Genomic DNA, 69,696 nt, shown 5'->3' with positions numbered 1-69,696 from the left:
TCAGGGGCAGCCCCACCCCGCTTTGTCCCCTTCTCCAGGTGTCGCTCACCTGAGCAACACAGGCTTTGACTGAGACTTGGGGTCCTGGAGAGAGTTACATCACAGAATGGCAACAAGTTGGAAGGTGACTTTAGACGCTCATCTTCTTAGCCGTCTCCTGGTGCCCCTGCCTCCCCAGGCTCCTGCCTGACCAAGGCTTCCTCTGAGCGAGCTGCTTCTCCTCCCTCTTCCTGGGGTGTCTCATTCACTCATTTACTCATCCCTCACCGAGTAGCCACTGTGTGTCAGGCCCTGTGTTTGGTGCTGGAGACACAGGGCAGAAAAGGTGGACACACCTCTGCCCTCATGGGCTCCGTCTGGTGGGAAGATGGGCCTGAACACCTGGAACAACCACACAGATTAGCTTCTCGATCTCGGCTGTGCCGGGTGCTATGAAGGCAAAGATGGAAAATTAGAACAAGATGGAGAAGGGAGGACCCATTTCAGATTGCGTAGCATTTAGGCCTGGACCTGAGAGAGGAGCAGGGGCCAGCCTGGGAAGAAGGAGGTGAGAACAGGGGGCACGACCTGGGCAAGGACCCTGAGGCACCGAGGAGCTGGGGGACCCACGTCGGGTTGAAGGGAGCCAGGGCTCGGGGGCTGTAGTGAGCAAGGGGGAGAGGACGAGATGACCTCAGAGAGCAGGCGCAGTCAAAAAGGGGCTGGGGTGTAATTTCCAGCCCAGCAGGAGGCTATGGGAGGCCTTTGAGCCTGGGAGCGATGTGATCTGAATTGCATGTCAAGAAAGATTTCTTTGGCTATTGGGTAGAGAACAAACTGGAAGGTTGAAAGGACAAGAGGAGAAGTGGGGACAATAGCAGATGACCTCAGGGTTCACGTGATGGATGAGGACAGCTGGGTCTGGAATGGTGGTGACGAAGACAGACGAAGAGACTGATTTGATGTTTATTGATACTTATTTTGCAGGTAGGGCGTGCACAGTGATGGGTGACGGAAATGATTCCTGCATTTCTGGGACCGCCCCTCCCTTCTACAGCCCCACCGACCTTCCTCACACAGCTGGTAGATGTGGCAGTAGCGTGTGACACCAGCCATCCAGGGCACCGAGTACAAAACTGTGCTCCTGGGGACTCCAGGTGGCGAGGAGGGCTAGGGGACCTGTTGGAGGACGTTAAAGATCCAGTCAAGCATCAGGGGGTGAAAGAGTTAAATGGGACGACCTATGATAACCCTATTTTTCCTAATGATTGAAGTAATACACAGACAATGAAAAAGATTGATGATGTCCTGTGCTGGCAAAGACTTGGAGAAACGGGAATCTGAAATAGCACTCATGGGAAAATTGACAGGCACACCTCACTTTAGGAGAGTACGTTGGGGTCATCTCTTGAAATTTAAGGCGTGTATGCCTATAGGCCCGACTTCTTAGACTGTCCCCTGGAGAAGTGACTGTGCCCGCAGGCATACACCCACAGATAGGACTCTCACGGCATCCGTGTTTGGATCGGTCAGAAACTGTAAGCAACCAAAGCGTGCATCCGGTGCGGATAGGTAGACACACTGTGGTCCAGCCGTACTGCAGACACCACGCAGCAGCTGAAGGGCTTGAGGTAGACCTTTTTATACCAACGTGAAAGGATCAGCCAGGCCTAGGGGTACGTGACAAAGCAAGTTACGTAGTCACACATCTGTACAGTACCTACATTGTGCCCTTGTACCTACATTATACATTGTCCCCACATTAAATTGCATTTAAAAAACTAAAGAATGCTACATATTTCTAAATACACACATGTATCCACATGAAATGCATAGGTAAAGGACTCAAAGGAATGACATTAAACTCGACAGTGGTCACAAACGGGAGGGGACGGGCACCGAGGGAGGCCTGGTGAGAGATGCTACTGGCCTTCTGTGTTTTACTTGACTGTTTGCCTGAAAATGCAACTATGCGCGAGGAAGGGGTAAATACCCATAATGTTACACCCCAAAGATACTGTTATTAAGGTCTTACTATGTATGTTTCCAAATCTTTTCTGTGCTTTCCTATGCTTAAAACTAGGACTGTGTTAACATACTATTTTATGACCTGCATTTTCACACTTCATACCGTATTGTATCTTAACGCGCCATTAATCTCTCAAGCCAAGTTGTCTTTTTTAATGGATCCATTGTATTTCGCTGCGTGGATTTACCAATGTGCATTTAAATTCCCGTGGTTGACACAGAGCTGCTTTATCACTTTTCTTCATTATATACAATCTTATCAGTGCTTCTTTATTCAGTTGTCCCATTGTTAGTTTACAATAATTTATTAGGAAACTACTTGGGCTGAGCTATGTTAAAGCTTTTCATAGGCCTTCCAGGAGTGTCCAATATTTTGGCGTCCCTGGGCCACACTGGAACAAGAGTTGTCTTGGGCCACACATTAAATACACAAACACTAACAAAAACTGATGACCAAAAAAAAAGGTTTTAAGTAAATTTATGATTTTGTGTTGGGCTGCCTTCATAGGCATCCTGGGTCGGGGGTTGGACAGCCCCCCAACGCAGCTGCCTCCCATAAAGAGGGCACCCCAGCTGACTGAAGGGGCCAGCGGGTTCCTGGCAGGCCCCCTTTGCCTCAAGGCTTTTCAAGAGGAGCTTCTTGCCCAAAGGGAGAAAAGTTTCCAGGAGAACCAGAGGCCTCTCCCTTGTAGGAGGCCTTCAGAGAGGGAAGGGACATGTCTGTCTGGTTGGTTCAGGGGTAGAGCTTCCCAGGGGACCTACAGAAGTCCTCCCCCAGACTTAAGGCTCCAGGGACAAGAAGACAGACCACAGAACCGGCTTCAAGGTTCACTCTAACATCTGGTTGGGAGGGCCAAGGCCACGGTAGGTCTGTGAAGACTCTGCCTCAGAGAGGCCAGGTCAGGCGTCAAGTTTCCCATGAGACTCACAAAGGGAGAGTCCCAGGATGCATTTGCTGTCCCCTCCAAGTGTGGTCTCCTCGCAAAGTTTGGCACACCTGCCCCAACAAGCTGCCAGGTGTTTTTAAGAGGCAAGGAGAAAGGCACGTGACAGACGGGTTCCGTGGTGAGTCGAAGGGTGACCAGTAAACTCTGTGGAGTTGCCTTGGGGCTGGAAAAGCCTCGAAAGTGAGCTACAGAGTCCGCACAGGGCTGCCAGGGCGGGCTTGGGAGAGTACCTCCTGCAAGTCCTTGATTCTCCTTCCCTTATACAAACTCTCCATCTGCCTTCCTGCCGTCCAGGGCGCATAATGTATTGATAAAAACTGCCATCCACGTGACCCAAACATGCACGAGAAACAACCATCACCCCTGCAAGTGCCAGCTGCCTCTCCTCCCCTGGTCCCTGCTTGCTTCTCTGCAAACGCTCAGGGTATTATTAATAGAACGGAATCCCGCTAGCACGACGACTCTCTCGAGGCCACATTCAATCACTCTGAGCTGCAAAGATCTCTCGCGTGCATTACTTTTCCCACCACCCACCATCCCCTCCTGCCAAACCCTCATCATTGCAAGAAGGACAAACACTGGTATTGAGCTTACCATGGCCTAGGCATTGTTTTAAGCTCTCAAACATTCGTAATTTCATTTCATTTAACACTCATGAGACCCCAGAGACGGAGCAGCCCCGTGGCTGCTCTTCTCTCCCCAGTGTCTCCCTTTGGAGTCCCGTGTCCACTCCGTTTTCATGGTTACCAGAGTATGGGTGGTAGTTGCATCTTCTTTTTGAAATTGAGAACGTTTCATCCACGAAAAACATGTCTTATATGCGAGATATTAATAATGACAATAACAAATGCGTATACCCACATTCAACTTACAAGAGCTGACGTGACAAATTCCTGAAGCTTCCCCTGGGCCCCTCCTCCAGCTCTCCCTCTCCTGCCCATCTGGACGCAATAACTACTCTGAATGTGGTATTTATCATTCCTTCGCCCTTTCCTTTAGAGTTTTCTCACGGATGGACGCAGCCTGCACACTACGGTTCCAGAGGAATAGAATTGGACTGTCTGCGTTTTCCTACCGCGCATGTGGTTTTGGTTGTGAGATTCAGCCATGTGGTTGAGTACGGCTGTAACGCGCTCATTTGCACGGCCGTGACGCACTCTGTTGTATGAAGAAACCACAGCACCTAATCCCTCCTCCTATTGATGGACATAGAATGGCCACCATCAATATTTGTCGCCTCACCCAGGTAAGGGCTGCTGGCGAGGCAGAGCAGGCCTCCAAGAATCAGAGCAGGAATAGGAATGCTGGGCAATGAGGTTTGCACATCTGAACCTGACCAGACAAGGCCAAGTGGCTTTCCAAATTGGTCGTGTGAATTCACACTGCCGCAAGCAGTGTACAAGAGCTTGCATTGTTCCCCAGCCCCGACAACACTTGGTGCTGTCAGAAACTAACACTGGTGCCAAGCCGGCGGGTGTGAATGGGCATGTCCTGGGGGTTTCAGGCTTGCGTTTCCCTGATTGCTAACGAGGTCGGGCGTCTTTTCAGTTCTTCCGCAGTACCTGACTCCTTGTCCCTGCAGTGGGTGGCTGTGGTGCTTAGTCCTTTTTCTACTGTGTTGTCTTTTTCTTGTTGACTCTTTAGGAACTCTATATATTTTCCTCCTGATTTTTGGGAAATTATGTGCATTTCAAGTGTCAGTGCTTCATCTGTGGCTTGTCTTTTCACGTTCTAAACGTTGTGGGGGATTTTTGTGAAAGGAAGTTCCTGTTCTTCACACAGTATAATTTTTGATGTTTTCCTTTCTGGGGAAGACTTTTGTGTCCTTTTAAAGAAATCCCTCTCTCCCCTGAGGTCATAGAGATAGTCTCCTATATTTCTTCTTAAAGTTTGGCCTTGCACATTTAGGTCTTTAGTTCACGTAGAATTGATTTTGTAGAAATAAAGGTTAAATTTCAGCTTTTACCAAGTGGATACACAATGGCCCCAGCTCTATTTATTAACTAGTTGATCTTCTGTATTATTTTGTAAAACCACCTCTTGGAAATGGGTCACATTTCCATTTATGCTTGAGTTTCTTTGTAGACTCTCTAGTCTGATTCACTGGTCTATGTGTCTGTCCCTGAGCCAACAACACAATGCTCTAATTACTAATACTTCCAAACAAGTGTTAATGATCCCTTTATATGGTATGTATTGATAGGTGGTAGGCCAAGCCCTACTCTTTGTAATTCTTCAGGAATGTCCTGGCCCTTTGGTCTTTCTTATAAATAATAGGAAGGTATTCTCATGTGCCATGAACACCTCGTTAAGATGTTGTTTGGAAATGCAATGAGTGATAAATTAATGTGTGCAAATAGTGTATTTTATGTGGTTAATATTTATATTTACCTGCATCATTTACTCTTTCTCTCTCGTTCTGTCTTGTATTTTAGACCTACATCTGGGATCGTGTTCCTTCTTCCTATGCTACATTTTTAAAAGCACCTTAGGTGAAGGTTTATTTGTGGTCAACACATTAATATTGGTTTGTTTGAAAATTTTGTCTTTGTTCTTGAAAGGTAGTTTTGCTGAGTACACAATTCTAGCGACAATTATTTTCCATAAGGGGCAATTATTTAGCCCTTGGAAAACTTCGTTCCACTGTCTTCTGGCTTGGCTGTTACTGGTGGAAAGTCAGCCGTCCAGAAATCTGTGGGGTCTTTGTTGTTGTTGTTGGTGGTGGTGGTGGTAAGTTCTCTGGTGGTGGTTCTTTTTCTCTCTGACTGTATTTTTTCTTTGACCACAGTCTTCTGCAGGTTCATTGTATTATATACAAATGTAGATTTGAATTTGTATCTTGCTTGTGATTTACTATGCTTCTGGAATATGATTCATGCCTTTCATCAGTTCTAAAAAACTTAGGCATTATCTTTTGGACGCTTGCTTTTTCCCCACCGTATTCATTTCCTATGGCTGCTGTGACAAATTGCTGCAAACGTGGTGACCTAAAACAACAGAAATTTATTCTGTCACAGTTCTGGAGGCCAGATGCCCTAAATCAGTGTGATTGGGCGGAAATCAAGGTATCAGCAGGGCCGTGCTTCCTCTTGAGGCTCTAGGGGAGAGTCCCCTCCTTGTTTCTTCTGGTGGCTGCCAGGACTCCTTGGCTTGCACCAGTATCATTCCAGTGTTCAAGGGCAGCATCTTCAAATTCCTCTCTGCTCTGTCTTCATACCGACGTCTCCGTGGCTTGCCAAGTCTCCCTCTGCCTCCCTCTTTCTTATAAGGAAACCTGGAGAGTCAAGGCTAATCTCCCCATCGATGTCCCTTAACTCAATCACATCTGCAAAGAGCTCTCTTTCCTTTTTTTAACCACATATTCTAACATTAATAGGTTCCAGGCATTAGGACATGGAGGTCTTTGGGGGCCACCTTTTAGCCTAGGACATTGAACTTCACTGAGATGTATCTTATACCCTCCCATTCTGTCCTCCACGTTTTTAGTCTCTTTTGCATAGTTTATATTTTGTCTCTCTGTGCTACATTACAGAGAATTTCTTCAAATATATCTTCCATTTTCCCCATTATTTTTTCCAGTCTTATAGAATCTTCCATGTAATCCAGGCATCAAGTTTGAAATTTCCCTTAGTATATTTCTCATTCTGAGATGGCTTGTTTCTTTTTCAAGTCCCCATGGTCATTCTTATAGTCTCCTGTTTCAGGCTCAGTTTGAATTTTTTTAATCGATTCAATGGTTAAAAATTGAATCTAGCTGGAGAGAAAGTCGCAACACTTGTGAAATTTTCTTGTAAAAATGATCAGAGTTACTTCTCAAGTTTCAGGAGCTGAGAGTTGAGAAGTAAGCTTCAGGGATAAGGTGAAGATTTGCACGGCGATGAGAGGACCTGGCAGACAGGGGCCAGATGATGGGGCCACGCCCATGTATAGGGAAGAGCAGATGGAGTCCACTCACAGAGACGGTGAGGACGCGGAGCTCAGAGATTGCAGTGAGGAGTGAGGTGAGTGTGGGCCATCTCGGCTGCTTGTTTCTGCTGTCCCGGTAAATGGGAAGGAAGGTCGTTAGCCGAGAAAGAGGTTGGGGTGGAGGTGTCTGGGCTAGGAAAGAGAGAAGATGTGAGATGCTTGTCTAGGAGAGTGGGAGAGTGAACGGACTGCGAAATGGAACGGAATGGATGTCGGGCAGCACCAGACACCCCAGGGAGGCTAATGGGCTGACTCGAACGAGAGACTGATCAGCATGGTTGTAATTTTCTGAAGCACAGATCTGGCTATGCCCCTCCCCTGCTTAAAACCCTCATTCGCCCTTCCTGCTCCAAACTCTGTTGTGTGGCACTCAAGGCCCTCCCTCCATGACCCCAGCACTACTAGATCTCAACTCTGCCCTCTGCACCCCAAACCCAGAGCTACTTGCCATTCCCCAAAGAGGTTTGACACCGCTCTGCCGTGGCTCCTGCTGTTCCCACTGCCTGGAACACCCTTCCCTGCCTCCACCCCCCAATGGTGGGTCTGGCCAGGAAGTGGGTTTCACTCCCGCTCCAGCCCGTCACCCCACACTTCCCTGTAGAGGCTTTTCTCTTCTACTGCAGCTCCCGTAAAACTTCACTGGCTCCAGATCGTTTATGGCTATGCCCCCACATCGAGGGCACAGACTCTGTCCTGTCCTTTCTGTGTCCCTGGAGTTCTGCACTGAGCAGGTGCTATGGCAGTGTCTGTGGAGAGGATTGACCGATGGCGTTTAGAGGGGAGCTGGGTCAGGCCAGCAGGGGTGTGACCGAAATGGCCATCCGTGGAATCAGTGGGCTGTGGAGAAGAGACAAGGGCAGTAGCCAAGAATCAGAGCCAAGGCCTGAGGTGAGGAGAAAGCAGGCCATGCTCCCACGTGGAGGGCTGAGAGAGAGGCAGGCGGGGAGACTGAGGGGGTGAGGGGGAGCAGGCAAGGTGGAGCCACGTGGTCCATAACACAGATTTTCAGACTCTGAGCACCTGGCAGGGCGGTTCTGAGCTGTCACATGGTCTGTGTGCTGGGGAGGGGCACAGGCTTATCAGGATGACAGAAGAAAGCTGCTATGAAGTGCTTGTCTTTCTGGGAATCATGTCTAGAAGTCGGACAGATGTGAGGAGTCCCCCAGCCCCTCGTTTCCAAAGAAACAAATGTTTAACTTCAGACAACCTCCAAACATGCCCTTGGGAAATAAGGCCAAGGGGCATCTGGGCGCAGCCGAGAGTAGTGCCAAGGGCAGTGTGCAGGGGTCAGGCCGACTGTCACCTGCAGGCTGTGGTGCTGTGGGCACGCCGCTCTGCCCCTCTGAGCCTCAGGCCCCTTATCTGTGAAGGGGGATGACTATGAAGACTCACAACACAATCAAACAACGGGCAAAGGGTTTGAGCAGATGTGTGTCTAAGGAAGATGATACATGGTCCCATAAGCACATGGAACGCTGCTCAGCATCCTTAGTCATTAGGGAAATGCAAATCAAAACCACACGGGATCCCAGCTCACACCCGCCAGACAGTAACAAGTGTTGGCAAGGGTGTCCAGGATCGAAACCTCCGTCCGTGCTTTGCTGGTGGGAAGGTCAAGAGCCACGGTTGCTTTGTAAAAGCGTTTTCTCAAGATGGAAACCAGAGTGACTATTCGCGTGGTCGGTGAGGCGGGCTGCGAAAGAAGTCACAAAGAGAAGAAAGTGCAGCGAGCAAAGGTTTTGTTTTTGCCTTCCCCAGGGAGGGACAGGGCTGGGCGTGGAGATGTGCGCCAGCCCCAGCCCTGAGGGGTCGGGGCTGTGAGTTCTATCGGGCGATGGGCGGTTGTGCAGCAGGATGTTTCGGCTGGGCTGCAGCTTGTTTCCTGTTATCTTTGGGTGCAGGGTCCAGGAGTCCGTTGTGGTCTGGTACGTCCTGTTTCGTAAGTTCCTGGAGCTTCTGTGACTCCAGGAATTTTCTAGTCCTGAGGATAAAGGCCCATGAAACAATTAGGGTCAGTCACGCTTTATGGGGTCCAGCCAGCTCTGGGAAAGAGGGCCTGAGAAGTGACTCTTGTCCTATTAGTTACTACATGACCCAGCAATTCCACCCCTAGGGATCTCCTCGAAAATGAGAACATATGTCCCCACAGACGCTTGCGTGCAAATGTTCATAACAGCATTATTTGCGATAACCAAAAAATGGATTCAAATGGCCATCAGCTAGAGAGTGGATAAGCGAAACATGGTATATTCATTCAATAGGACAGTGTTTGTCAATAAAAAAGATTGAGATATTGAAAACCTACCACACAGGTGAGCCTGAAAAACATGATGCTGACGGGGAGAAGCCAGACCCAACGACCACATAGCTTGTGATTTCGTTTACATGAAATGTCGAGAACAGACAAACCCACAGAGACAGAACACAGACAGACTTGTGAGTACCTAACGCTGGGGGCAGGGTGGGGGTGGGGCGCATCGAGGATGACTGTGAACAGACAGATTTCTAACATTTGATTGGGGTGATGGTGGGCCAACTCTGTGAATATAATAAAAGACATTGAACTGTATACTGACAATGGGCAAATTTTGTGGTATGTAAATGAGACCTCAATAAAGCTGTTTAGAAGGGGGAGGGAGATGATGGTGTCCGCCTTGCGAGGCTGTTGGGGGACTGAGTGAGAAATTGTGTGTATGGTACCTGGGCGCCTAGAACATAGGAGGTGCTCACAGCAGAAGCAGTGGGTGTCCTGATAGGCCTCACCGTTAACACCATTAACAGCCGCAGCCCAGCTGCCCTGGCCCCACTTCCTGGCTCCTGGCTCCCCCGTGGGAGCTTTTTCTGGCAGGCATCCCCAGTAGGTGTGAAGTGCTGGGGAAATCACAGCCCCACCCCCACCCCAATACGAGGAGGAGCTCCCTTTCCTGTCTCATTTCCCCACTCCCCCACTGGTGTTTCCGGGGATCACCTCCCCAATAAATCACATGTTCCAGTAAATGAATCCTTGTATCAGGCTGGATTTAGGGCCCCCCCCCAAGGCAGTTATTATGGTCCTCTCGGGGCCAGTCAAGTCTTGGGGCCATCGCTGGCTGTCTCCATCTCGCTCCCAGTGCGCTGTACGGCTCTGGGCTCTCTACTCTACTCTGAGGAGGTAAATATGAGGAGGGAGGACTTGCTTTGGGAGGAGCTGAGCCCCCAAGAAGGAAAGAGAGGGACCCAAGGATCCCCAAGGTGATGAAAAGAGCTAGGCAAACTGAAGATTTGTTTTGTGTCCGGCACTGTGTCCAAAGCGCTTCCCAGGTATTGCTTCAGCCCAGCAGGTCGGTGCCTCATTTCACCGAGTCGGAAACTAAGGCTCAGAGAGCTGAGGGACTTGCCCAAGGTCACACAGCTATTAAGTTCTGGTGTCTGAATTCGAACCCAGGGCCCGAGCTCTTTGCCCCTGCACTACCCTGCCTTTCTCAGCCTCGTCCAGCAGTTTGCTCACCTCCTTTCCATGTAGACTTACGGGGACTCTGGTTTCCCGGGAGGTTTGGGTTTGCTCTGCAAGCTGCCACCTTGGCCCCAAGCCCAGTGGTGAGGACGCCATTCAGGCGTGTCTTGGGTTAGGTTCCTGTTTTGTACAGATTTATGGTGGAGGGGAGCCCACTCTCAGGAGAGAGCCTGGGGGCCGGACGAGGAACAAGGACACTGGTGTGGCCTCCTTTGAGGTCACACCGACTCTTGAACAAGACAAACCTCCTAATCTGTTTCCTGGCCCATAAACCATGCTCACAGGCTCCCCTCCTCGGGTTTGCAAGGGGCTGGGGGGGCCGCTGTGGGGGCAGCACCCAGCACGGCCCTAGTGCCTGGGACCCTGGTGTTAGGTCAGGGACCCCTGTAAGAAAGCAGACCTATATGTGGGCAGGCTGAGTCCCACCCCTGGCCAGTCTGCTTTGTGCAACTGGGAGCAGGGGTGGGGTGGAGGTGAGGAGGAGGAGGAGGGGAGGGAACTCACCCTTACTGAGTACCTAACCCAGGCCTGCTGCCGTGTTAGGCCCTGGGAGTCACACGTGGATGAGAGCCAGCGCCCACTGCTGCGGGACCCCGCCCCCCATCCTTTGGAGGGTGGGCAACACAGAGACTGACAGTTCCAATCAATCACAGTGAACGTTTACTGACCAGGTACTGGCAGAGGGGGCTTCACAGGCATTACCTCATCTAATCTGACCCCAGGCTCAACTAGCTGCCACTGCCCCCATTTCTCAGGCAAAACAGCAGAGGCAGAGCAAGACTCAGTCACTTGTCCAATGACAGAGTGAGAATGGAGAAGAGTCCGATTTGAACCCAGGCTGACTGCTCCAGAGGCTGCAGGTGAAGCCCCCACCTCTACAGCCTCACCAGTGGTGGGGGCAGGGCATGGAGGCAGCCCAGGGGAGGGAGGGATCTGCTCTGTTGGGGGTGAGAGTGGGACCCATGGAGGTCTTCATACTAACGTCTGATTGAGGCTTTGAAGGATGAATAGGAGTTTGGTGCAGAAGGGGCAGGGAGGGTGTTTCCATCAGAAGTAACTGCCTGTGCATCAGTGAAGAGGCATGAATGAGCCAGCGTGATGGGCTTGCGGAGTTACAGGAGGCTCTAGACCAGGCTCAAGGCACGGGGGACCTGCCCCGTCCTGCGAAATCGCTGGGCGTTTGTATCAGGCACACTTCCCACCCTCCGGGGGCCTTTCCTGAGCTTGGGGAGATGAGCCTTATCTTCAGGAAGGGATGGCGAGTGGGGGGGAGGGCGAAGGAGGGGGCGCTACCCGAGATCTAAGAGGGAGGCTGTCTAGCAGAGGGGCCATCTCACTGGACAGGAACAATGGGAAGAGGAGGCAGGAGGCATCTGAACAGAGGTGTAGAGGCTGGAAAGTGGCAGTGTGTTTGCGGGACATGAGGAGGTTGAAGGGGTGGGAGTTACGGGAGGCAAGATCAGGAAGCTGGTGTTTGGTCAGCCCTGCCCACCAAAGGCCCCTTTGCAGTCTGACCTGGGTTCAAACCCCGACTTGCTGCTGACTAGCTGTGTGATGTTGGGCAGGTGGCTAAACTTCTCTGAGCCTCAGTTTCCTTCTCACCTGTACACCGGGTGGAAACAAACCACGAGACAAACCCAGAGCTCCGACGAGGGATTCACTCGCTGGTACCATCTCTAAGGTCATTGCCCTGTGAGCCAACCGCCCCCGCGAGGGGTCAGCACACTTTTTCTCTGAAGGGCTGAGCAATAAGCATTTTAGGCACCGTGGGCCGGTTGGTCTCTGTTGTGTCTGCTCAACTCTGCCATTGCAGGGTGAGAACAGCCCCAGACAACACAGATCAATGAGCAGGGCATGGGCCCATTAAACAATTTATGGACAGGAATTTAAAGTTCACATATTTGCCACAAATCACAAAATATTCTTCTTTGGACTCCCACCTCCCGGCTATTTAAAAACAAAAACCCAATTTCTAGTTTGTGAACAGCATGCGAACAGCAGCGGGCAGATGTGGCCTGCGGGCCATCTGTCAATCCCTGATCCAGACTGTTATCCTTTAAAACCTTCTTTAGACTCACCTTTTACTTATGTAAGTAAATTCCTTTGAAAAGAAAACCGTGCATCACATCAACGCCATTTCACATAAATGGAGGGTGACCATACAAAGAGCATAAAAAAGCAAACTGGCGTCATTAAATTCTCACCAGGCCCAGCCCGGGGTCTGAGCCTGGAGCCTGGTCTCTCTCTGTCAGCGAGGGATGGAGAGGTGTCGGGGCAAAGGAGAGGGAGGCTGAGACCTTCTCCTGCTCACATTCAGGGGGGAAATGGAAACGGAATGAACACGTGGGTACCTCATTGCAGAAGTTAATGTTATTTGCCCTGGCTGGGTGACTCAGTTGGTTGAGCATCGTCTTGCAAAGTGAAAGGGTCGCCAGACCCACTCCCGGTCAGGGCGCATGCCTAGGTAGCGGGTTCCATCCCCATTCGTGGCTCATAAGGGAGGGAGGCCACCAATCGATGTTTCTCTCTCACATCAATGTTTCTCTCTCTCTTTCCTTCTCTCCCTTCCTCTCTCTCTAGAAATCAATAAACACATCCTTGGGTGAAGGTTGAAAAAATAAAAGAAGTCAATTATTTAATGCAGCCTCTTTTTCAGCCCAGTGTTATCTCGTGGGAAGCAGCCCTGGCGTCATTTGCTAAATCACCTAGCACTATACCTGGCTTGTCACTGGGGGCTTCTGGCCACCAGCATGGTGTCCTAAGTTCTAATCGAGGTCACTTACTGTCAGGGGAGAAAAAAACTTGCCTCTGACAAGTCTGTGGGGCATGAGTCAACCTCTGCTAAGTGTTTTGAAATCACCTAATGACACGTTGATGATCAGGGCAGGAAATTAGTATTATTAATTAAATACTAATCACAGTAATGGTGGAGAATTTGGGCTGGGGAGACGTTAGTGCCCACAAGCCTTGAAGCATCTTTTAAAAGCATCACTGGAAATTATCATTGAAATTGCAAGAAGGGTGAGTCAAGGACATACAAGCCGGGTGGCAAGAGGACACGGGCCTGGTGGAAAAGCCACCAGAAACAGCCCCCGGACTCCCCCTGCCCGTGCCAGGCAGAGGCTTGCGTAGAGCTTCACGAGGCCCGTGAGGATGGCACACCATGGTCAGGCTGTGGGGAATCTAAAGGCCCCGAGTGAGATGGTACCTCCTGATGTGGGTCCCCTTGTGGGGGTTCATGGGCCTCAATCGCCTCAACCGAGAAGCGGGGAGAATAATGCTTTATGTCCGGGAGGAAGGGGGCTGGACCCGATGAGCCCTTTAGGTTCTGTGCCAGTCCTGCCCACTCTCACCTGGTGTGAGTCTCAACTCCTGGGTCCCAGGTTGTCTCCGGGGCCGGGTGCTCTCCATCTGGGAGCAAACACCTAACTCAGGAAGTGTGACCTTGCTGTCTGGGGGCCCAAGCTGGCCCTTAGATGTGCTTGTGGTTAAAAATTAAAAAACGAAGCACAACTTTGGGGATTGACACAGAAAGAGGCAGAGTTCATAACCGGACAGCTGGGTGACCGCCAGCCAGCCAGGCCGCCGAGAGGGCATGGCACGGCAGGTCACCCTCCCTCTGCCCCGAGGGCCTCCTTGTGCCTCCTCCAAACACTTGACACTGTGTTTTTCTTTTTTGAATTCTTAGTTTGATCAGGTGATGTCTTTTTTTCTGAGAACACATGGTGTTGGGGTTTGCCACCCCAATACCACAATTCTCCACCACCAGCCAAGTCTCTCACAATTCAGCTCGGACGCAAACTACTTGGAGTCAGCACAGACACACTGGCTAAGCGCTCAGTCCCCGAGACTGCCCCCACCAGCTGCAGACATCAGTCCTAAGTCCTGGCTCGGTTTCCTCATCAGAAAAGTGGGGGTGTGAGCACAAGCTCATGGCGCTGCTGCGGGGGCTGAGGGATCTTCTGTACAAGTAACGCCGAGCACAGTGCCTGCCCCATAGCCACGGCCGGGCCAGGCTAGCTGTCATTGCTGCCTTCTGCCTCACACTGTGCTGCCAGCACTGGGCTGGGTAAGGAGTGAACATTAGAGTTCTGTGTGAGGTGGTCTTTCCTGCTAGTTCATCCTGTCCTAGGAGAGGTCCTTCCGCTTCCTTCCAAGGCCCCTCTAACTCCGGAGTCTCCACCCCTTATAGGGTGTCCGACCCATGTCCCGTGGCCCAGGATGGCTATGAATGCAGCCCAACACAAAACTGTAAATTTATTTAAAACATTGAGATTTCTTTTGTTTTTCACTAGTGTTTGTGTATTTAATGTGCGGCCCTAGACAGCTCTTCTTCCAGTGTGGCCCCAAGATGCCAAAATGTTGGACACCCCTGCTTATCACGACCTGTGACACCATCATCCTCTCGCCAGCCAAGAGGTTGACAGATGGAAACTGGGGGTGTTCCTACACCGCCCAGGGGTGTTTTTATTTCAATAGGCCCTTTAAAAACCCAAAGGCAAGGATTAGGCTCTGATAGCTTTAGAAGCCTTTGCAATACAAAGTAATATCAATAATAACTGCCATTTATTCGATACCTGCTATGTGCTGACATTGCTCTGAATCCCTTAATGCATTCCCATATTTAATTGTCTTTTACGAAAGTAGAAGGTTGGGACCTTTTTTTTTATCACCCCTTTTTTCAAATGAAGAAAATGAGGCGCAGAGAAATTAAGTAACCTGTCCAATGTCACAGAATAAGTGGCAGAGAAGAGACAAAATCCAGGCAGCCCAACTCCAGAGCCCACTACAGCTTCTACTTGACGAAGCACTCACTGTGTGCCGGGCGTGTTTTCAAGGTGCTTACACACATGGTTACCTAGTGCCTCTGCTTTGAAATACATTGGGTTTCTCTGTTCATCCTCACAGCAACCCTATGAGGTTGGCACTATTACCCCCAATTCAAAGGTGAGAAAGCTGAGGCCTGGACAGAGACTGGCCTTTGTTGGCATCTCCTGCTATTGAAATATTACCTACAAAGCAAGCGGAACTCAGAAGCTGCTTTGTCCTCCACACCCGCCTGGGGATGGTGGGAGTGTCAGGACTGGGAGAGACGCCATCGGCCTCGGAGATGGAAGTTAGAATTCTGTCTTCCCTAGTCCTAGCTTCATGGCCCTGGGAAAATTCCAGAGCCTTGGTGAGCCTGGATTTCCTTAGAGTACAATGATGGAAGTTACGTCCACCCCAGGAGCTACCGTGAGCCTGAAATGAGATAAGGTACTCAGAGCAGAGGCACATAGTAGGTGCTCAATAAATATGTGTTTTGTGCCCTCCCCCAGGCCACAGCTGTTGTTCTGTATTCTCATAACACTGCGGAGTGCCTCTCTCGGTCCACTTGCCAGGTCGCAAACAACACATTCTAGTTACTTAGGTACCTGGGGCTGGAAACTTCTCGAAGTCCAGGACCACGTCCTGTGGGTCTTTAGATCTCCCACATGGTCCAGCGTCATTTGTGCTTCTTTTCCTTCAAAGTAAAAATAGCTCCTCCATTTTTCTCCTTAGAAAAGTAATAAGTTCTTGTTGTAAAATGGGGAAAGAATTTTACCGACCTTGTCTTGATTTTGCGGATTAAAAGAATGAGACCCCGCTGGTAGAGTGTCCCCGTTATGAGCTCTGTAACAGCCGGTATTCAGAAGACATGTGAAGATACCTAACAAAAGTCAGAACCACCCGCTGACACTTTGGGTGTCCTTACAGATTTTTCTATGTATGCACACAGATGGCCCTGCAGCCATACGACACACACTTTTTTAATGGGGTTTAATTGACGTGCCTTCACTTACGTAGTAACCGGTGGGCCTCTCTCTACACCAGGAAGTATGGGTGTGCGTTACCCTCGGGGTTGCTGAGTGTGACTCTTCGTGGATGTGCCGCGACCACAATGTACTTGGTCAATGCCCTGCTGCTGGGCACCTCAGTGGCCCCTGTTGTCTCTTTGGAGTTGGGCTGGAAGGCACGGGGCAGCTGTAGACCAAGGAAGCTTCTTGCCGGCTGAGGACACCACGGTTATGAAACGGCTGTCGGGGAAGTCACCAAGGCTGACACAGTGACGTCTGTGACGTGTCATTGAAGTTGTGTTAAGGATGCGTCCCTCCTTTCCCTGGCGCTGCAAGGGCGGTGCTCTGGGAGGGAGACCTTTGACTTACCTTCTTCTTCGCCGTCGCCTCCCAGGAGGAGGCCCCATGCTGGGATGTCTGTTTCAGCAGAAATAGGACCGTGGGGTGACAGAGGACCCGCCCTGCCCTCCTCTGAGGGCTTCGTCTGACATGTGAGAAGCTGTTTGCAAACCAGAAATCAGAGGTGAGGTAGGTGGAGATTCTCCAAGCTCACAAAGCCAGCCAGTGGGGAAGACGAGGAGGGGGGCCCCCAGAGGGTGAGGAGACCCCTTCCTGCCTGCCTGCCTTATGGTTCCAGGAGCTCCCAGGGCCTCCTGGACAGTGACCCACTCATCCTGGCCCCCCAGGCAGTGGTGGGGCCCTCCCCGGCCCTGAGGCTGGTGCATGGCAGTAACCCCGCAGCACCTGGCTTTAGGTTTCAGACCTGTGATCTCCAGGCCCTGGAACGGAAGAAAGAGTCTCCCCTCGGCCACCTGGCTTCTCCTCTTCAAGCCTCAGTTTCTCCATCTGGAATAGGGGAATGACAGCCCGTCCCTCAAATTGCTGAGGTTGGGATAGGATGAGGGGCTGCAGGCAAGCACCTAATCCAACGCCTGGCACCTCACCCATCGCTGTGAGAGCGGATCAGGCAGGGAAGCGTGAGCAGGGAGCGACCTGCTGTGTGTGGGGCAAGAGGAGGCTCCCGGTACTGGCTGGTTTGTGAAGTCAGGGACCCACGTCTTCAGGCAGAGATGGACATGTCGCTTCATGCAGTTGGGCAGTTTATAGAACTTTCCAGTATGAGGAGAATGAGGCAGGAGAGGTCATCTCCGAGGGAGGGCTGCAGGTTTTAGTGTGACCTTGGGTCGCCACCCACCTCTGCCAGGCACTCTTCCAAGGACTTAATAGATAGCACTTCTATTGTCAGTGGCCTGGAAGAGGGGTGACAGGGTCTGGCTTCTCTTTCCCAAGGGAGCTGTGGATCAAACAGACGGTGTCCTTCCCTCCCTTGAGGATCCCCACCCCCATGAGATGAGGGACAGTGAGTGGGTAGAAATGCTACAGACAAATGAATCTACAGGGGGAAGAACAGGGGGCCCCTACTCTGGCCTGGGGGTTGCAGAGTGGCTTCTAGGGGGAAGTGCTACCCTTCACATCCACCAGAAAATGTAAAATTAAAAGGACTGACTATACTCAACGTTAGCTACGATGTGGAGCAATCAGAACTCACAGACGCCGCGGAAAGGGGTGTGAATCACTGTGTGGCCAACTCGGAAATCTGTTTGGCACTAACTGCTCAGTCTAAACACACACATCCCCTAGGACATGGCCGTTATATCCCTTGATTTGTACCCAAGAGGAACAAGCACCGACAGTCACTCAAAGGCTCACGTGGGAAGGGCCACAGAGACTTCACTCCAAATAGCCCTAAACTGGAAATGGCCCAAACGTCCGTCCACAGTAGAAGGAACAAATAAATTGTGATAACTTCATAGTATATAATACCACACAGCAAAGCAAAAGAACAACATTCTGCTACACACAGTTATGTGGGTGGATCTCATATGGTTAAGATTGGGCAGAAGAAGCCAAAAACACAGCATGCGAATCCATTTGCGTGAGGCCGGAAAGGAATCGTGGTGAGAGAAGTCGGCACCTGCCCACCTTTGGGGGATGCAGGGAAAGGGAGCTCCAGGGAGCCTGCTGGCACGTGGGAAGTGACCTGGGGGGTGAGTGCATTGGGGTGTGCATAGGTAAGAATGCGCTGAGCTGGACATGTAACATTGAGGCACTTTACTGAACGTAGGTTATACCTCGTTACACAGTCAAACAAGACAGCAAGTGACAAAGAAGACGGGGGCCAAAACTAATATCTGAAGGACAAGTAAAAAGTAGTCAGTGAGGAGGGAGAGCCGTGTTTCGGGAGGCGAAACCAGCATGTGCAAAGGCCCAGGGGCAGGAGTGCATGGCTCTGCTTCCCATCTTGGCTCTGGGCTCCCTTGATGATGCCCATGCCCCTCGCTTCTCTGTGCCTCTCTCCACTCATTGAAGGTTTGCGCTGTGGAATAGGTGGGTGGAACGACTTCAACAGCTCTCCCTCAGGTCTGGGTCTGAATGTCCCACCTTTAAGTTGGTGAGGAAGCAGCTGCAGTGAGAATGGGATGGACAGGCTTGGAGTTCGATTGGATTCAGAGCTCAGTGGTGCCATGGATAGGCCCCTTCGCCCCTCCCCCCACCAAGCCTCAGTTTCCCTATCTGTAAGAAGGGTCTTTATCATGTGAGAGGTGGGGTTCAACAGATGCTTGTCCTATGGGAGTAAGGCCTGAGAGCAAGCTGGCCACCCCAATCCTGTGGCTTCCCCTAGAGTAAACCAGCATGGCCCTAGTCAAGCCTCTGAAACCCCGGCCTTGACTTCCTGTCACATGGAGCTCAAACCACCACTTAGAGCTGTGCCTGGCACGCACAAGAGGTGAGGAGTGCTAGCTCATGACAGCTAGCACTTACACATGCCAGGTACTGCTCTGAGCTTCTTACACACAGGGACTGGTTTAGTCCTCCGTGAATTCGAGCACTCCATTGGTCGTACAGAGGGGGACTGAGGCACAGAGCAGTTGGGTCACTTGTCCTCAGTCACACAGCTAATGGACAGAGCTTGGCTCTGGATCCTCTGCTCATAGCCACACCTCCATGTAGCCAGGTTATACGGTGCTGCCCACCCAAGTGCTCTTCCTGAGACAGGCTCGTGGAAGCCTGGAGAAGGTGCTGGAAGTAACCAGGGCGTCTCCAAGGCTGTGGACCAAGATGAGCACTGTTGGGTAGCCACTGGGACACTCTGGAGCCCTGGTGCCGGTGAAACCTACGCCCTTTTCTAGGAAGGCCAACCCACCCAGAATAATTGTTGAGCCAGCAGGCACCGTAAGCTGCCTGTAAGCCCGGAGGTGCCCAGGAAGGATGAGGTCCCGCAACGTGCCACTGCTGTGAAGGCGCGGCAGAGTTGCCCTTTCTGCCAGCTTTGGGTTTTTTTATTTTTTATTTTTTGGCTGTTGTTGTTGTCATTAGTGTTTTCAGGGAGGAGTGATGGGACACCTCAAGAATTTGCTGTTTTGTTTAAAGGATTAATTTTCACCTGTAGCATCATGTGGGACTTGCAGTCACACCCTTTCCTCTGTGCTGTCACGTTTTACTGCTCTCTTTCATTTCTCTGTGAAGAAACCTGATGAGAATGTTCTAGAAGCTGCAGCCTGTGGGTGGCCGTGGGAGACACAGCGGAGAGAGCCATTTATTCTCCCTGGTGGCGGGACGACCCAGATGCCAGAGAGGGCTGGCTACTGGGTGCGGGACCTTTGGAGATGCTTATGTTTTTCCTGCTCTTTATACACTTGTGGGCTTTCCACACTTGCATAAGCAAAAAGACTGAGAACATTTATGGGAAAATAGCTAATATTTATTGAGTATTTACTACATGCTGACTGTACGTGTATTAACTCATTTCACCCTTACAACCACCCTATGAAATGGATATTTTTATTAGCCTTATTTCCACATCAGGAACTGCAGTGCAGAAAAGCAAATAAGGTAACGAAAAATTGCAACGATCGACATTTGAAAAGAGATCGTCAATAAAAAGGAATGACTTACTGATGCCGTGACATGGGTGGATCTCAAAACCTTTAAGCTCAGTGAAGGAATCAGACACAAGGGAGCATGTGATCTGGCCATGTGAAATGCCCGGAGAGGCAAACCTATAGAGACAGACATAGATTAGTGGCTGCCTGGGGCAGGGGTTGGAAACAGGGAGTAACAGTAAATGGGCACGGGAGATCTTATTGGCAGAGATGAAATATTCTAAAACTGACTTGTAGTGATAGTTGCATCACTTGGTAAATTTACCAAAAACCATTGAAATGGGTAAATTGTACCTATTTCATCTTACCCACAAAGATCAAGATACACAGCATCTCATTTTTGCATTTACGAGGCCACAGAACTATTTTCTGGCCGTTTTGTTTGTGCATACCCCTGTCTCTACAACCCAGTTGGAAGCCACTTCAAGTCCGGGTGTGACTTCCTCCATTTCCTTCAGAGCTCATGGTCTCTGCTCAGCCATCTGCTCCAGGTCAGGTTTCCCTCCCCTGAAACCCCTCCCACGTCTCAGGATGGTCCTGTGGGCTGTCTCGCTTCATCAGCTCCCCCAGAGCTCCTTAAGTTCTTGCTCACAATTGTTTCACCAGCATTCGGGCAGGGGTCTGTGCCAGGGCCGCTGCTCAACAAATGATTAGGGACTGTCTGACTCTCTTCAGGGCCCAGGACGGGGCCAGGCACCCGGCTCCCCCAGCCCTTCCCGGGTTTCCCACCCCAACTGCAAGGCAATTCTGTTAGCAGCAGAGATTCTACCTAGAAAAGGCTGCAGGGAACCAACCACTCCCCGCCCCCAGGTGTGGCTTCTTAACCCCAACTGTCCTGTAAGCTCCTTGAGCATCTGGAGAAGCCTGTGGACCCTTTCTCAGAACAATTTTTAAAAATTGCATTTGGATGACAATGAAAACAATTTTTACTAAAATACAGTTATCAAAGTATTTTAAAACTTTTGTGATATAGTAACATGTGCTTCTTTCTTAATACATTAAATGAGATTTAGTGGTGAGCCTGACATGATCTTAATTTCAGAATTGTGGTAGCTTAAACAATATTTTGAGATATCTGTAGTCACTGAAGTGTGATATGAAAATAGCTGTGATTTATATGAGTGGCAAAACCACAAGGACTTTGCCTGCATTTGTGATCAAAGGAAATGCTAAGAAATTGGTGAAAATGAAGATATAGCTTTTGTCCATCCCAATGTCATGGACCCCTCAGAAGGCCATCCTCAGCCCCCTTGGGGGTGTCCATGAACTCCTGCTTTAAGACAAAGGGGTTTTGACTATGTTGTTTAGATAAACAAGAAAATCACCAAGAGATGCGAGAACAAAGAGTAAAGAAGGGCTGTGACCACACTGGGTTGGGATAAACAGAAAGGTTTCAGGACAGGCCAGTTTCATGCTGAGTGTTGAGAAGGTGCGCCTGTTTGGGAAGGAAGCAAGGGGCTGGGGGTGAAGGAAGGAAACGTGTGGAGGCTTTGCCCTTGTGCTGGCATCAGAAACAGCAGACTAACACTAGAGCCTTGACCTCACCCTAGAGCAAGCCCATGTCACCTTTGTGTCTCTTTTGTCGCTGAGAAGACAAAACCATTGTCCCTGTAAAACTGGGCACCTGCCCTCAAGCTTATATCCAATGAGACAAAACAAACACAAACATTAATAACAAGACAAATACTAAATCGCAATTCAGAAAATGTGTCCAGAAGAATCTGGACAATGCCACATATCTGGCTAAGTGCACACACTGCAACCCACAGGCGTTCCAAGGGGGGGGCACCTCCCCTCTGAGGTTTGTGGTGAGGATCAAAGGTGGAAATGGACAAGAGGCCAGTTAAGAGCATTCGCTTTGGGACTGCTTGCTGCTCCTCTGGTCTCAGTGATCTCTGTAAAATGGGGTGTAATAACTAAGTATGGCACCTGACATATACTAAGCACTCAATAATGGGAGCTATTATTACCGCTTAAAAAATGGTAGATGTTTGCAAATTGATTCTAGCTACACCAGATTGGAGGATTTGGTCTTTAGGGTGGTAGGCCTGAAAAACAGATTTGAATGAATGAAAATATGAATGAATGCATCCTCAGATTGGCTCTGCCCTCCAGACAGGTTCCTTCCAGATGTTGCCCCTTAAGTGGCTCAAAGAAACGGACCGCAGCTCTGGGGTCAGCTACATCTGAGCGCGTGAGCTTGCGATGGTGGGGAAATGGTCATTCCAGGCGGGGAGCGACAGCAGCTCAGACTGAGCAAGCGGGTGTCATATTCCTGGATGATCTTTTCTCATTCTCCCTTCCCCCCGCCTTCCGGAATTGGCGTGGGGCCTCCATGGGCTGCGGGGACTAGAGGGATCTGCAATGCCTAGGCGGATCTTAGGGACAAGTGGTCGAGGAGCCTGCCTGGGTCCTCCGCGTGGGGAACGTGCAGACGGAGGAGCGGCCTAATCCTGGGAAGGTCGATCTAGGCCGCCCGGGCTAAAGTGGGGGTGGGGTGAGGATGCACCTTCGGATGCTATGGTCCCCCCGCCCCTCCAGACGAAGTTCTCCCGCACCCCGTGGGAATTTGAGGCCTGGAAAATTGGGGTGGGAGAGAAGTAGAACACAGAACGTGGCAGAGGACGTGGGGGAGACGGCTACCTAAAGGGGAAACGAGCGCTGCCGAGGCTGCGGGTCCCTTTAAGAGGCCGGCCTGGCTCTGCGGCGGCTCCAGCTAACCGCGTGCCTGATGCAGCTCTGCAGTCCGTGTGCCCGGCAAGAATCAGAGCCACGCGGGGCGGCAGCACCAGAGTAGGGAAGGGGTGGTCCTGTAAGACCTGGGCGGAGCCAGAGCTGCAGGCAGCGGCTCATTGGAGCCGAGAACCCAGGGGAGTCCGGGAGTGGGCAGAGCCAGACTACATGGGCGTGGCCCGACGCTGAGCGTCTCGGGGGCGGAGCCCCAGGGATCCGGGAGCGCCGCAGGAGGTGCGGTGGGCGGGGCTATTGTGGGGGCGGGGCCTGTTTCTGCAGTGGGCGGGGCCCACCGCAGAGGGGCACTGCCGGCCAAGAGTCCTCTGCGTGCTGCTGCCGCGGCGCTTCCACATCGTCTCTGACAGCCACGGCGCCGGTACCCGCGACCCTCACTACCTCGAGCAGCCGCCGCGGCCTCCATCGCAGCCTGTGTCCCGTTCCTTGCCTCCGCGCCCACATCCGGGGGCAGTCCCGCTCGCAGTCGCTGCGGAGGCCGCATCTGGTACGCATCTGGAACCGCCCGGCCGGCCGCGCTGGAGCCCGCGCCCAACCTGGCCCGGCCGCGCCGGGAGCCCTGCCCGGAGCTGGAGCCTCCTCTGGAACCGCGGGCCCGGGGCCCTGAGCTGCGCAGCCGGCGCATGGTGAACTCGTTGCTGTTCGGAGAGATGGCTTTGGCCTTCGGCTGTCCGCCGGGCGGTGGCGGCGGCGGGGGCTGCCCCGGCGGTGGCGGCGGCGGCGGCGGCGGGGCCGGGCCAGGGCCATCGCCAGTGACGGCGGCGCTGCGGGACGACCTGGGTTCCAACATCCACCTCTTGAAGGGGCTCAATGTGCGCTTCCGCTGTTTCCTGGCTAAGGTGCACGAGCTGGAGCGGCGCAACCGGCTGCTGGAGAAGCAGCTGGAGCAGCAGCAGAGCGACCGCGAGCGGCGGCTGCGCTACAGGACATTCACCCGCGAGCAGGCCGTGCAGACCGGGCCCGATCTGCTACGGCCACCCGCGCCCGGCAGCGGGCATGGCATCGGCAGCGGCGCAGCGGCCGGCACGAACGCCAACGCCGTGGCCCTGGGCGGCCTGCCCCCAGGGGGCGGCTCGCACCCGCAGCTCTACGGCCGCCTGCCTGGGACCATCTGGAGCTACACGCAGGTGCGGCGCACGGGCGGCGGCGGCGTGGAGACCGTGCAGGGCCCCGGCGTGTCGTGGGTGCATCCCGACGGCGTGGGCGTGCAGATCGACACCATCACGCCCGAGATCCGCGCGCTCTACAACGTGCTGGCCAAGGTGAAGCGCGAGCGCGACGAGTACAAGCGGAGGTGAGTGCGGCGCCTCCTCTCCCTGCGCGGCCGCGGAATGCGTGTATTTGGGTGGGGGGCAGGTGGCAGCCAGCTGGTCCTAGCAGGTGGGCTGGAAACTGTTTGCAGAGCACCCTGCTTGGAAAACTCAGTTATCTAGTTCCAAGAATGGGGGCGGGTGCAGAGTACAGCGGGGGACACATCCAACCCGTCGTTGGACCAGACATGTTGTTCTGTAGGTGACAAAATAGCTATTGATGTTTTAAGTAATCTTATTTAATCACCACGGCAACTCAGAGTGTAGGGCATTCTTATCACCATTTCCTAGATGAGGAGACTAAGGCACCCCAGATGCAAGTGACTTGCCTAAGGTGTCTTGGCTAATAAGTAGTGAAGCCAGGATTTGAACTAGTGGTTTTAAGTACCTCCTGGCTTGTCTGTCTCCTAGCATAGGTACTTTCTCAAGGATGTAGAGGTGAGCTCCCTTCCCTCCGTGGGTGAAGAGAAAAACACTCTAAAGTAACCCACTGACCTTTTGTTCCTTGAATTAAATGAGCTTATGTATTTGAGGCTGGATGGATCTCTCCCTGCTCTCTGGGGTTAGGGTCCGCCTTCTTGCTCCATCTCTGTGAGGTCCAGCTGGCTGGGTTGGATAACCAGACCTACATCAGATTGGCCACAGGCTTTTAAAAACACCTCCCTTCAAACCTCTTCCCCCCACCCACATTGTCATGGTTTATTGGGTCCCAACAAACTCAGCCCAAAAGGCCCCCAGGAGGAGGTAACCTTGGACTGGAAGACTGGATATTGAATGGACCCAGATCACCATCTCTGAGTAGAGTGCGGGGCAGACTACCCACAGGACTGGCCAGTACATTACTACCCAGCCCAGATTACCGAGGTGGGAAACTAGCATTGTTTCCTGCCTACAGCCTGGCTGGTGGTACTGTCTGCTTCACTTTCCCATAAGAGGTGAGGGGCTGTCTGTAGCATCTCAGGCCTGGGTGGGCATGGGCCCTCTGCTGTCTCAGCATGGGCAACTCTGCATTGGGAACCTTGGCCCTGAACTCCTAGATTTGGAGGACGTGCTGAGAAGGATCTTTCCTTCCACTCCTTGGGTCCTGGTGTTCGCAGCAGTGCAGAGGTCTGCCCGGGGAGCTGGGCATGGGTCTACCTCCTCTTCCTCTACTGGGCAGGATTTGAATCATACGGCAGCTCCATCACCAGCCATTGAGATTGTTGGACCACTTGGAAGCCCGTTTGCTCACCAGAGAAATGGAACAATGATATTCACTCCCAGTTGCATGAGGGGAGAGTAGGATGGTGATGCTTTTGGGAAGGTATAAACTAATCAAGTTGATGTCGTTCAAGATGGTAGTCTCTTTGTCAAGCTGGCAGGACACAGATACCTGGAGTCTCAGGTCTGTCTTGGTCAGGGCCTGGCTTTTGAGGGGTAGGTCTTCCACCCCACTATAAACTAGCTGCTCTTCTGGGCTGGTTATCTCTCTTGAGAGCTTGAGAAAGGCCTGGTGCCTGGCCATGGGGAGGCCACCTCTCTGCCCGCTGTGGACAGCTTCGCTGGCTGGGTGGGGTAGGGAAACAGGCACTTGCTCTTGATGGTGAAACTCCTCGGAGGGATGGGCCCGTCTGTCTGTCACTGCTCATTGTGCGGTCATGCCCCAGGTGTGTGTTGTGTTTATTTTATTGTGTGTGTGCTCCTGGACCTGGCTACTAAGGAGATGGAAAAACCGTGCCCGGTCAGTCTTAAAGGGAGGTAGGTTGGCGTTGAGCAATGCTTTGTTTAAGTTGCACTCAGGGTGTGGGGGGTGATGTCAGCCTCTGGCGCTGGCCTGGAATGAGATGGGTACTGCTGAGACAGGTGGAGTGCGGGTGTCTCTCTTCCCGCCCTCGGGAGGTGTGTGCGCCTTCTCTTCCCTTTTTTTTTTTTTCGTGAACTGGCGAGCCACATCTTTTCTGAAGTTGATTCAGAGCTCAAGTTGGATTTTTTCAAAGCAAGTATACTCCCTTACTTGGGCCTCAGTTTCCCTATCGGTGAAGGAAGAGGTGGTGAAGGAAGATGTGGGTGGTGTATCACCTCCAAGCTCCAGGCTTCCTCAGAGATGCCTTAGGGGTTCCTTGAATATTAAATAAAAATTAATATTTAAAAACACATTAAAATGTTAATATGGTCATAAAAATGTGCTCATTCACTTTTAAGTTCTCCACGTAAACCCATCAAGTTCTCTTCCACACTAACTTGTTAGTAATCGGATGCAAGTGAAAGCCCTCCTTCTGCCATCCGTTTGTCTGAAGAGTATTTTGAGATTACAAAGCAAACTGCTAAAAACTGTTCCCATTCGTAGCTATTCATCTGTGTGAGGCAGGATATTCCTGATGCTCTGCAGCCAAAACGGGAGATAAAATTAAATGGAATGTGGCTCTGGCACCCGTGATCCCACTGCTAAATATTAACAGATCAAAATAGCCTCTTCAACCTCAGTGATTGAGTTCCGAATCGGTAACTGTTATATATTTGAACCAATATAAATTTATACAAGTAACACTCTGGTTTTACTTGTTCCTATATTCGGGTTTCTCGTAAGAATTTCCTTTTGTGAGAAGGGTGGGCATATGATCAACTTTTTAAAAAGTTTAAAAACCACTGGGCTAGATGATCTTCCCAGCCGGAACAATACATACATCTGAGTGTGAGCTCCCGGCCCACTTCCGAATTCCTGTCCATAAGAGCAGTCGCAGCCTGAGGCCTGCGACCAAGGCATCTGCCCGGGCCTCCGAAGGCCTCAGGTTCTTCCAGGATGTCTAGCGTGGAGCCCCAAGCCGTGCGCCATGAAAGGAGCCTGTGCCAGCCAGCAAAGGAAGGGTTCCAGGGTTACCTCTGGTCCACCCGGGGGAGCGCACAGCTCGGGGACCCCGCTTGCCCAAAGGGCAGCCTGGGCTGTGTGGCTCAGTGCTCTCCAACTTGGAGACATTTCTGCTTCCACCTCCATGACCTGTGGCCTTATCCCCGTGCCACCGCCTGTGTTACTTCTTATGTAAGATATTTCTAACAGCTTTATTTAAAATGCGCCCACAGTAAGTGCAAAACTCAATGACTTTTAGTGCATCCACAGAGTTGTGCAGCCATCACCACCATCCAGCTTCAGGACGACTTGTATCTCCCCCAAAAGGTCCTTCACGCCCACGTGCAGCTGATCCCCACCCCACCCCAGCCCAGGCTACTACTGATCTGCTTTCTGTTTCTCTAGATTCACCTTTTCTGGACATTTCATGTGAATGGCATCATGCATGAGGTGGCCTTTTGTGTCTGGTTTCTTCCACTTACATATTGTTTTTGAGGTTTGTCCATGTGGTAGTATGTATCAGTAGTCTTTCCTTTATGTTGCTGAATAATATTCCACTGTGTGAATACATCGCCTTGGTTTACCCATTCACCTGTGTGGCCAATGAAGTTTCAATTTAAAGTCACCTGTTTACCACCTCCCATCATCTCATGTGCCATCAGCAATGGCATAGGAATTTAGGTTGGTGGAAACACGAACCTAAACCAGAGCCCCTGGCCTGGGGTCCCCGGCCCTGGCCCTGCTCACTATTGCTTTGACTTTGCCTTGGTCCAATAAGCTCTGAGCTCCTTACCGGGAGGAAAATGTGGTGGCTGAAACTGTAACACCGACAAGGTTGTCAAGCACTGATTTGGAAACCAAAACAAACATTTCTGCTCTGTCACCACCCAGCGCCACCAAAATATCCTGTTCTGAGTTTGCAAGCTGGGGGCTTTTCCTGGGAGATTCTGGCTAAATCTCTCTGAACTTGCAACAGGTGGAGAGTTCTCTGAATTGGCATCCAAGAGACCCAGACGCCGGGTCTGCCTCTGCCACTAGCCTCTGTGTGACCTCAGACCAGTTGCTGTTCTCTCTGAGCCTTAGGCCTTCCACCTTTACACGGGGAGGTTCATTTAGTGTAAAGTGGTCCCTCCCAGCTCACTTTACGCTTCGGCTCTGTGACTTGAGGGGTTTGGGTCAGGGCTGCCTTTCTGCCCCCTGGGATGACAGTCTGGGCCTCCTCCTCCCCTGACCTGGGTCCCCCGTGGCTTTGTTCCCTCCCCCTGCAGGTTTCCAAGTGTCTGCGCCCCTGATTTGAGTAGGCATGAAGGACTTGGTTTGTTTTTTCCTAGCACCTGTGGTGATTGGAACTTCATTTCAATGACCAGGAAGGACCATGGTCATTTAGTCTGGGGGTTTTCAACTAGGCCCTTTGGAACCCTGGGGTCCAGAACAGGGTGCCTTGGGGTCAGTTACTCTGGGGGCACCGGGAAGCTGAGCACCTGGGATCCAGTCCATGTCAGCCACGGAAGCTCCATTTCCATAACTCTCAGATTGCTATTATGAGCAAGATTCAATTGGAAAATAGGGTTCTGCAGTTAAGGGTGGGGAGGGGGTGAGTAAAAGAAATCACAGATCAGTTGAGATGGGGAAACTGAGGCCTGGAGGGGACTGAGCGGCAAAGCCGAGTGGGCAGACCTCCTGGAGGCCGTTGGGAGCCACCCATACCACGCCCGGTGATGCTGTTACCCTCCTGAGTCCGGGCTTGGACGAGTGCTCACCTCCTTTTTGTGTGTGTGTGTGTCTTGAAGCATTTTTTGAAAAGCCACTTTCAGGGATGGGAGGGACTTTTGTCACAGCTATTTCTGATAGTGACCCGGAAGGGGCTGTGCTGTCAGCCTGAATGGGCGGCTCCAAAAAGGGCTGGGGGGTGAGCCAGCTGGAGTGTGCCCTGCCTTCCCTTCGCTCCCTGGACGACCCTTGAGCAGGTGGGCGTTGGCCCCTGGCCGCCCCAAAGCTGGAATACTGCCCCCAAAAGCCGGCCGGGGGCTCTGTTTGCTGTCATCTCCATGGATGCTAGGGTCCCTTCTGCAGCTGCCACTGATAGGGGTGCTTTTGTCACTGACACCCTGAGTGGCTCTGGGCAATTGCTTGGCCTCTCTGAGCTGTCTGGTTCTCCACTTTTGTAAAAGAGGGAGAAAAATGTTGCTCTCCCAGGACTGGGAAGGAATAAATGATCTCACGCGCAAAGGGACCTGGTCCTCTGTAGGCCCCGTAGGTCCTGCACCCCAGCCCACCCCTCCCCCCACAGCATCTGTGCTCTTCATTTATAGGGGTCTCTCAGTATGGGCTGGATCACCCCACACATCCATTTCAGGACATGTCCTGTGGAAGGCGCCGGGATGGTGTTGGGGGTGGAGGGGAAAGGGCTACTTCTTTGTCCAGCATCTGAGGAGGGTGTTCTTCCTACTCTTAGCAGTTGATTTGTGCCTCCGGAAATCTCAACTCCCCCCTCCCCATCCTCTTTTATTTAAAAGAAACACACAACCCCCCTCCATCTAGCTCCTCAGTATTCCAAAGCCTCCTGGCCAGGCTGGCATTCTCTCTGGGGACAAATTTGGGAGGGATTTTCAGAGCCTCAAGCTAGAGGAAGGAGAATGAAGTCCCAGAAAAGAAAAGGAAGCAGAAGCTGGGAGACAGCTGACGCTGAAGATTCCTCCTCCCAGGAATGTGAGGCGGGGCTTCAGCCTTGGCCACCGGATGCGTGCAAGGTCCCCCACAACACACACACACACACACACACACACACACACACACACTCACTCACTCACTCACTCACTCTCAGGCTCTCTCTCCAGGGCTGTGGCCCACATCCCCACACGTATCAGTGTTTGAAGGACACAGAAGGGTAGACCCAGAATTCAAGCGCACCCTTTACTGCAAGGCAAGGCATTGACTTCCAGGGGAATTGATTTAAACCATGCCACGACTCAGTGATCCTGGAGACTGTGGGCTTTGCATTTGGAGCCCTGGCTTTGGAACACATCGCAGAGATGTAGCCGGCCCGGTTCTGTTTATTCCCCACGTCAGGGATGGCTGAAGGACTGGGACAAGAAGGAGGCAGCGCGGTTGTCCCCTTTGTGGGGATTAGGGTGTGTTTGCCCTTCCCTGACATTCTTTCATAGGGCATTTCTGAGCACCCACTATCTCCCCCATCACAGCACCCTACACCCTGAATCATAATTGCTTGGGATGTGTCTGTACCTCTGCTGTTTGTACCACGGGGGACCCCCAAGAAAACTGGAATTATCTTCTGGAGGGTGGGCCCCTTGTAGTACAGGCTTCCCCTACGAGGTGAGTGTTCTAGAAACCCATCTGTATCAGTGTACCAGCTGGTATTGTTGTGAGAGGTCACGTCTGGCCTCAGGGAATTTTTTTTGAAGACTCTTTCAACAGTATGCCCATTTCATCATGGGTGATTAATGAGTGCACCTGCCCACACCGTGCTGCGTGTTCAGCAGTTTTTGACCAAAACCAGCATGACCCCCATGCTCCACCCTCCCTATTCACCTGATCTCACCCTGAGCGACTGTTCGTTTCCCCCAGATGAAAAAAGACCTCAGCCGTGGCTGGAGTGGCTCAGTAGATTGAGCACCAACCTACAAACCAAACGGTCACCGGTTCGATTCCCAGTCAGGGCGCATGCCTGGGTTGCCGGCAGGTCCCCAGTAGGGGGTGTGTGAGAAACAACTACACACTGATATTTCTCTCCCTCTCTTTCTCCCTCCCTCCCCCTCTCTAAAATAAATAAATTAAATGTTTAAAAAATAAAAAAGAAAAGAAAAAAGTCCTCAAAGAGAAACATTTGCCGATGTGGGAAGAGGTGAAACAAAAAATGGCAGAAACTCTACAAGGCATCAACATCGACCAGTTCGAAAACTGTTTTGAGCAGTGGAAAAGCATGCCTCAATAGGTGCATTGCATCAAATGGAGGGTACTTTGGAGGTGACTGAAGTTTAAACGTGTAAGAATAAATACACAATTTTTTATAAATAAATTCTGTTTCTTGGGGTCCCCCCTCATAAGCTCTGTGGGGCCCGACTCTGGGTCTGTCTTCTTCATCGTGTAGTCGCACAGCCCGACCGGGGCCTGGCCACAGCCCCCTCGACAACTTACCTGTGCAGCGAGGAGGCTTTGTGCCCGGCTGCTGTGTGCTGGTAGGTCCCAGTCGGGGCTGGGTGGGGGGTGTAAGGCACGGATGACGCGGACGACCAATATGGACCTCACATTCAGGGACTTGCAGTTTGTGGAGGGAAGGGTTTGGACTTGGAGTCAGGACACTGCGCTCTAGTCCCGACACATTGGTTCAACAAGTCTGAGTCAACACCCATTGCTGGTGCCAGAGGCTGGGGACTGAGCATGGGAGTTGAAAGCTGAGTGAGCTTGGACCAGTCACTTTGCCTCTCTGAGCCTTATCTGTCAGATAAGGTTCCCTTATCTGCCAAAGTGGGATGCTGAGCTCTGTATCCCAAGTTTGTGGAAGAAGTTAAAGGGGCCCATGCAGCTGCAGCTCTTTGTAAATGGTGAAGTTCAGAGGAGTTAGCTGGCAAGATTTCACAGGCAGAAGGGTGGGTACCCTAAGGGTGAGTGGTGCTGGTTTTGTGAGGTGGGCAGAAGTGGAGAACCAAGCTGGAAGCTGGGAGGAGGGTGATCCATGCCCTTGCTGGCAGTGTCTGGGGGTTGTGCAGCCTCTGGGCGTTGCCGGCTGTGAGATACTTAGAAAGTTCTGGGCCAGATGGGAGGCTGGTGAAGACTTCTGCTGGTGCTGCTTACCTGCCAGGGCAGTGCTCCCTCCCACCCTTCGTGGGCACTGGGGACTTGGTTTCCTGGGCAGGATGTGGTTTCTTACTGTAGTTCCTGGTACAAGAGAGGGTAGTCTTCACCCACTGGTAAATGACTCTGGGTCCCTCCAGGGGCTGTGGCTGGCTGAGCTCCCTGGTGGCATGGGGCACCTAGAGCCCTGTGAAGTCCCGGTTGTGATCCTGGCTTGCCTGCGTTTCCTGTTGTCCAGCTGGGAGTGGGGATGGTGGGAAGGTGGGCTTACTCAGTGCCCTGTGAAGACTGCTCTCTCTGTAACTTCACTGCGGTGGTCTGGATTCTGTATATGCTAGCTAATCTCTCGCATCTCAGTTTGTCTCTCTGTGAAATGGGGGTAAGGTTTCTTACGAGTTCTGCTTCCCAGGGTTGATGAAAAAATTAATTGAAATGATGGAGTGTGAAAGCATTTTGAAAAAGGTTTAAAAAAATTATCACAACTTAATAGCCACCACTAACTGAGCCCCTACTGCATGCTGAGCTCTGTGACGGCTTCTTTAAATACGGGAGACTTAATTGTCGGAGCAACCCCCAGGGATGGGGATTGATGATGCCCATTTTATAGATGAGAGGTTTGGAGAGGTGAAGAAATCTGGCCCAGGTTCTGCAGCGAGGTCAGCCTGGGCCTCCAGATCCCACGTTCAGTGCTCTTGCTGGGGGCAATACAGGCTGGCCTTGTCCCATGCCAACTGAAGCAGGTCAGAGGTAGGCTGAGGCACGGGGTCTCCCCATTGCCTGTCACAGTATCGCCGAGGCTGGTGGCAGAACAGGGGGTATCTGCTACGCTGGGAGGACTTCCTGCTGTCATGTTGCAGTAACTCTTTCTTGAGAAGCTGGTGAGCCACAGGCAGTGGCACCATCCTGAGCCCCACCTTCGCCCCCCAGCTCTCTGGAGATCATCCTAATGGGGTCTGACTCTGGGTGGGGGAGTTCCTGGTCTCAGCCAACGAAGGTAGCACCCCTGGGCTGGCGGGCCTGGCAGGGGCTGGGATGGGGAGCAGGGGACATGTATAACCTGTCTGGCACTTTCCACGTGATCTGATGTAAAACTTGTGGCAGCTCTGCAGGGTGGAAACCAAGGCTCAGGGGAAAAGTACCTTGCCCGGAGTCCTACAGCAAAGCCAGGGATGGATGTGGGTCCCACACTCGGGCTTTGTGCTCCCGTTATCTTGCCTAGCACCTAAGTCTTAGCTCCCAGGAGTTGCCAGGGCTTCACACTAACTGATAACAGGAGGGAGAGAGCATTGGGCATTGTGGTGGCTGCAGAGAAGCTGGCCCGCCGCAGGCTCAGGTCTCCCTAACTTTTGCTTTCAGTTGGTTCCCTTTGCCAAGGAACGGGGAACTTGTCACAGTCACTCCGTGCCTCTTGCTGGGGAAGATGAGACTGCTGGGCGTGGGTGTCTGAGAAGCCACAGTTCTGTTCTCTTGACAGAGGCTGGGCACCCCCCACGCCAGAGACAGCCCTTCCCTCAGCAGCTCAGAGACTGGGTACTGGGTGGGGGGTGTAAGGCAAATGTGGCAATGCCACGTGACAGGCACCTGCTCAAATAGTACCTGTGCCTACTAGGGGCACACTACAGTTTTATTAGTTAATTAATTTATTAAACAATTGTTGGTATAGTGTTCACTCTTTGCCAGGCTCCATTTAAAGCAGTTTACGTTTAATTTGTGTAACCTCGTAATAACCTCATGAGTTGGGCACTGTCATTAGACCATGTTAGAGAGGCTGAAACTGAGCCACAGAGACAGTAAAGGGAACTGGGCCAAGTCACAGCTTGTACGCAGCAAGCCAAGGTCTGAACCCAGGAGATCGGGTTCCACATCCCGCCCAGGAAGGGGCGTGCCTATTGCAAGTATGTTCCCGCTCTGAGCCTCAGTTTTCACATCTGTGAAGTGGGAGTGGTAGATCCTCCTTCGTGGGGCTGCTTGAAAGATTAGATGAAGTGGTGCGTGTGGAAGCACTTTACAAACTGTTGAGCTCTGTGCCGCGGGCACTAAATGATCGGAAGCCCTGGGCCCTACCTACCCACACTGCTGTGTTTTTTCCAACGTCTCGTGCAACCGAGGGCTACTCGAAGCTCCCTGAGGTGTCCCATCCTCCCCTTGCACTTACATTTATGCCTCCCCTGGACCCGGAGACAAGCTGTGATGGGTGTTGGAGAGAAACCTGCAAAGCTAGACAACGTGGAGCAGCGCACTTGTGTGGAACTTGGAAGCTGGGAAGAGAGGAGGCCGAAGCATGTTTTCTGCTGCTTCTCAGCTCTGTGACCTTGAGAAAGTCATTTGCTTCCCTGAGCCACATCTCCTTATCTGCCAAGTGGGGCCAGTCGAATTGCAGGGATGGCAGGAGAAAGCGAATGGGACGATGGGGCTCAGACGCTGGCCGCTGCCGCAGCGCTTACTGAACTAGGCTGGGTGTTCGGGGAGAGCAGCAGAAGCAGGGATCCAGTGGCACTGGGGTGGGCCTGGGCAGGAGCCCTCCACGTGTCTGCTCCGGGCGGGCCTGTCTCCGTGCTGTCTGAGATGCTTGCTCAGTGCTCTCTGGCCTGCGTGCTCTGACTTCATATGTGCAGGTTCACACATCCCCCGGCTCACTTGCTCCTCGATGGAGAGACGCCCCCGCAGCGGAGACACTGCCTTCCGCCCTCTTAACTGGCCATTTTTATTACTTGGGTTATTTAAAACGGTTCTTGGCTTGCTGCCTCCTGTTCGCCGTCTTGGGGGAGGGGAAGAGCCACTGGTCTAAGCGGACCTTGTGAAATTCCCTGGCAGGCGAGCTCTTCTCTGGGCAGGGTCAGTATATCTCCCCGGGGCCTCCTTTTTGCCCCTGACCTGCTGTGGTAATGGGCAGACGGCCACCTGGGGGTGCAGTGGGGAGACTGGGGCTGAAGTAGCTTTGGGGAAAGCTTGGGAAGTTAGACCTCAGGACCAGAGCGAGCTCTGGGTGGGAGCCTGGGTGGGACAGTGTGGGGCCTGAAACCCAGGGATTCTGGAAGGCACCTGAACCTGATGAGGGCCAGCTAAGGAAGGCTTCCTGGAGGAGACATCACCAGAGTTATGTTTTGAAGGTCCAGTAAGAGTTCGGGAGCAGGGGGAAGGATGCTCCAGGTAGAGAGAACAGCTTGTACGAAGGCCTGGAGGTGAGATTGTCATGCTGGTACCTCATCTAGAGCTCGTTCCTCAAGCCCTGGCCGATGGCATGTGGCCGCCCTGGGCTGCCTGCTCTTTGCTCTTCCCCTCCTCCCCCTCCTCGTGGCCTTCTTGACCCTCTTTGTTCTGCTTGCTCTCTCGAACCCTCTCTCCCTCTTTCTTGTTTTGGGCTCTGCTCCCTATAGCTGGCTCTCTCACCCCTGCTCTGTGCTTCACCTGAGTCAGGGGAGGTCTGGGGGGGGGGCTGTGCCCCACCCCCCTGCCTGGTGCCAGGCCCTGCTGGGGGGCTCTTTGCTGCTGGGGCTTTGTGAGCCTGTGTGTGTGTGCGAGCGCGTGCGTGTGTGTGGGCGTGCGTGCGGGCATGCAGGTGAGCATGCGTCTGGGGCCTCCGTCCGCATCCTGTGGTCCTGAGGTCAGGACCCTGCCCCGGCCACCCCAGACCCTTTGTACGATCCTCTGTGCATCATGGTGGAGGGCAGGGGAGGCTGCCTGGTGGGAGGATGGCTGCCGGGTCTTGGAGGTCAGTGCTGGTCATGGGGACGCAGTCCCCCAGCCCCCACCCCAGCAAGGTCTGAGCCCAGGATTAGGCACAGGCTGGGGAGTGGCTGAGGGAGGCTAGGCTGCTCACCTTACCTCTCCGGGCCTGAGCTGTCCCTTCTCCCCCACACCTGTGACTTCCTCTTACCCCATGGGAGGCCCAGAGAGTTTGAGCCATTATCTGAGGTCATTTAACCCATCCCCCCGCCTCCATTACCCTGTCATCCCAGAGGATTTGATGTGCCTTTTGTCTCTTTAAAAAGGCCCGAGTGTTTATCCTTTAGTGTTGTATATTGTTCTCCCCACTCCCACTCGTGTACTCATGACCGGTTTAAAGATGAGGCCCAGAGAAGGGGAGTAGCTGTCTGGCAGTCACACAGCCAAGTAAGCGCTAGAGCCCAGGCCCCCGAACGGGGTTTCTTTGAAGGGGCCCTTCCGGGGCTGCTGGTACTTTAAGGAGGGCTTTTGAAAGCTCCCTGACTCCGGACGCTTGGAGTGAAGAAACCCCTGCAAAGGTGGGACCCCAAGCCTGTCAAACACAGTCCGCAGGGACCAAGCCCTGCCCCTCGGCCCCACACCCAGGTCCTCCATGCTGTAGATGGGCCCCCTCGGCCTATGGAAGAGACCTGTGAGGTCGCCTTGTTGTGGGTTTGTCTCCTTTTAACAAAAGGCACTTACTTCCCTGGCCTCGGCTCGGCGTTGGGGTACAGGGTGTTGACTGAGTGACCTACCGTGCCCGTCTGCCGGCCACGTGCTCTGGCGCGCCATTGCTCTGTGCCTCGGTTTCCTCCTACAGAAAATGGGCGGACAAGCCCCGCAGGGTTGTTGAGAAGCCTGGTCCAGTGAGGCCCTCCCCACCCCCTTTTCTCAGGGGTGAGCCCCGGGTTGGAAGGTCTGAGGACTCTGTCTCGAGTGCTGGAGTTGGGTGACCTGTAAGGGCTGATTCTTCGGCCCCCACAGACACTGTTTCCCAAGTCCCCATGCTGGGACTGTGGCCTGACAGTTAGCAGTACTAGGCCTCTACACAGTTTTGTATGGAAAATCTCAATGTTATACAGCTTGCTTTCACACTTGCCTTCAAAGAAAATTCTAACATTTAAAACATCAGGACTTACCCAAGTTAGGGAAACTGAGGCCCAGGTTCAGCCAGCTACTGGCAGAGCCAGGATTAACCTGATGCCAAATTCAGGGAGCCCCAACTCATAGGTTGTTCTTTTCTGTGCCTTAAGACAGCAGTCCCCAACCTTTTTGGCACCAGAGACTGGTTTTGGGGGGGGGCAGGAGGCAGAGCTCAGGGCTCAGGTTAGCTTCCAGCTCTTGTGCACTGTGGGGGGAGGCGGAGCTCAGGAGGCAGGGCAACAGGAGGCGGAGCTCAGGCGAGCTTTGCTCAATGCTGGTTCCTACCAGGCAGTGGACCAGTACCAGTCTGCAGCCCAGGGGTTGGGGACTCCTGCCTTAGGTGTGATAAATCCATGGAGAATTAGAGGGAAATGGTTTTGTCCGCTCTTCCTTGGTGCACACCGTTGTCTTGCTATCTGGACCTTCACTCAGGCGGAGGCGCTGACTCTGGGGTGAGAATGTCTGGGCTCATAACACCATCCCAAGCCTCAGTTCTCTCGTCTGTAAAATGGGGATGACAACCTTAGCTCACAAGGTTGTCATGGGGATTCAGTGAAATAGTGCACGCCCAGTGCTAAGCGGGGTGCTGGCCACTTAGCTGCCTCGCTGTCCCTCCTGCCCAAGCCTGGCCCTCTCCAGCCCCCAGGCCCATGCAGTGGGGACGCCTGCCCTCCCCCTTCTGGCTGCAGGCTGGCCTTTTGTGTTCAGGGCACTTCCTCTCTCCAGCAGCGAGGAGGAGTCATATCCCCTCTCTCCCCAGCACACTGTCAGCACAAGGTCACTGGGAGGACGAGACCTAGTCTTCAAGGCCATGCCTATAATAGCGTGTCCCCTAGAGCCGGTGGCTTCCAGTGGCCTGTTGGAGAGTGGACTGGAATGGGGGGAGTCTGTCCCTGTTCCTGCCACTTCGCCTCCTTGTGCAGATGTGGGAGCAGCCTCGGGAGGTCACATCCCCGGTCTGAGGTCTCACCCTGAGGCAGGGGTACAGCTGGAATTCGAACCTGGGTCTGGGGGACTCTTCCAGAGTACTTCCTGTCACACTGATGGGCGCAGTCTCCCGGGCTGAGAAATGGGCTGCAGGGACCTGGCCCCGGCCCTTGGGCTGAGAGACGGGAGTTGGAAGTTCCCGTCCTGCCTTGTCCCTTGGCAGGCAGAGGGGCAGCTGTTTTCCTTCTGGGCCTCTGTAAGGTGACAGGAAGGTGGCTTCCGTTCTCGTCCAGCCCACGGACTGCTCGGTGAGGCCTTGTGGGTGAAGGGCTCGCTCCCAGATCTTGGGGGAGAGGTGACGTTGAAGGCTGTCTGGGCATTGTTTTTCCAGGGTTGACGTCAGGGCAGCTGGTTTAGAGTTTCATCTGGGAGACAAAGGCTGCTTTGTAGCTTCTGCCCAGTTGAAGTCCGGGTACATCACCCCCAAGGTAGGAATGGGCAGGAAGGGTTGCAGGGCCCAAGCACAGAAGCCCCGGGAGGCTTGGCTCTCCCTCAGCTCCTCCAGGAAGAAAGCCAGGATCTCATAATCCCATAACACTCACCTCGCCACTTCCCAAGAGTATCGCCTGTACCCAAAGCAGGTCAAACTTTAGGGACGCGTTCTCTGGACATCAGGACACTCCTGGAGGGTGGCTGTGGTCATGCCACCAGACAGATGAGGACACAGTCTTGGCAGCGGAAATGATCTAATGGCTTAAAAGATCCCCACTGGGTGCTGCCACTGTCGAGTCTCGGTTCAAACCCAGATTCGGGAGTGCATCTCAGAAAGCCGGGGTGCCCTGGGGAGAGGCCTGCGAAGTGAAATCTCAAGGCTTCGGGGATCCAGAGCTCTAACTTCTATTCTCAGGATTCAGAGTTGGGTTACTATGTGTGTGCAACCATGCACCTGTAGGTATATGCACACGTGTGTACAAGTTACAAGGAGACTGGACACTGAAGGGTCGGTAGCCGTGAGAAAGTGATCCCAGGGGGACTTCTGGGCAGGTGTATAGAATCATTCCAGGGGATTCCTAGGACCTTCTGCTCTTCTTTTCAGGAATTACCCTACTTTATCACCTGTCCATCCATCTGTCCACCTGTCCATCATTCCTTTTCGGGACCCCTGTGCTTAGGCCCTGGGGAGGATGCTGCATGAGCCAGAAAGGCAGAGTCCTGTCCGTGGGGAGCTTGCCAGGTGACTGTTAAATCAGAGCTGGAAGAATCCTTAGAGATTGTTTAGTTTCCCCCCAACACAGTGTCTTCAGAGAAGGGCAGTGACTTGCCCAAGATTGCGCACATTGGTGGCAGAGCTACGCCTCCCAAGCAGGTCTGTGGATGTGCCCCCGCCCGTCCCCCTCCCCCGGCCCCGGTGCTGACAGATGGCTCTCCTCTCCCGGCCAGCGGCCCTCTCGCCCAGCCTCTCCCTGCTTGGCTGTTTCGACGTGTTCTTGGCTTTTCTGGAGTCCTCTGCAACCGCTGCCCTGGAAGACCTCAGGAGATGCTGGCTGGACCAGAACGCCGGTCCCAGCCTGGAGCCACGCTTGGCTGTACTCTGCCCTGAGATGACATACTTGTCCATTTGGAATGACGGGTTGGCTGGACTCCTGGGTGCAGAGGCTCTAAGCCTGGCTGTACTGCTCCTTGTGGACACCCGCCTGCTGTCGCCAGGGGGTCTCCAGAGGTCATCTCTTCCTTTCTCACCTTGAGGCTAGGAGCGCTGCAGATCCTATAAAGACCTTACTGCCTTGGAAGCACATTCCAGAGCCTTCCCCAGATGTGCCCTCCAGCCTCCTTGTCGCCTTATGCTTTGGGGGATGCTTCCTGGTCCCTAGCCCTAATCCCACGAGCAGCCTTTCCCCCTGTTTAGCCTTCCACAGAGTGGGGGCAGGGGCGGATTTCAGCTGCCTGGTGATGGCCCTTTCCACATTCTCAAGGCAGCACCCCCACCCCCCATCCCCCATCCTGAATTCACTCTCTTCCCGCCTGAGTCCCTCCTGACTCATGAGCACTGGTCGGGGCATGCTCTGTGTGGAAGGATCTGGCCGGTCCTTTCAGGATCCCACAGGTTTCTAGGATGGAGGCGCATTCCATCTCCTGGAGTCATGGAACCCTCTGAGCCGGAAGTGGCCCTGGATAGAGCCCAGGGGTCTCTCTGGCCCCCCCTTTCCTGTTGGAGAAACTGAGGCCCAGAGAAGTCTAGTGATATGTCTGTGGCTGTTCAGCCGGCCTGGTGGAGTTGAGTCTCCCCCTCACAGGGCAGTGCTTTTCCCAGGGTTTGTCTTGGAAGTGGGTTTTCCAGCCCGATCAAGGTGGCTGGTGGCCTTCTGGTCTGGCAGTCCCTGCCCCAAACGGGTGTCCTAGAAGCAAAGCAGCTGGTTCCACCTGGCCCCACAGGGCTCCCTGCACAGAATCAGCGCCCTCCCCTGCTCACCCTCTGGGCAGGCAGATTCCTGGCTGTCCAGGCCTGACCTTAGAGCCCAGCAGGTCTGCCAGGCCTGTCCTCAGGGCCAGGCAGCGGCCTCCTCCTCTCCCACCTCTCCCACCTCTCCCCTGGTTCCCTCTCATCCCACAGCCTCCCTACCTCCCTTTTGGCCCTGGGGAGGCCCCTCATTTTCAAGGGTGGAGGACAGGAGGCCTTAGTGTGCGACAGTGGTTAGGTTGCCAAGGGGATGCCACCTCCTGTGGCTGGGGCAGGAAGGGGTTAAGCAGCTCTGCCTGCTGGGGCTGGACCCCCCAGCTGATGTCCTGGCCCTCAGGCCAACCAGGCCATCTGGCTTGACAGATGCCACAAGGTGTTCCATCTGTCCCAAGGCAAAGTCACCAGGAAGAGGCTCACTGGGGTGGGTGTGGACCATCTGTTTATCCCTAGCAGGCCAGCCAAGTTTGGAAAGGGCCCACCAGGGCCAGGCTGCCCTGGGGGCGGCTGGCCTGTGGTCTCCCGGGGGCAAGAGTGGGGAGGCCTGAGTTCCTGGGGTGGTGAGAGCTTCCTTGTGAAGAGGGGTCTCGGAGGTGCAGGGACGGGCCCAGGGCCAGTGCTCATGGAGTGGGACTCGAACCTGACTTTGCATGCTGCTCTGCCCCGTGCCTCCTGCTCACAAGCTCATTCATCTGGGAAATGCCAGTTGAGGGCCTACTATGTGCTGGGCTCTTGGAGACTCTGGGTACCAGACAGCACCCCAGTCCCCCAGCATGGGGGAGAGGGAATCCAGAGGATAAAGCCTCTGAGTGGAGGGATGTCACATCTCAGCCAAACCTAGGACCCTGGAAGAGCACCTCCCCCAAACCAAGCAGCTGGAAGTGGGGCCTACTTGCTAAGATGCTTGGTATTCACGATTTTGTAGTCCTCGCAACCAGTGAGGCAGATATTGTCATTACCCCCACTTTATAGATGAGGAAACTGAGGTTCACAGAGGTAAAGTCACTTTTACCAGGCCACCAGCCGGGGAGTAGATGAGTCTGTCTGATGTCACAGTATTTAAGTGATGGCAAAGTGGGTAAGGGGCGGGGCATGGGTGCAAGTGGCCTCACCTGTTCCCCCAGGCTTCTCCTTCTCTCCCTCCATCTTGGGCTGTCTCCTTTCTGGCCTCGCTAAGTCTGGCCCAGGGATCATGTAGCTGGAGGACCATCTCTCACCGGGGAAGGGTGGTTCCAATCAGGTGTGAGAAGAGAGGTTGTTCTGGTCCCTTGACAGGGTTGGGCTTGGTGAGCCTCTGCCTCCCCCTGGGCCGGGCCCCAGGCAGGGTCTGGGCAGCCTGGGGGACTTGCTCTGGAGGGGGGATCTCTAGTGTCTGAAGGACTCCCTGGCTGTCTGAGAGCTGGGGCACTGGACCCGGCCCAGGGGGGCTTTGCTGTAGGGGCCACAGCCAGGGGCCTCTGCATTTCACTCTTATAGTTCGGAGGCCATGCAAGGGGGGTCCACACTCCCTGACCTTCCCTTTCCATTATGAGGCCACCTGGCACAGGGGAAGGAGCCCAGGATCTGGGATAAGAGAGACTCGGTTCTGACCCAGCATCTGCCATCCCATGAGGTGAGCAGAGGCAGGTGAGTCTGGTGGTGCTGAGCTTGGGCTCTGGAGCAGGGCAGCCTGGATTCGAGTCCTGGCCCTACCACTTTAAAGCTCTGTGACCTTGCACAAGTGGCTTCACTTCCCTGGGCCTGTTTCCTCATCCGTAAAATGGGCACAGTAGCAGTACTCCCCCTAAGGCTGGGAGGATTAGATGAGCTGACAATGCCTACCAACACTAACCCTTCGTGATGTTAATGATTCCATCTCCCTGGACAAGTCGCCTGACCTCTGCGAGCCTCAGCTTCCCCATCAGCAGAATGAGGGCGAGGGAAAGAGAGGCTCCAATAAAGGACTTGGGGAGGGGCTTTACTGTCACAGAATGTTCTCTGGGCATCTGCTCCCTTTCATCCCTCTCTTCTCTGGAGGGAACTGAAAGATGGGAACTGACTTGTCCCTACTGGGAGAGGGCTAGCCCAGCCCCAAAGTCGGGTGGGAGGGCCGCTCCCTGTGCATCTGGGGGGGGGGGGGGAGGGAGGGGGCACCCAGTGTCCTCCCAACTGGTTCACATCCAGCTGAATGTCAGGGCCCGCATGATGACAGGAGGCTGGCAGTAAGTAATGAGTCTGTCCCCTTGAGCTGTGTTTAGTCACTAATCCCTGTCTTGGTGCAGGTGATGGCAGTTTGTCCCGTTGTACCTGCAACCCTCCGGGCCGCTTAGGACAATTAGGGCGCTGCTCACCGGGCGGTGCCTGCCTGGACCCACCCTCGGTTGCACAAGCCCCACATGTAATTAATTGTTTTCCCGGGTCCTCGTCACTCCTCCTTCCTTCCTCCCCGGTGACCACTCAGGAATGTCCTCCTCATCAGTGGCATGGCAGGAAGCACATGGGCTCTGGGTTCCTGTCCTCGCTCTGCTGCTGCCTGGCTGTGTGACCTTGGGCACGCCACTTTACCTCTCTGAGCTTCAGGCTTCTCATTGACAGGTGGCCTGGACTTCTGAGCTTCCCTTTCTGACACCCTGGGACCCCATTTCCACGGTCTGTGATTTTTCTTTTTTTTTTTTTTCACCACACATGGAGTCTGTTTGGACTTGCCTATCCTCATTTAATTCAGCTGGGGGTCATTCTCCCCTATTGCCCAGATGAGCAGACCGAGGCCTGGAGAGGCGCCTTGCTCAAGGCTGCAGAGCCTGGGTTTAAACCCAGGATGGGGTGTGCCACCTCTTGCTGGTGAGCTCTGCTTCTGGGCTGCAGGTGATAAGGGAGGCTTGGACTCCGAGGCAGTGGGCCCAGGTTGCTGGATGAATGAGTAAGCGACCTGACTTTGACGGGCAGATCACGTTGAGCGGCAGTCCCATGGTGCTTTGCATTTACCTGTGGGCATAGTCACTTGGAATAAACAAGGGAGAAACCCAAGCTGCAAATTAGGTTTCCAAAATAGCCTTGGGAGTTGCTATTTTTCCTGAAACTGTAAACATATCAGGGGTGGGGCCCCGCAGCCTCCTGGGCCAGACCCTATGGGCCTCCTCGTTCTTGGCCTAGATGCTTAGAACCCCTGCTGGCTTCTGGACTTGGGCAAGAGCTGGAGCCTGGGAGGCAGAGAGCCTGCTGGCACTGGGAATACAGTTGGGTGGAGGGTGTGTGTGTGGGGGGGTGGCCAGGCGTGGGCAGAAAGGGAAAGTCCTGGGGATGGAGAGCTGTGAGCACCAACCTTTCTGTCGTCTGTCCCATGTGAGGTAGGCCCAGGCATGGGGGTGAGAGAAGAGGGTCGTGGAAAGAGAGTAGCAGAGCTGGCAAAGACTGTGGAGGTGGACTAGTGAAACGGAGGCAGGCAAGGGAGGTCATGTCCGAGGTCACATAGTCAAACCGATCAGCGCTGACTGACTCTAGATTGCATCTCCTAAGGAAGGCCCTGGAGGTTACACTCAGTGGACCCATTCTCCAGCAAATGCTTATTCGGTGCCTGTGCAATAGGCTCTGTGCTGGGCTCTGGAGTTGCAGCTGGGAGCCGGAGATGGGCTTGGTCTTGCAAGAGCTGAGTTAAGTAGGGAGACCCAACAGGATGACCTCGGTAGCAAGTGACTGGGGAATATAGAAGAGGGACACCTGCCCTTGACTAAGGAGTCAGGGAGGGCTTCCTGGAGGAAGGGGTAAATAAGCTGGGTTTTCAAGTTGGCATAAGGAGAGAGAAGTTAACAAAGGGGGCATGTAGGACAGAGCCTTCCAGGCAGAGTCAGCTCATGCCAAGGCCCTGGAGGTGCGAGGCAGCTCAGCACACCCAGGGCTGGAGGTGCTGCGGGGGATGCTGTTTTATGTTTTTCTGCTTGGCTTACCTGATTTTTAAAAAATTTCTTGGGTGTTTATTGTGAAGTTCTCATGCAATTTAAAACAAGAGGAAACGAGCAGCTATTTTTGTCTTTTAAAAATGCAAATGCTTTTGATTTCTTGACTAGGTGATATACATCATTCACAATTTAAAACGGTACAGAAGGAGAGGAAATTCTGACACATGCTACAAAGTGGACGAACCTTGAGGACACGCTAAGTGCAATAAGCCGGACACAAGGGACCAAATAGTGTAGGATCCCACTTACGTGGCGCACCTGGAATAGTCGGATTCTCGGACACAGAAAGTAGAATGATGGCTGCCAGGGGCTGGGGAGGGAGAACAGGGAGATCTCGGTTAATGGGGGCAGGGCTTCAGTTCTGCAAGGGGAAGAGTTCTGGAGACGGATGGTGGTGATGGTCACACAAAGATGTGAGTGTGTTTAGTGTTGTGGAACTTGGAGCCCGAGAGCCCAGGATGAGCACCCCCTTTCATGCCCACTCCCGAGGCCCAGGACGTGCCAGGCCCAGATCTCCCTGCCTGTGGGGCTGGGGGGAATGAGACCCGGAGGCTAGGGAGCGCTGGAACTCCCCTGCTCTCTCTCAGCGAGAGGAGAGTACTCTTCACCCACTCCTGTGCCCGCCCTAGCCCTCGGCTCCCAAGTGGGCACTTGGGAAATGTGTCTGTCGTGGGGGAAAGAAGATGGAATCTAAGCCAACAGCCAGCTGGAGCTGGGCTGCGGCACACACACCCTGTGGCATCCGCGGTGCTGGGTCTGTGCCGGCACCGGGACGTGGAGTGGGACCGGACCTGCTGGGGAGAAGTCCTGCCGTGTGTCTTCTTTGGGTGGCCCCACATGTTACCAGGCGTCGACAGCAGGGGGTGTAGTTTAGCACACAGGTAGCCTGCTGGTGCCTGGGACCCTGGCCAGTCCACTCGGGAGAGTGGCCCTCCCAAGCTGAGCCACCCGTTATCCACAGTGGGAAGGACATAAAGACCACGTTTGACGCTGATACCGGGTGAGGAAAAAGTAGGTTTATAGTTGTTTGTATGGAAAACAATACAATAATTAATAAATAACGATACAAGAATAAACTCTGTTTCACGAACTTACAACTGCGAACCTACTTTTGCCCACCTGGTGTAGCGTCCATCTGTCGAATGTTTACTAGGAGTAGGGTTCTGAGCTAAGCGCTAACCACCTGGCTCCTTGAATACACCAGCCCTGCAAGGTGGGTGCTTCCCTTCACCCCCACCTTAAAGACAGGCCAGCATCCCCTCTGTGGCCAGTGCCTGGGTACCTGGTGACAAACTTCAGCCTTCCCCCACCATGAAGTCCACAGAGCAACAGAGCAGAAAGAAACAGACCATTTTACAGACGAAGAAATTGAGACCCAGAGAGACCAGGGTGCGACCTCAGGCCTCAGAGCTGGTAGCAGCAGGGAGGAGAGGACAGAGCATGTATTCAGAACCTGTGTGTGTCATCTCTTTCACAGACTGGAGCAGCCCCGGGGAGGGGGCCTTTATGACCCCCATTTCACAATGACCAGGTGGGGCGGCTCCGGCAGGAGACCGTCTCTCCAGAAGCATGTGCCCCAGTTCGATCTGACTCCAAACCCAGGGCCTGTTCAGCCATCACGCAGCCGCAGCCAGTTGGCGGGCTGGGATGGTGGCAGGGCTGTGGGCGGTCAGTCGTGGCCGGTGGAGAGGGAATGTTCAGGCCTTGAGAAGTGAGTAAACAGCCCCAGCAAATAGCCTGGGTACGCGGCTCTTTTTGAAGTCAGTGACTGTGACCCGTGGGCACATACCCATCCATGCATCTGGCCCCGGCCAAGTCACGTGATGGTGTTTCCTGAGCTGCGCGCTAGGGGCATGGTGGGGAGGGAGCGGGGTTTGTGGAGCTGGTGAGACCCCCTTACCCCTGAGAAAGCTGCTCAGGCGTGGGCGTCAGAGGGACCTAGACTTGACACGGAGCAAGTCATTTCCCCAGAGCCTCAGTTTTCTCATCTGAGAGGTGGGGATTGTAGCACTTGGCTCCCGGAGCTACGGCGGGAGTGCAGAGGCATGATGCAGCTTCACAGAGAGTGCAGTTCTGCTACCTGTGGATAGCGGAGTCTGGTAAGAGAGGCAGAGAAGTAAAAATTTACAGCACCCTGGATGCCATGAGGAAGGCATGTGCCAGGACTGGAGACACCAGGATGGGCATCCCGATTCATCCTGAGGAAGTCACGAAGGGCTCTCTGGAGGAGGCGGTGAAGCTATCGAAAGCCTGAAGGATTTGGAAATTGTGCCCCAGAAACCTCACGGTGGCCTGCAGTTTGGGAGGCGGACCCCTTGTCGCCATGAGATGCTTGTTGAGTCACTTTCCTTCTCGGCGTGGCCTGGTTTGTGGGGGTCAGTGCCCACGTGGGGTGTAGTTTCTGGACAGAGGACTGGAAGGAGGGTGCTGCCCAGCATGAAGCTCCGGATTGCAGGCATCTACAGGGCTGCTGGGTCTCCGAAGGTATTGTCAATAAGTGACAGCGAAGTCGAAGTGACGCTGGGAACCAGCGCGAATATGGACACTGGGTGACAGGAACAATGGCTCATGTTCAGAGGGACTCTTAGAGATCACATTGTATTCAGGATGGGAGACTAAGGCCCAGGTGGGAAAGGACTTGCTGGAGTCATGTGGTGAATTAGCGACAGAGCCAGGACTCGAACCAGGACCTCCCACCTCCTAGCCCAGAAGGCTTTCCCCCACGGAGTGCTTCCCTGTGGGCATTAGAGCCCCTGCTCACGCCCGAGTAGCCTTGCACAGGCCGCGTGCGCTGTGATCTGCTGTTCCAGGTCGAGAGCGTGTCTGCATGTATGTCTGTGTGGTGGCCGCATGCTGGGCAGAGGGGCACCCTTGACTGGGTGGCTGCTCAAACTCAGCCCATCACCAGCTCACCGCCGGGCTCCGGCCTGCGTGGGCCATTACCGCCGCCTGTAATGGAATCGGCTGCCCTGGTTAAGTGTTCACATTAAATTAATGCCTCCTCCACGGAGACAATCAGTTGGCATTTAATTTGTGTTTCCTTCTGAGCAGCAGAGTACAGCTGGGCAGCCAGGCCTCTCGTGGGCATGCCTGCCAGGCGTCCCTTCGCTGGGACCAGCGGCCCAGTGCAGATGGGAGCCACGGGGAGGAGGAGGGTGCGAGTGGTGAGGCAGTGCTGGCAGGTACCTGGGAGAGTGTGGGGGGCTTCCCTGCTTGCAGGCTGAGGGACCCAGCCCTCCTTTTACTGGAGAGAGAAGATACGGTGAAACCAGAGGAGAGAACGAGGTCGGGACAGGGAGACGCCACGTGCTCCAGGGTTCTCCCGGCCCCACCCACTCGCACTGCCCTTTTCGCTCATCTCGATTCTTTTCTGCCACAAAGGTGACTCGAGTGTGATATTAGACAAGGGAGGTGGTGTGGAAAGAGGAAGTTGACTCAGTTGTGATTTTTCAGCTCTCAAGCAGGGTTCAGCAGAAGCTGTGGGGGTAAGGGCCCTGATTTTCGCACACATCTCCGGCCCCACCGCCAAGTGCCCACTCTGATCTGTTAACCCCCTGGCCTCTGCAAAACTGCACTGAAGGAAGGGCTCCCAAGTCTGCGTCTGTGCTGGCAGCCTCCCCCTCCGTTTCAGATTAGTCCAAAGAGGAACCTGCCAGTCAGGCATGGGCTGGGCCCCAGCTTGGCAGCGAGGGGTGGGGAAGGGGAGAGGTGCCTCTGAGTATCTGTGGGTGGGCTCACAGAAAACCGGGGGCAGAGCACAGCCCAGGGGACAGGCAGCAGAATGACCCCAGCACACCCCCTGCTGTCACCTGGCAGCCTACCCCTGGCTGTACTGCCATGGGGTGAGCCCCCTGTGGCCCAGTGGAAATTCGTCTCCGCCCATCTGCCCTCTGCCAGAGGGCCAGGCCCACACTTGGCCCAGAGTGAAGTTTTCTGCCGGCGGCTCCTGGCCCAGCCTTACCTGAGCTTGCTTCCCATCACCTGAGTCGGCCTGGGCGTGCCGCCCTCGCCTTTCCTTGGAAAGGTGTGGACCATTCCTGTGATGGCCTCCCAGCTCTCTGAGGTCTGGCTGCTGGAGCCAGCGTGCCATTCTGCGGTTGAAAGTGAGCCGCCGAGCATTCTGTCTGCTGGGTGCCGGGGCGGGGCTGGGTGTTTTCGCCCATACCTCCCACCTCATGGGGTTCTCACCACCACCCTCATAGCTTCCCATCTCACAGATGAGGAAACTGAGGCTCAGAGAGGGTCATTGACTTGCCCAAGCTCACACAGCTGGGAAGTGGTTAGATGAATCCAGTGTCTTGCTGTCCAGGAATCTCCAGGACTTTCTCCCCAGAAGCCCCAAGGCTGCCCCTGGAGCCTGGAGCCTTCTGCTGGGGTAGCCCCCACTTTCCTCCAGAGCTGGAGCCCAGGAGCCTCTTTCTCTGATCGCAGAGGAAGTGAAAAATCTGTGAGTCAGTCCCCCTGCCAGTGACTTCGGCTTGGCTCCCTCCCCGCAGTAGGCAGGCTTTGTCAGCCCCTTTCCTGTGGGCTGTGTGTCATCTTGAGCTGATGGGGGAGGCGGGACACTGGCCTGTTGGGAGTGGGGGCTGACTTTGAAGCTGCCCTTCCCCTCCCTGCAGCCGCAGGCTGAGACTTCTCGTCCACCACGTGATCCAGCGGTGGCTCCTCAGGAATGCCTGGAGACCACATCTGGCTGGGGGTGGGTGCTGCCCCTCCTCCTCCGGGCCACTGGCCTCACACGTGCGCTCCTTCTGCTAAGATGGTTGCCCAGGCCACAGAGCTCAGTGGCAGCGTTGTTTGGGGAGTCATTTCCTCTCCCTGCCCTCATTGTCCCACATCCCTGCATCCCCTCCCCGGCTGGAGGGCTGTGGGAAGTGGGAGAGGGAAGCTTTCTCCCCCTGCCTGCTTCCTGCCCTGGCTGTCTCTCCCCCTGGCCTGGCCTGGTCTCTCCCTGGAGAGGCTCTGGAGCCAGCCAAGTGGATGAGCAGACAGAGCTGAGCTGGGGAGCTGGTGCTGGGAACTGGGCTCCTGGAAGCCCCCAGGCTGGGGGAGGGGGTGCAGGCAGAAGATGATCCTTCCAGGCAGGAGGGGCCCTGGATGGGGAAGGGGTGAGTGAGCAGGAGGGCTGAGGAGTGGTTGCAATTTAGATTCATTCATTCATTCATTCAATCAATCATCCAGCGAGTGCAACCGTGTGCAGCAACGGTGTGACTCCTTCCCAAGTGCAGGCGGGTGCAGGTGCAGGGGGCACAGCAGTGAGCGCAGCAACAGCAGTTACAAGCAGCTCTCTGGACTGGTGGACAGGCTCAACCCCTGGCTTCAGACCCCTCTCCTCCAACTGCTCGTTTGATGGCACCCCTCCTCTGTGCCTCTTTCCCACCCTAGAACAGGCATCTCACCCACGTCTCCTCTATGCCCCAACAGGCCAGGACACAGAGTGCCTGAGACCTCCTGAACTGGGTGCTGGAGGGCTTCCCTGCGCTGCCGGCACCCACATCCACATTCCCGACTCATGGGCCCTGTGGTCTGAGCCTCTGCTTGTCTTTGCGTTGGCCCAGAGGCTCTCCCGCACTGCCCTTGCCCTCATCCAGCACCTGCCCCTGCTCCCACGTGTGGATCACACCCCAGCAGTGCCCCAAGCGTTTCTGGGAAGGCTGTTGTTGGCCCTTTGCTCCTTGGGACCCTGATTTCACATCGGGGAGTGTGGGAGCGGGATGGTTTTTCTGGAGTGTCCCTGGGATGTGGTGGCCACGATCCATCTCACTGAGAAGCGGAGGCAGATGTTGGGGGAGGCAGAGCCGGGGCCCAGTCTCCCTGCCCTTCTGCTCCTCCCTCCTCCGGAGCCCTGGCTTAGGCCAGTGGAGCGGACGGGACTCTGCCTCCCACTCCCTGTGTGACCCTGGGCCTCAGTGTCCTTATCTGTACACTCTGAGGTTTGGACGAGGCTAACCCTGGTGCCCTTCAGCCTTCACTTTGGGAGATTCTCTGAGTATCAGTTTTCTCCTGTAAAGTAGAAACATCCCCACCTTCCTGGCTATGTGATCTTGGCTAATGGTGTTGGACTTGAGCTTCGTCAGTAACACGGATGTTCCTAAAGGTTACTGTACAACCCACTGAGATGAGCTTATGCATGGGAGGCCTTCAGAATGGCGCCCGGCACATCAGAAGCACTCAGACCATGTTCGATGCTCTGTTAGCGTCATCACCCTCCTCCTCCTTGCCGTCATTATCTGCCCTGCCTGCTTCGGAGGCTACTCTCAGCATCGCGCACTGAGAGTGATTTCAGGACCTGGCATACATATGAGAGTCATGGGGTGTCTGCCTGCAGGAGGGGTGGAGAGGGAAAGGGTCTGGGGCACAGTGCACCTGGGGCTGGGGCCTGAGCACCCTTTGGAGGTAGGGAAGGCAGAGGGTGGTCCGTCACTGTCCCTGGCAGGGTGGCTGGTGCTTGGGGTGAGAGCCGTGCGTGGTGAGATACCACCGTTGAGCCACCCGGGAAGATGGGATCCTGGGGCTCGGCTGCCTTGAGCAGGGGCTGAGAGCTCCGGGAGGGGAAACAGTGGAAGTGGCTGCCGGGGCTCAGGGAGGGGGTGGCATTTGAGACTAGCCTGGGCGAATGTGAAGGAAGGAGGGACAGGAAATTGAGTTGCCTCGGAGCCTCTCTTTCCTCATCTGCCAAGTGGGGACAATCCGTAGGGGCAGGGTTGAGTGATATGTTATATTTTATGTGTGTATGAATGCCGAATGTGGTGGACACAACCCAGGAGGTGACCAGTAAATGTCCCCCCTCCTTTCTCTTGTCCGCCACTTTAAGAGAGAAGAGTTTGGAAGTTTTATGAGCTGTTGGCTCAGGGTGGGCAGAGGCAGCTCTAAGAGACTCTGGCCACCTGGGCCCTGGCTCGAGATGTCTCTGTGACCTGGGCCTCCATTCCCGCACCCCCTGTAAAATAGGGAAGGGATTTTCTGTGTGACCCCTTTGCTGTGCGGTGGGTCGGGCAACAGAATCGGGACAGTGAAATTTAAAGGACATGACATCCCCCAGCCCCTGACCCAGAGTAGGTATGGCCCCTTCTCAGTGTCCGCTGGCTCCTCCCTGGCCTTCCCGCTGCCCCTCTTTGCTCAAGTCGGCCCCTGTGCCTGAAACAGCCGTCCTGCCGAAACCCTACTCCTGTGGGCTGACCCAGGGCTGGGGAGGGGGCAGTGCCTGGGAAGCAGGTGTTGAAATTTCATAGCCCACGACTTGGCGGACCAGTTCTCCCTGGAGCTGCGTGCTCCCTCCTCCTGGGCCGAGTCGCAGTGAATGTGGGGTGTCTGGGCAGCTTAAGAAGCATTTCACCCATCGTCATCCTCTCAGCCCCGTCAGCCGGTGCAGCTGAAGGGCAAAGCTTTTCTGCACAGTCAACACTGGGGCCGGCAGAGCCAGGTTTCTCCGCGCCGGTGGGAGGCACGTCAGCGAGGCCAGCGGACTCGGTCTGCCAGGCCAGCTGCTATCTACACGCTGGGGTTGGTGCTCTGCCTTCTGGGACCAGGAGTGCCGGCTGCCCACCCAGCCTGGCTTTGGGAACAAAAGGCCCATGAAATCATTTGTGCAAGCTCATCTGCTTGGGTGCAGCTTAGAATCGCCAGCAAGGCGTGGGGGCACCCCGAGCCCATCTGCAGGGGAGCTCCTTAGAAATGCAGCGTGTCTGCCCCACCCCGGACCTGCTGGATCCAGGGCTGCATCTGAGCAAGATCCCTGGGCGACCCCCAGGCTTGTTGCAGTTTTAGCAGGGGCCCGGCTTCAGTCCCAGCCCTGCTTATTAGCTGCGTGACCTTAGACCAGTCACCTCTCCTCTCTGGACCTCAGCTCTCTCCTCTGCAAAAGGCCTCTGGGGAGAAATTCTTCACCCATGAGGGTTAATGGTCCACATGAAAGCTGAGGAGACGTGTGTACAAGGCACGGAGCCCAGGGCGTGTGTGGCACCCAAGCGTGCTCACCCATCAGTGGCTGCTCCTACGGCTGCGATGTGTCTGGAGATCTGAAGACACAGCTCGGGTTCTCGCTCTGGGTTGACTTGGGGCAAGTCGTTCTCCTTCTCTGGGCCTCATTTTTCCCATCTGCACAATGGGTCTGTTGATACCTGCCCCACCTTCCTCTGGAGAAGGTTGCTGAAAGGAAAAGTGAGAGGGGACTGGGCCTCATCCCCTGGAGCCTGGGGAATGGAGGGGTGTCAGGGCTGGTGCTGAGATGCCCCTGGGTGCCTGCGCCCTCATCCCTTGCTGCCCCCTTTGGTGAAAGCAGTGGTGAGGCCAGGCCCTCCCTTGCACCCCCTCGCTCGGTGGCCTTGGAATCAAGTTCTCAGCCCCCACTCAGAGCAGCAGGGCCAGGAGAGATGATTCAGCGTGGGGCCTGTGTTCTGGCATTGGCCTCCCTTGAGGGAAGTCCTGGATGCCCCCTGCTGTTGGGTGGGGGTGAGGGTAGCCTGTGGATGTCCCCCACCTGGGATTTCTGTCCCCCACATTGGGCCCAGGAATGACCTCCTGGCCTGGCCTTTGACATACTGGGTGACCTCGCAGATTCCTGGCACACTGTAGGCCTTGGTTTCCCCATTTGTACAATGAGGGTATTCAGTGGGTGGTCTGGCCTGCATTAGACCCTCCATAGCTTCCTCTGTGTCCTTCATCCCTGGCAGAAGCCCCCACCCAGCCCCACTGCCCTCTAGGCTCGGGACCCTGTGGCCCACGGTGGATCTAGGCTTGCCGCCAGTGTTGGGGGCTGGTGGAGACCCAAGGGAACAGGAGGGAGGCGAGTGTTGTGTGTGTGTGTGTGTGTGTGTGTGTGTGTGTGTGTGTGTGTGCGCGCGCGCGCGCGCGCGCGCCATCCGGGAGCCCTGGCCAGGCTGGTCTAGTCTTGTGTGGGAGAGTGCAGGAATTTTCCTCTGTGTGTGCAAACAGTATCTGTTTTCTCGTTTCCAAAAGCTGGTGACGTAACCCACTCTTTATCCATTCCTCCCCTCTGGCCTATTTTTAGCTGGCCCCGACAGCATCCTAAAAGGCCTCCAGATCTGCCTGCTCTGAGGCCATGTAGGGAGGCGGCAGGGGGGTGAGGAAAGCGAGAAGCTCGCCTGTCTGTCCCAGGATGGAGAGGGGGAAGGAACCTGCCCCAGCTTCCTCTGGGGAGGGGTAGGGTCTGGGTGCGGAGCCAGTTCCAGCTCCGATGGGGCCTGGTCCACAAGGAGCCCAGCAGGGTGACAGGCGCTCAATCTGGAGCCTCTGGCCTTGGCTGGAGTCCTGGCTCCACCTCTCCTCACCCTGACCTTGGGCCCCTGCCTCTGTGCCTTGCTTTCTTCACCTGTACCCTGGGGCTAGTGGAGGCACCTGTGCTGGAGGGTTGTTCTGAAGATGGAATTATGTCACGTAGGTGGGTTCCTGGTACAAAGCAAGCATTCAGGGTGTGCTGGAATTGTCACGGTGATTATGTTATCATCTCATCCAGCCTCCAGTGATTGCTGGGGGTACTGTTAGCCCCAGCGTGCCTTCTCCTCCCTAGTATCTCCCGTCCCGCCTCGGCCAGCGTGTGCACACACAGGTAATCCGTGTAGAGCCCCTGGAACAGGGCCTGGCACGAAATAAGCGCTAAATAAGTGGGAGCTGTATTTATTATTTTTTTATTTTAATGTAACAAGGCAGACTTGGGTTTAAATTCCAGCCCTATTCACTAACTAGCTGGGTGTCTTTGGGCAGGACATTTAACCTCCCTGAGCCTCCATGTCCTCACCTGTAAGGCAGGGGTGCTAGTAGCTGTGTAGCAGCTGTCCTTGCTGGTTAGGGTAGGCTGCAGGGCCACAGACTCTGAGAGTGCAATAGTTAGCACAGTGAAAGTGTGTTTCTTGCGGGTGCAAAGAACAGCCTGAGTGTGGTGCTGGCTGCTGCCTGGCTCCTGAGGACCAGCCTCGAAGTTGCGTCTTGCATCGACAGCGGGAGCAGTGGCATCTGTGTGGCACTATACAGTTTGCTTGGGGGGGAGTGGCGGTCTCTCCCGCCCTCATCTCCCCACGCTGCCTCCTGGAATTAGGGCCATGCGTCCACCTGGCTGTCCCTGCCCCACCTTCACCATGCCTAGACTGGGAGCTCCTGGAGGGCAGGCAGGGATGGATGTACTGCTGTGCCTTCCTTGCCCAGCTCAGGGTGCTGCCTGCACTGTGTCTGAGGACTGGCATGGGAGGCCCCCTCTGACCACCTGTCCTTTTTGGCTCTTACAGATGGGAGGAGGAGGTAGCCAAGAGCATGAACCTGCAGACCATGGTGGACACGCTGAAAGAGGTGAGAACCTTCAGAGGTCCCGATCGGGGGGGCTCTCGGGAGGACCGTGTGGCCAGGGGACACGGTCTCCAGGGGCATAGCCTGGGGCAGTTCCCAGCACAGCCCCTACTCTGTGTTACTTCCTGCTGCCTCAGTTTCCTTGATGGAGCCAAGAGGCCTCTTCTGCGTCCCCTGCTTTGGTGCTAGGAAGGGGCCGGCGCAGTATTGCAGGAAAGCTCAGGGACAGGAGTTGGGAAGCCTGGGTCCCAGTCCTGGTGCTTCCCCCGGCTTGAGGGGTGACCTTGGGCTAGTGACTCCCCTCTCCTGCCTCTTCTCCCCACCTGAGGCTTGGACTGGGTGGTGTCTCAGCGCCCCTCCCCCAGCTTGCAGCAACTGACTAGGGGCCGAATGCCTTGGAGAGGGTGGTGGCACGTCACCAGGTGGGCTCCCAGCCCTCGTGGGCTCTCCATGGTGGCCGAGAGGCCCTTCCTTGCTATTCTGGCCCAGTAGCTCTGTGTTCTGGGCCCTGCCCTCATCTGCTTGCTGGGTAACCCAGGCCACAAGCTTTCCCTTCCCGGCCTCTCTTTTCCTCTCAGTCAAACGGGTGCATGGATAGTAACCCCGCAAGAAGGCATGGAATGCTCTTTCAAATATTTTAAAAATCACTTTCTGATATTTAAAACATTGATCTTCTGAGAAAGTTAGAGACATTAAAATAATATCAGTATGTAGAAGGGAGGAGATGAATGTCCCCCGTTTTTGTAACAAAAGCGCTTTTTACTTTACAAACATAACTTGTTCATGCTCAAATATTTGGGAAGTTGAGAAAAGCTTAGAGAGTCAAATAAAACTTCTCTCCAGTTCTGCCCCCTCCATTGTTGACGTGCTGGTGTGCGACCTTCTGGTCTTTTCTGTGCAAACACACTCATCCTCTGGGTGTGTACGTTCGGGTAGGTTGACACACCTGGCCTTGCCATTTTGGAGACCCGGAGAGGGTCAAATATTGGCAGTTTCTCATGAATTGCCCTGATATTTTAACCCATCGGGACCACTTGTTGCAGTCACCTGCTTTTCCTCTCTGACTATCTGCCACGGCTGTTTCTGCGCCATAAATATTCCTTTGAGAAGTGTTTTAAGCTGAGGGGTGGGAAGCCAGGCTGGGCGAGGTCCTCAGCACACCCCCTCCTCAGCCTTCGGGCGCCTGACCTGGTTGGGCCCAGGGTCCACTTCCTCCTGTCCCTCAGGTGCCCAGCCCCGCTAAACCCTCTCGGTCTCGATCCCCACAGGCAGCACAGGAGGCGGAAGCCATCCAGGAGGAGATGAACGAAACGATCGAGAGGCTGAAGGCCGAGCTGGTGGTGTTTAAGGGGCTCATGAGTGATGTAAGTGCCACTGGCTGCCCCCGCCCCCAGGTGTCATGACCTCCCCCCACTCCCATCATGCAAGACGCTTCATTCACTCCGAGGCTCCAGAGCTCGGCTTCTAGTTAGAGTCCTGGCTGGCTGCGTTTGACCGTGAGGATGACCGATGCATCGGAGACCAGGCGCCCTCCTCCTGCCCCTTCCGCTTCCCTTGGTCTGAGTAGTGATGCATTAATCTGCCGCTTAACCCATCCCGCCGTGCTCGGGATCCTCTGAGGGTCTGTGTGTGTCGGCTCCGGCTCCTTCCCAGCCCGCCGTGGTGTGGTGGGTGGTGGCCGTGGGCCTCGGTGTCTGTGCACAGGTCGAGGGAGGCCCTGTGCCAGCCTGAGAGGCTGCCCAGGCTGGTGGCCTTCAGCAGGGCTGCTTTGTGAAGTCGGGGGAGCCCCATGTGTGTGTCCTTTGGACAATGATTAGAGCCCTTCTGGGTAACCGTGGGTGAGGGGAACCGTTGGCAGCCAAGGCCTCCTTCCTGCTGGGGACCCAGGTTCCCTGCCACCTGCAAGCAGGGGGTACCATGTAGGGAGAGACTCCAGAAAGGAGAAGGAGCCCGATCGTGGGAGAGCCAGCCTGGTGTGGCTTCTGGTCCTGGGGGGCGTGAAGCTGGGTGTGGCTGGGAGAAGCCTCCTGGGGCTCCAGGTGGAGGCCGTTTGGCTCATCCTCACTGCGGCTCAGGGGGAGCCCCCTGTCCTGGGGGCTGTCAGCCATGGGAGGGATCCTGAAGAGAAAGAGCTGCGTTGGCAAGCACCTCCGGGTGGGGGATAGGTGGGGCACGCTGGGTGGGAAAGAAGGGAAGTCTTTCACCGGTGGGAGCTGCCTTTGTTTTTCCTTTGCTCTAACAAAATACACACTGACACTGTGTCTGCTGAGAGGATGCCTTCCAGCCCTAGGGAGACTGGTGCACACGGTCTCACATTGTCCACTAGGCGCCAGAGCCTTTGGCTCCCACGGCCCCTCCACCCCTGGCCCCAACCGAGCAGCGCTGGCCCAGCCCCTCATGCCCAGGAAAAGCTCAAGGCCCTCCTCGGACTCCGGGGCCTCCCACTCAACACCTAGGGTCTCCCACCCCTCTCTGTCCATCAGGGGCCTGGGAGCAATGCCCCCACCCCATGCTTGCTCCATCCCTCGCTCACGTAACCCCTGCTGTCCTCCCTGCAGCCCATGACAGACCTGGACACAAAGATCCAAGAAAAGGCCATGAAGGTGGACATGGACATCTGCCGCCGAATCGATATCACGGCCAAGCTGTGCGATGTCGCACAGCAGCGGAACTCGGAAGACGTGTCCAAGATCTTCCAGGTGACTAGGGCCGCCCTGCTCACCAGCCACCACTCCCACCTGCCACTGCAACCCTCCGAGAGAGCCCCGGCCTCCACCCCTGCCTGGCCAACCCGTTCCCTTCACACCCCGCCCACACCCTTCCCCAGAGTTAGCGTGGCCTCCCCAGGAGAACATAGAATCAGGGACTCTAGGCTCCCAGGCTGGTCTGACTCCATCTTCAAGGCCGACAGCTTCATCCTGTGGCTGAGGAGACCACTCACCTGGGGCAGGTGTGGGGGGACATGACAGGCTTGAGGAAGGAAATGGCAGACCTGGGACTAGAACTCGGGTCTCCTGACCCTGCAGGGCTTCGTCCACCTGCCCATGCTGGGTTCACTGTCTGGCTTCTGGCCTCTTCCTCAGGGTGCCAGAACTGGGCGCCATCGGGCAGCCCTGGCCAGGCTGTGGGTTCGCTGGGTGAGCGGGCCTGAGCCCTGGCTGATGAGCCACAGAATTCCAGGCAGGAGCTGTTGGTCTCAGACTCTTTCATTCCTGCTAAAGAGGCGCTCAGCCTCCCATCGCACCCCCCTCAGCAAGCAAGTGTGTGTGTCCCGAGAAGAGGCGATGGGTTTGCTGGCAGCGGTCCTCTGGGGAGGGCGTGGGGGCCAGTCCGTCTAGCTGCCCGAAGGGTGCGCGTCATTCTCCGAAGGCCGCTTCTTGAGTCTGGGTTGTGGTTTGGCTGTTGCTTGAGCGCAGGGCAATATGGTGTGTTGTTGCTTTAAGTGTGTGTTTGGATATCGCCGGGGGAGCTCTGGGCTTCCCTGGGCCCTCTGTGAACCTCTGGGCCTTCTCGCTGACCCTCTGCTGAAAAGCAGGGGGGCCCATTTCAGCTTTTGTTTGGTTTGCTCGCGTCCTGTCTGCTTGGAGTGGAGGGAGCGTGGTGAGCCCAGGGCTGCCGCCTGCTGCCGTTGCACAAGAGCAGGGGGGCTCCGGGAGGCACGGAGCCATCTGCGCCTCCGTGAGGGCTTTTCTGGCCCTCTGGCTGGCGCTGAGACGTCGCAGGTGCCTCCGTACCCGTCTAGCTCGCTTCCCGCCCCAAATCTCGTGGCTGCTTCTCTGGTGAAGGGGTGAGCTGAGCCGGCCCAACCTCCAGGGCAGGGAGGGGTCCAGGCTGTCTGTGTCCTCTGCCCCGCACGTCTCCCTGCCTCACGCTTCCTGCTAACACCGCCTGCTTCTTAGAGGACCCGTGCATCTCTCCAGGTGTGGCTGGCCCCAGCCACACTCCATCTGTCCCGTGGGATGCTCGCTCCCTTCCCAGCCCACCCCGCCCCTCCATCTCAGCAGAGCCTGCCAGTCACCTTGATCTCTTCCTTTCCGGTTCAGGTGGTTCCCAAAAAGAAAGAGCGTAAGGTGACTTCGGACGATGACATCTCGGAGCAGGACGGGGAGGTGAACCGGTTCTCAGATGAGGAGGTCGGCACCATGAACATCACTGACGAGATGAAACGCATGTTTAACCAGCTGTGAGTATCCTGAGTCCCCGCTGCCCCAGCTGGGAGCTCCTCTCTGCTTCCCCAGACACCTGGGGCAGGGGTGGCAGACAGGTGGCCTGGGCTGAAAGTTGCCCACAGGTGTGTTTTGTTGGACCAGCATAATGAACAAGTTTGCATTCACTTGTGATGTTTATACTTTGGGGAGCTCCACATTTTCAGGAAGGACCAAAGGGTGGGTAGTGGTGCTTGCATTTGGGTGAGAGCCTTGTCCGAGCCTGAGATGCATCCCGTTAAAATTTCCTGGGTTGGGACAACTGAGCTGAGCCGCACACTGGGCCCACCACACTGGCCAAGCACCGCCCCCCACCCCCGACCCCCCTGTCTGCAGGATGCTTTTCAACTTGACTTTACCGACTTCAGACAACCCACCCTAGGAGGTGGGGTTATCACTCCCCTTTTGTAGATGAGGAAACTGAGACTCAGGAGAAGCAGCTTGGCCAAGATCACTCCGCTAATACGCAGCAGAGCTGGGTTCAGAGCCAAGCCCATCTGCCTGTGTTCTCTCACTGTGAGATGCTGCCCGGGCTGAATGTGGCAGAATGCGGGCTGGGCACGGTCGGTGGTGGGTTGGAACTGGCTTGTACCGACTCATGGAAGCTGATTGTGCGTGTCTGCCTGCTCCAGGTTCAATGATGGCACATTAGTAGCTTAAAGTTTGCCAGGTTGGAAAAATGAGCAAATGCCACCCATCAGGGCTGCTCTCCCCGCCCCCACAGAGAGCTGGATTACCTGAAGCTCACCGTATAGAGTTGTCTGGGGCAGGGATGCTTTGTGGCCTCGGCCTATCCAGGTCCATGTTCTCAACCCTGGTCCAGCTTTAACTAATCCATGTTGTACTCAAATGTAGGGGAAGGGAGGGGAGGGAAGGGGAGGAAAAAGGTGCCCCTTTGGACATCGGGTGACTTGTCTAAGGGCCTGGAGTCAAAGAGCAGGGCTGGGGCTGGGTCTCTAGGGTCACCTTTCCCCCTGCCCCCGTGACCAGCTCCTGCCTGCTCTCTCTGGAGTCTCTCTGGAGGTGCAGTTGGGGACCCGAGCCCTGAGAACTCAGCTTTTCCCCAGAGCTCCAGCCCCCTCACCCACCTCACCATTGCCCCCTCCCGGCATCAGAGTCTTGGGCTGAGCGAGCTTTCTGACCTGATGTCTCTCCTCTGAGGTCCTGGGTTTCCAACAGCCGGGGTAGGTTTGCCATGTTGGCTCAGATGGCCAGCACCAAACCTCCTGGAACCCCTCCGAGAGGGCACACTCCTCTTAGATGGTGCCTCTGGCATCAGAGTCACTTCAAAAGTTAGGGGCACGGGACTCCCCTAAGACTTCCTGTAAAGCTCTGGGGCTCGCTTAACCTTGCAGACTCCAAACATCATTCCGCCCAGCCCCTTCCTGTACCAATGCAGAATCTGAGGCTCAGGGAGGGACACGTGAGGAGCTGGGATGGAGTCTGGCCCCCGACTGTCGGTCCTGTGTTTTGTCCCCAGCCAGCTGTCTTCTTGCTTAGAAGAGGTGTCCCTCGGCCCTCTCTGCGGCACCATCCCAGCCCTGGTCCCTTTGCAGCTGAGCTAGGCCACTCAGGAAGGAAGGCAGGACTGGGAACCGGTGGGGCTGCATTTGCCCCACACTCCCCTGTACAGGTGGCTCCCCTGAAACAGAGCCCTTATGGGGCTGTGTTTTGGGGATTGCTATTTGAAGGTGACAAGGAGACTACCAGACTCTTGATTCCTCCTTGACATCACGCCCCAAAATCTATCCTCATCTTTTGCTGGCGAGAAGGGCTTTGGGGGAGAACCCTTGGTTGGGTCTAGGTTTCTTTCTGAACATGGCTCTGGGCATTCCTGAGCCTGAGGCAGAACCGCAGGCCCCACAGACCCAGGCTGGGTTCATTTGGTTGAATGAAAGGGCTCCTCAGAAGAAATCGTTGTCTTCATTTGCGTAAAGTCACCAGGAAATCATTAGGCTGCCCAGGATGGGCGAGCTGAAACGGGCAGGCCCAGGGGCCACGTTGGGGGTTCCATGGGCCCGGCTGTGTGTACGCAATTAGATTGGTCTGATGGTGAAGTTGCCTAAGTTTTAAAAAAATCCTCTGGTCACCCCTCCACCCTTGCAGTTCTCCACCCGCTCCCCTGCTGACCCCGCCCTGGGTGGAGCCTGGCCCCCTCCCGCTGGCCACTCAGCCTGCTGAGACCCAAGCTGGAGAGGAGACTGCCCTAGGCCAGTTCCACTGAAGTCTTTGAATAATGCACCCGTGTTGGGGCTGTTTTGTTTTGATCAAAATCGGCTGTTTTGTTTTGATCCACATCAGTTGCTTGGGCTCCAGGCCAAGGAGAAGGGGAGGAATTTGCTACTTTCTCTGTACTGTGGCCAGCCCCCCTCCTTCGCCCTGCCCTCCAGATCTGTTGCTGGGTGGGGTCCCCTCTTCGCAGCCCTTTCTCTGGTCCATCTTCCTGTCTTTTCTGGCTTCCTAGTCCTCAGCCGGGGTTTCCTTCAGATCCCAGACGCTGGGAAGGAAGTGAAGTCAGCAATTGAGTATGAGATGCGGTGCTAGTGGACCCAGGGGACTTGTCTGAAGCCCGTCCAGCCTCTGGGCTCTCCTCCCTGCAGCCCTGGCCTGGCTCTGCTTCCTGGGCTCACGGAGCCACCTAGAGGCTCTGGTGTTTTGGATACAAACCTGGCTCCAGGGGGCGCTCTGGGGAGCTTTGTATTAGAAATTCTTTCTTCTTGGGCCCTGCCCAGTGCCCCCTCCACCACACCGCCTGGACCATCTTTGGAAGGTTGGGAGAATCCAGGAGGGGGTTGAGGGAGGGAGTGTAGGCAGTGGGGAGAGCCCTGCGATGGGAATCCGGACACTAGGGACCCACTTCCGTTTTGGCTGATTCACCGGGTTGAGGGATTTAACTCTGTGGATATCAGCCTTCCCCTCTGACTAGTGGGCGTGTTGGACTGAATGATTGTTTAAGGACCCCAACCCCTCCCCCCCCCCCCCCCCCCGCCCCCAGCAGGGGTAACCATGCATCTCCAGAAGCCCCTCAGTCCCAGGCAAACCCGGATGGTCTGTCACCCTACTTCCTGTTCTAGTGACGGACAGCAGCCCTGAAAGTCACCTAGGCTTTGAATTCATATCTGATTTTCAGCAAGTATTGTTCTGAAAGTTTACCGAATCCCCCTGGGCCTCAGTTTCCTCATCTGTAAAATGGGAATAATAATATCCACCACCCCAAGTTGCAGAGATTATATAAATCTCCCAAAAAGTAGGGGCTCAGGAAATGAGCTGCTCAATGAAAAAGTCACGGATTGGACTTGGGAGGAAAAAGGCCTTTCATCTCCATCGATTTTAAAGCCTGGCACCTTAGAAACATACATTTTAGATTGTATAAAGAGTACGGAAAAGCTTTCTGCATGTCAAAGGGGTTCAACTCCATGGATGAGGCCTGTCCGTCTGCCGCCACTCTGTCTTTTTGGAGGGCTGCCTGGTAGGAACATACCCACTGGGGCAGGCCCCTGTCCCTCTCTCGTCCCGGCCCCTGTTCAGCCATGCCCTCCCGTGTCGCTCCCTTAGACGGGAGACTTTTGACTTTGATGACGACTGTGACAGCCTGACGTGGGAGGAGAACGAAGACACGCTGCTGCTCTGGGAGGACTTCACCAACTGCAACCCATCCATCGACCTGCAGGGCGAGGTGAGCCCGGGCCTGGCTTCCCAAGGGCTGGGACATGGGGCCCAGGGGCGGGTGGGGGACACCTCCTTTCGCTGGTCCTTCCTCCCTATTCTCCCCTGCAGCCGCCACTGCCCAGTTAAATTGTCCCCTCTGTTCTGTTTCCCTAGCAAGAGGAAAACTTGGGCAACTTGATCCATGAGACGGAATCCTTCTTCAAGACGAGAGACAAGGAGTACCAGGAAACGATAGGCCAGATCGAGGTGAGGGCTCGGGCTGTGCAGCCCCCCAGTGTAGCTCACTGAGGTCGCATGGGCGAGACCCCTGGTGGCTAAGTGGTGGCCACATGGGCAGGGGCTGGTGGCCTGGGGCAGCCACAGGCTCGGGAGTCAGGAGGCCTGCCAATGCCCTCCTGGCACTGGGAAAGCCACACCCCTCTTAGGGCCTCAGTTTCCTAATCTGTAAAATGGGGGTGGTGATCCTCGTTTGCCCCAGAGAGGTTGTTTTAAAGTTATTCAGCTGAGATGGTGATCCCAAAATAATGAGGGCTGACATTTGAGTGACACCAAGTGACGCTAGGCACTGAGTAAGCCATTTTCAAGTACACCCTCCCTGGTCTCCGTGTACCCTAGTATGGGCCTGTAGGTACCCCTGCAGTGGGTGCTGAGCACCCTGTTTGACAGAGGAGGACATGAGGTTAAATGAGACCAAATGACTCGCCCAAGGCCTCCAGCCAGCAAACAGCCTTCCAGCCTGGCCCCCTCTGCCCGGTAGCCTGTGCACTTGGCCATGTCTCTCAGTGAGAGTCGTTGCTGTTGTTGTGCTGGAGAAAGAAGAGTTCCGTTCCTGGGGAAGTATGTGGGACATTTGGTAGAGGTGTGGGACAGGAGGACTTTTCTGATCAAGTCCATAGGAAAGCGTGCAGGGGTGCTGGGCAGAGTGGGGCTGACAGAGCCTGGTGGGGCTCATCAGGGAAGGGCACCCTCGCGGTTGCCAAGCAGCCATTCCCTTTTCACCAGAAGCGGTTCTAGACGCCACGGACCAGTAGGCAGAGAGCAGAGGCCAGGCAGGGCCCTGAGGGCGTGGTGTCCAGGGGTGCCGCGGTGGTGCCGCCCCAGCTCGGGTGGTGAGGAGGGAACTGCTGAGTGTTTTGCTCTGAGGATGACTTGGCCTCCCCTGTGTCCCGTGCTGGTTCCTCTCAGCTGGAGCTGGCCACAGCCAAGAGCGACATGAACCGCCACCTGCACGAGTACATGGAGATGTGCAGCATGAAGCGGGGCCTGGACGTGCAGATGGAGACCTGCCGCCGGCTCATCAAAGGCTCCGCAGACAGGTGCCTGGCCCTGCCCTCCCCGGGGGCTCAGCACTTGGGTTCTTGGGGGCACTTTGTGGGACTGCAGCTTACAAGTCTGGCCTGTTTCATCTGCCCCACCCATGTGTCCATCCATCCATCCATCTGTCCGTCCATCCAATGGACATTATAGTCACTGACCTGCTGTGTGCTAGATGAGTTGCCTATCTAATCTCCCATAAGTCCCTCCCCCACTTACTCAGCAGCTACTTGTCGGAGGCCTGCTCTGTGCAGGGCCACAGGGGTACAGTGGTAAACGCAGCAGCCCCAGCCCCTGCCCCCATGGGGCCTACCCCCAACTTTCTGCTGAACTGGGGAGTGGGGAGGGGCGGGGCACTCCTCTTTACCATGGCCGACAGGGCTCCCATTTGTCCTTAGGAAGCAATTTCACATCCTTTCCCACTTTCCAACCCAGGGCCCAGTGAGTCAGGCCCCTTTTATTTGCTGGGGGACACACGACTCAGAAAGAGCCCCTGCCCTTGAGGAACATGCAGCCTCTTGGGGAGACAGCCTCGCAGACAATAAAATGGGACCGACACATGTAAATTGAAATGCTGGGCACAAAGCACAGATGAGTGCTCATTGTAATTGTCTCTCTTATTATGACTCTAGTCCTTCAGGCTGGGGCTCAGGCTGTACAAGAGGAAGGGGCAGCTCCATGGGAAGCTGTGTGTGGGGCTGAGCTCAGCCTGCCCTACCTTTAGCTCACTGAATCCCCCAGAGCCCCCTGTCTGGTATCTCCGTTGTTCAGATGGAAGAGCAGAAGCTTAGTCAAGTTACCGAGTTTGCCCAAAGCACCCCCAGCTCATTAGTGACAGAGCTCAAATTTGAACCCGGTGCTATTAGCCACTGTCCAGTATGGCCTCCCTTTGTGTGCTGAGTTCATTGGGGTTTAGTGAGCACCTACCATGTGGCCAGACCTGTGTTAGCTGGTTCAAGAGTAAGAACCAAGCTTGATCCATGGTCTCTGCTGCCAAAGGGGCTTTCAGCACTGAGAGCAATTAGAGGCTGGTACAGGAGGTCCCAAGAGGTCTTGAGGGCCACATCCAACTTGTGAGCTTAGGAGATTCTAAGGAAAGCAGGGCCCCCCTCTGAGGTTAGATTTTATAGGAGTGGCTGGCCGCTCAGCCCTTCCTGCTCCTTAAATCCCTTCAGGGGTCCTCCCACCACCCTCTGACTGACCCCCATTCTCTCGCGCCTTCCAGGAATTCACCGTCCCCCAGCTCCGTGGCCAGCAGCGACTCAGGAAGTACAGACGAGATCCAGGATGAGTTTGAGCGGGAGGCAGATGTGGAGCCCATGGTCAGCTGATGACTGAGTCCCCCGTGCCTGGTGGTCTCGGTGAGGGGGCCTCTGCCCCTTCTCCCCACGAAGCCAGGAAGGCTCCTCAGAGTGGGGCTCTGGTCCTCACCACACAGACTTCCTCTGCCCTCCCTTCTCTGGAGGCCCCGAGGGACCGCTGCTTCCTTCCTCCCTCCCGCCCATCAACCAGTGCCCCCTGTCCTCCCACCCACCCAAGGAATGGTGCTCTCAATTTCTATTCTCCATGTTACAAATGCAGACTTCTGTCCAGATGATGCAGTGTTAACCGTGCCTTTTCCCTTAAGCTGAGCCACTTTGAGCTCCAAAGAATTATTCCTAGCAGGTGTTTTTATACAAAACTTGAAGGTGAGGGCGGGGCCCCCATGTGGTGTAATGTGGTTTTCTACCCTCCCACCTGCTCCTCTGATTGGCCATGACCTCTGCCCTCCTCTCCTCTGCTGGCCATCGCTCACCTAGTTGGGCCTGGGGTGGTCCGCCTGCGCCCAGGACAGAGCTGTTTGCCTCTGCGAACTCCCCTGGGTGGGGACTTCCCAAGGGTTTTTCCACTTATCAAAAGGGGAAAAGATGGAAGGAGGGAGGGAAGACAAATTTTTATTTTCTTTTTGGATCGAGTGGCAAAGCGGAGGGACAAGGCACTGTGGGGGAAGGCGGAGCGTCACTGTTTAAACCACTATGCAAAAAAAACAAAACACACAAAAGCAGCTTGCCTTATTCATTGTGGAAGGCAGGCTCTCTCCCAGACTCGTGACTTTCCCTTGGAGCTGGGAGGGAGGCCAAGGCTGGCGCAACGTCTCTCGAAGCCTCTGAAGGGGTTTGGTCAAGGTCCGTGAGGAGGCCTTCGGCTGCCTGTTTGCTTTCTCAGGACCTCTGTGGGTTTGGAGGGCCTTTTACTGCCCTGGTAACTTGATGATTTCCGTCTCCTTCCAGCCAACTCTACAGGGTTCTAGATCTGTAATTTCTCTGTGAGAAGGGCTGAAGGGAGCCAGGCCTGCTATGGCCCTTCGTCAGGGGAGCCCTGTTGGGCCCACCTGCTGCCACCTCGGTTCTCCGTGGGCCCCAGTCGCCCAGTGTTTGGCCACTGGCCTGCACTGGACAGGGAAGAGGGGCAGGCAATGAGGGCTGCTGGCAGAGCAGAGGTGGCAGGAGTCGGCGCTCGAGTGAGAACCATCCTTGTTGGACAGACGCGACCTTCTCTCCCCACTTCGCCTAACTGACCAGTTGGGGAGTTAATTGATTGAGCCAGTCTCTCCCCAAGACCTGAGTGGACCTACGTTGAAGAGGGCTGTGTTAAGGCCACCCGCCAAATCTCAGCCTGGAGCAGCTGACCAGGTTTTGCTTTTTTTTCTTTTTTTTAATTCTTTTGTACCCGCTCCTGTGGGTATGATTGCCGATTTTTGCTTTTGTTGGCCCGGCAGCTCCCCCTGGAGGTCAAAGGAGCACACTGTGCCCCAGGACCAGAACCCCTTACCACCTTATTGCTTCTGTGTAGAGGCAGAGGCGGGGTTCCTGCTCTGAGCGGGTTGCGGTCCCCAGTCTGTCTTTCCCAGGGTACCAACCACACTTAAGGGCCTTCTTTATCCTCTGTTTCCCGCACCTGTTTTGCAGTCTTAAAACCATTGTACATAATATTCACAGAATATATATATATATGTAGAGAGAGACAAAGAATGTGTTAGTGACGGTGTGTTATTTTTATTTATCAGAAGTTGGCAGCCTCTATGTTTTTTTCTAATTTCTCCTTTTTGTTGTCTTGGGGGAACGCCGGACTGTTACCTGTGGCAGCCTGGCCAAGAGGCTTCTGGGCCCAGTGTCTCATTCGCCACACACACACACACACACACACACACAGTCCCTTGGTAGGTACAGGGAGGGCCAGTGGTTTCGGGGAGAGACAGTCCCTCTCCTCCTCCTCACCGACCCTTGTTCTAAAGGTTACAGGGTTCAGACACACCTGATTCGTATTGCTGTTATTGTTATTGTTGTTTTAGTTTAGTTTTATTTTAACCAAAGGTTATCAGAGCCAGTTGGGCTTGGACCTCAGCTGCTAAAAAGATTTTCCGTTTCCGGGGGCAGGGCAGGCAATGGCTGTCCTGCGGCCTCCACTGTCCAGGGCTGTGGGAGGCATCGAAGGGTGTGGCCCAGTGGAAGCCAGCCCTGGGCTGTTCCTTAAGGGGGTGGGAGGGCGACAGACGTATCTTTAGAATTAAGACAGTAAGGCAACAGTGTAGTTTGAGGGTGACTAAGGTTGCCGTGGTGACTGGTGTCCAGTGGTATTATTTTTGCTTTCCCCTTTGTAGACATTGGGGATACGGGACCCTGAATTTGACCAAGGACTATGGGAAGGACAGGAGCCAGAGACAGGCACTGGCCAAGAAGTTTCTTCCTGCCAGTTGTCAATAGCTGTGTTCTCCTGGGGAGCAAGGATTTGGGGCAGGTGGGGAGGGGGAGGGGAAAGCAAGCGTATGGCTGGCCTGTTTCTCGGGCAGGGTCCTGGGTTTGGGCCTGGCTCCCTCCTCCCCCACCAAGTTCTTTTTTGAGTTAGTTGCCAGTGGGCCCTGCTTTTCCCCTCACCGTGAGCCCATGGCTTGTCAAGGAAGACCCCAACACTCTCTGAGGCAGCACCAGGTCCAGACGGGACGTGCTGGTCTGTCCTTTGTAAAGCTGTAAATACTTGATTTTGGTTTTCTATTGCTCAGCCCAGGGTCATATTGACACTGGCATTTTAGACTGTTCTCCGATGGGCTCTCCTGGGCTGCCCTCTCTCACTCTCCTATTTTTGGGGGTTTTATAAAAAGAGAGGATTGGGGAGGGGCAGGGAGAGCAATTCATTTTGGTTCCCTGGTTGTGAAACGCACACACGCACGCACACACTCCTCGTGAACGCGTTTTGTTTTCTTGTGGCAATATGTCTTGAGGTCTCAGAAGGGCAAGTCCATCTTGGACTTAGCCCTGTGGACGCAGCTCAGACGATTTAGGGAGACTCAAACCACTTTGGCTTGGGATGAGGGAGAGGGTGTGGGGCGGGGGATAACTTAAGCTAAATGTAGTCTATTTATAAAGCAAAATACTCTTATCTATTTTTATGAAAGGAAGGGTTTTTTAATCTAGCGGAGGCAGTTGTGGTCGCCCAGCATTTTTCTGTGGGCGCGATGCATGTTGCTACTGGATTTCATGTAATCGGGACCCCTCTCCCTGCCCCTTTGTCCTCACTGCCTACTCATCCACCCCCATGAGCGGCTTCAGCAGAGTGTAGAGCCCACCTCACCCCATTTCCCTGTTCCCCGATCCCCCAGCTCCTGGGTCCTTGGAAGTCTTAGGGGGGAGGGCACTTGTGGGAGTGGGTGGCCAGTGGGGAATTCAGAATTGAGGTGGGTGGGGGGAGGGAGAGAGGGCACTAGACAGGGGACAAGCTCTGCTTTGAGAGTTGGCTCCAGTTAGCTTCTCGAACTATGCCAAGATCCAGTTCCAAATCAGCTGTGTTTGGGAGAGTGTGGGTGGCAACAGGGCTGTAGGTTCAGGTGCCACATGGCTTCCTTGGGGCTGTTAGGCAGCTGGCGCAGGAGTGGAAGTGCCACGAGGTGCCCACAGTTCTGGCTGTGCCCATTGCCTGGGCTGCCAGTCTCTATGTGCTCCTCCAGGGCCCAGGATAGGGATTAGGGTGCTGGGGGCTCCCTCAGACCTGCGTCCTCTGCCTGGAGACTCCAAGCTCTGGTCCTAGAAGGGCACTCTTCTACAGTGGGCGCCTGGAGATGACCGGGTGGGCGTGGGTGAAGGCGGGTTCTCTCTGGGAGTTTTCCATGGGTGGAAGATTTCCAGGTTCAGGGTGGGCCGTGTGTTAGTATTGGGGCAAATCCCTCACTCTCCCTGCTGCCAAGCCCTCAAAGAGATGAGGCAAAGGCACCCGCCGGCCCCAAGACCCCTTCGTGGACACTTTAGCATCTATGTGATTTGTAACCCCATCCAGGGGGACTCCCTGTCTCATAGTCCCACCCCACCCCACTGTTGCTGTTTGTCTGCCAGCTGGGTCTAGCATCAAGTGTGTGGGGGGGGTGGTTATACTCATTGAAAGACTACTGATCCTACCAGGAAACCAACCTGTTTACTGTACTGTTGTAAATATCATGCCCTTTGTATCCTGTATATTGGCTTCTTTTAAATAAAGTGAAATGTCTTAGAATTGATGGTGTACTTTTTTTTTAAACGGAGGATGAAGTGGTGATAGGGGAGGGCCAGGAGGATCGAGGCTCGTGGAAACACTAACACAAACTATTTAGCCCATGAGTGATAAAATAGGGAAATCTCACATCATCTGTTGCATTTGCACCTCACAATAAAATCTTTACAAGCAGGGAAAGCTGGATTTATTATACACATTTTACAAAAGGGGAAGCGAAAGCCAGAAAGATCACAGCCTGAGTAATTGGCAGAACCTGGTTTGGAATGGAGGTTCTGTTAATCGCCAAACTCCCATTGTGTAAATTTCCTCACACTGCCCCCGAGAGGCCACCCCATCCCCCAGGCTCTGGGTCTGACATTGTCCAATGTTGTAGTTTCTTTTTATTAGTGACCAAATTCAGCGAGACATTGCCCCATATGAACTGGGTCCCCCGACTAAGGTTTTCTTCAAGGATGAAGAGAAACAGCCACCACCAATTCCAATTTGCTTTTTGCCATATCCAAGACTTAACGCTTATTATAGTTTCTTTTTCCCACTACTAACTGTTTATATTCCCCGAGTGTGATCTTCTGAAGAAAGAGTAACATGAGATAATGAAATCATTCTAATGTGGGCATTACTACCCCCAATGAAGTTCTGTATTTTGCCAGTGTGATA

At 54.6% G+C, this 69,696-nt stretch overlaps 1 protein-coding gene across 2 annotated transcripts; it reads left to right on the top strand.

The window, feature by feature from the left end:
* Positions 1 to 23,212: 23,212 nt before the first annotated feature.
* Positions 23,213 to 69,039, top strand: IFFO2 (intermediate filament family orphan 2). Of its 2 annotated transcripts, XM_045191038.2 has the most exons (9): positions 23,213 to 24,215; positions 54,274 to 54,334; positions 55,600 to 55,695; positions 56,890 to 57,030; positions 58,375 to 58,514; positions 62,092 to 62,212; positions 62,359 to 62,451; positions 63,391 to 63,521; positions 64,745 to 69,039. In XM_045191038.2, exons 1-9 carry the CDS (start codon positions 23,545 to 23,547, stop codon positions 64,848 to 64,850), a joined length of 1,560 nt encoding a protein of 519 aa, XP_045046973.2. In that variant the 5' UTR covers positions 23,213 to 23,544; the 3' UTR covers positions 64,851 to 69,039. The 2 variants fall into 2 exon arrangements, with proteins under 2 accessions (XP_045046973.2, XP_053776411.1); XM_053920436.1 differs by lacking the exon at positions 56,890 to 57,030 and having other exon boundaries at positions 23,220 to 24,215.
* The last annotated feature ends 657 nt before the right edge of the window (positions 69,040 to 69,696 follow it).

The sequence above is a fragment of the Desmodus rotundus genome, chromosome 3 (assembly GCF_022682495.2).
Source record: "Desmodus rotundus isolate HL8 chromosome 3, HLdesRot8A.1, whole genome shotgun sequence".
Taxonomy (NCBI): domain Eukaryota; kingdom Metazoa; phylum Chordata; class Mammalia; order Chiroptera; family Phyllostomidae; genus Desmodus; species Desmodus rotundus.
The sequence above is the reverse complement of the archived record's forward strand: the minus strand, read 5'-3'. Positions and strand labels throughout refer to the sequence as shown.

Coding starts and splice junctions, on each gene's coding strand:
- IFFO2 (XM_045191038.2), top strand. CDS start 23,545: ATGGTGAACTCGTTGCTGTTCGGAGAGATGGCTTTGGCCTTCGGCTGT. Junction 55,696..56,889: donor TTAAGGGGCTCATGAGTGAT/GTAAGTGCCACT, acceptor TCCTCCCTGCAG/CCCATGACAGACCTGGACAC. Junction 57,031..58,374: donor ACGTGTCCAAGATCTTCCAG/GTGACTAGGGCC, acceptor TTTCCGGTTCAG/GTGGTTCCCAAAAAGAAAGA.